Below are 71,192 nucleotides of genomic sequence, written 5' to 3'. Positions count from 1 at the left end.
AATCTAATTGGAAAGGATATTTCACCAAATAGGATATAGTGATGGCAAATAAGCACATGAGAAGATGATTAACTTCATTAATTATTAGGGGGATGTAAATTAAATCCTCCAGGAGTTATTGCTTCATACCCATCAAAATTTCTAAAATAAAAAATTGTGACAAAACCGGGGTGCCTGGCTGGCTCAGTTGGTAAAGCATTCAACTCTTGATCTCAGGGTTGTGAATTCGAGCCCCACGTTGGGTGTAGGAATTACTTGTTAAAAAAGTGACAAAACCAAATGCTGGCAAGGATAAAGAGACACGAGATTATTTATACATTCCTGGTGGTATTGTAAAATGCTATGGCCTCTGTGAAAGAGTTTGACAGTTTCTCTGAAAACTAAACATGTGACTACCATACAATCCAGTCATGCACTCCAAGGCATTTACTCCAAAGAAATTAAGACTTATATTCGTTAGAAACCTATACAAGAATGCTTACAGCAGCTTTATTCATGACCAGAAACTGGAAAGAAAGCAGATGTCTTAGAATGGATGGAAGGCTGAAACGAACATGGAACAGTACTCAGTGATAAAAAGGAACAAGCTATGGATCCAGGCATCAACTGACACGGATCACCAGAGAATTATGTTGAGTGAAAAGACACAATCCCAAAAGGTTACATATTGTATAATTTCATTCATATAACATTCCTCAAATGACAAAATCAGAAAAATGTAGAACAGAATAGTGGTTGCCAGGGGTTAAGGAGGGATTAGGGGCAGGAGGGAAGTAGGTGTCACTATAAAAAAGGTAATATGATAGAGGTGCCATAAAAAATACAAAATAGAACTACCCTATGACCCAGCAATTGCACTACTAGGAATTTATTCAACGGATACAAAAATCCTGATTCAAAGGGGCACATGCACCCCAATGTTTATAGCAGTACTATCAACAACAGTCAAGTTATGGAAAGAGCCCAAATGTCCATCCACTGACGAATGGATAAAGAAGATGTCCATCCACTGATGAATGGATAAAGAAGATATATATATATATATATATATATATATATATATATATATAATGGAATACTACTTGGCCATGAAAAAGAATGAAATCTTGCCATTTGCAACAATGTGGATAGAACTAGAGTGTATTATACTAAGCGAAGTAAGTCAGTCAGAGAAAGACAGATGTTACATGATTTTGCTCTTACGGAAAATTTGAGAAACTCAACAGATGAACATAGGGAAAGGGAAGGAAAATTAAGATAAAAACAGAGAGGGAGGCAAACCATAAGAGACACTTAAAAACAGAGAACAAACTGAGGGTTGCTGGAGGGGGTGGGTTGGGGGCAGATGGGCTAAATGGGTGACGGGCTTAAAGTTAAGGAGGGCACTTGCTGGGATAAGCACCAGGTGTCATATGTAAGAGATGAATCACTGGGTTCTATTCCTGAAACTAAGACTACACAGTATGTTAATCTAACTTGAATTTAAATAATAATAATTTTAAAAAGGTAACAAGAGGGATCTTTGTGATAATGGAAATGCTCTGTAGACTGACTGTCAATGCTAAGATACTGTGCTACAATTCTGCAAGATCTTACCATTAGGGGAAGCTGGGTGAGGGGTGTGCAGAATTTCTCTGCATTATTTTTTTACAGTTACATGTGAATCTACAATTATCTCAAAATAAGAAGTTCAATTAAAAAATATTCAATAAACTGAGAAAAATATCTGTAGCAAGCACATAAGGCATGGGATTAATAAACTCATTTTACAAAAAGCTTTATTTTTAAAAAAAATTTTTTTAATGTTTATTTATTTTTGAGACAGAGAGAGACAGAGTATGAACAGGGGAGGGTCAGAGAGAGAGAGGGAGACACAGAATCTGAAACAGGCTCCAGGCTCTGAGCTGTCAGCACAGAGCCCGACGCGGGGCTTGAACTCACGAACTGCGAGATCATGACCCGAGCTGAAGTCTGACGCTTAACCGACTGAGCCACCCAGGCGCCCCTTATAAAAAGCTTTAAATCAATACCTTTTAAAAACTTTAATACATCAATGTATTATACATAATAAAAATCCCCCCAGAACAATAGGGAAAGGATGCAAACAGATTAATTCAGAGAAAAAATACAAATCATTAACAAAAATTTGGGAAAGGAAATGTTTAATAATATCCAAAGGAATACAAATTAAATTTATAATAAGATGCAATCTGCTTCCTACAAAATTTTGGCAAAAAAAAAAAAAAAAGAAAAAAGAAAACAACAAAAAAAACCCAAACAAAACCCCACAAAAACACAACGAAATTAAAAAAATATATTCAAAAGTGACTAAGTCTCAGGGGGAAAAGGGCACTTTCACATACTACTTGGGGGATGTAAATTGATACAACCCTTCTGGAATGCAATTTGCTAGTATTAAATGTAAAAAAATGTTCCTAACTTTTGACCTAGTACCCAGCTGCAAGAAATCCATCCTAAGGAAAAATCAAAATGTGTTCAAAGATGTATGTACTGTAACATTCCCCCTAGCTTTGTTTGCAATAGAAAAACTTGGAAACAAGCCAACATTTAACAATAGGGAATGATTAACAATTTTATATATAGTACATACATACAATGGAATGTAATACTATCTAAAAAACACATTTTCAAGAAGATTTAATGACCGGGAATGTTCAAGATATGTTTAGTAAGAAAATATACTATGTTGTTAAGTGATTTTCTATGGGCCTTGGTATAAGAGATTTAAAATTTTCGTTTCTAAAAAAAAAATAAGAATTTTTTTTTTACTCTGCATATTCCAAAATTTCTATAATAAGCTTTTCTTTTTTACTTTGGCAATACAGAATTATGTGAAAATATTTTAGGTGAATACAAAATACAAAGTTAATGTTGTAGGTGATTAAAAAATCACCCATAATCTTAATTCTAATAATATATCTTTGTTTTGCATGTTTTCTTTATCTTTGTTTCGCATGCTATCTCCACATCATTATTACCATCCTGCAATTTTTCCACATACAGAAAACTTGGAAAAATTGTGCATCAAACAGTCATATATTTACTACCTAGCTTCTATAATTAACATTTTGGCCATATTTATTTTATCACATATCCATCAATCCTTCTTATTTTTTATGAATTTAAAAATAAGTTCCAGAAATCAGTGCCCTTCACCTCTAAATACGTCAGCATGCATATCATTAGCTAAAGTTCAATATTTACTTATGGTTCTTACTTTTTTTAGGTAAAATTTACACACAGTGAAATGCACCAGTCTTGTGTTTGACGAACTCTGATGAATGTACATACATTTGAAACGCAAACTCTAATCAAGATAGAGAATAATCCTTTCAGCCCAGATAGTTCCTGATGCCCCTTTCCAATCAATCCCCAGTTGCATACCCCAGAGGGAAAGCAGTGTTTGATTTTATCACTGTAGATTAGTTTTGCTTGTTCTTAAAATTTATGTAAGTGGAATCATACAGTCTGTACTCTTTTGCGTCTGGCTCGGTTTGCTTGGCATAACCGTTTTGATATTCTTCTGAGTTGTTGCGTTGGTCAGTCATTCATCTGTTTTTTATTGGTGGGGAGTATTCCATTATTGGGTCATCCTACAATTTGTTTCTTTATTCACCGGCTGTTGGACGTTTGAGTTGTTTCCAGTCTGAGGCTATTGCAACAAAGATACGGCCCTTGTACAGCATCTTGTGCTGTCCTTGCATTCTTGTACAAGTCTTCCTGTGAGCATGTTTCATTTCTGTTGGGTAAATAGTCAGGCATGGAATTGCTGAATTAGAGGGTAGGTATACAACTGTAAAATTTAAAGAAATTGCAGAACTTTTTCCAAAGGGGCTGTACCATTTTATGCACCCACCAAAACCACAGCAGAGTCTGGTGGTTCAACATCCTCATCAGCTTTTGTTGTTGTCAGTCTTTCTCATTTTAGCCATTCTGGTGGGTGTGAGTGATAACTCATTTCCCTGATAGCTAATGATGTTGGGTACTTTTTCATGTGCTTATTGGCTAATTGTATCTTCCTTTGAGAAATGGCCTGTTCAAATATCTTTGTTTTACACATTTTTATCTTTCTTTTTGTTCTTATTGAATTATACAGCATATTCTCTTTTTCATATGGCAAAAAACTTTACATAGTGTTCTTATTTGTATGCATATTAATTTGTTTTCCGTTCTCTTCAATAAGTATTGCATAACAATTGCATAACATTTCTCCTTTTTTCCTCCTAGACAGCTGGAAACGTCACCCGTTTTATTTTTTTTATTTATCTATTTTGAAAAGATAACTTCAGCTTTATTAATACCTAATGACTGGTTCTCACCTGGGATACAATAACAGTCATCTGGGGAACTTTGAAAAAAAATTTTTTTTAATTTTTTTATTTTTAAAAATTTACATCCAAATTAGTTACATATAGTGAAACAGTGATTTCAGGAGTAGATTCCTTAATGCCCCTTACCCATTTAGCCCATCCCCCCTCCCACAACCCCTTCAGTAACCCTCTGTCTGTTCTCCATATTTAAGACTCTTCTGTTTTGTCCCCCTCCCTGTTTTTATATTATTTTTGTTTCCCTTCCCTTATGTTCATCTGTTTTGTCTCTTAAAGTCCTCATAGGAGTGAAGTCATATGATTTCTGTCTTTCTCTGACTAATTTCACTTAGCATAATACCCTCCAGTTCCATCCACGTAGTTGCAAATGGCAAGATTTCATTCTTTTTGATTGCCGAGTCATACTCCATTGTGTATATATATATATATATATATACACCACATTTTCTTTATCCATTCATCCATTGATGGACATTTGGGCTTTTTCCATACTTTAGCTATTGCTGATAGTGCTGCTATAAACATGGGGGTGCATGTGTCCCTTCAAAACAGCACACCTGTATCCCTTGGATAAATGCCTAGTAGTGCAATTGCTGGGTCGTAGGGTAGTTCTATTTTTAGTTTTTTGAGGAACCTCCATACTGTTTTCCCGAATGGAAACATCACCCATTTTAAAGTGTCATATGCCTTTTTGCATGCTGAGACAGTTTTAAGAATATTCAGTTCAGGGGCGCCTGGGTGGCTCAATCACTTAAGCATTCAACTCTTGATTTCGGCTCAGGTCGTGATCTCACAGCTCGTGGGTTTGAGCCCTGAGTCGGAAACCTGCTTGGGATTCTCTCTCTCTCTCTCTTTCTCTCTCTGACCCTACCCCGCTCATTCTCTGTTTCTCTCTCTGTCTCTCTCTCAAAAGAAATAAATGCAAGAAACTTAAAAAAAGAAAAGAATTATCAGTTTGCGTGGTTACTGATCAAATTTGGCAAAATTTAATTTGTCACCATAAAATCTCATGGGACAGCTCAAATTCAGATTGTGCTGAATCTTGAAATCAGGGAGAAGACAAGCCTCCCTAAACTCTGTAGTCTCACCCAATTCCTCCCACTAGGGCTGGCATGGTGGTCAATGACTGCTTTTTCAATATTTCCTACATGGTGGTCCATTTCATGAACTATTGATCTGTGGGGGAGAATCTGACTCCCTAGTATCAACAGACCCATCAGTTTATCCTATTTAAGAGCTCTTGCTGTGAGGGCTCTAGTTCTGCTCTCTTTTGCCTTGCAAGGAATTGAATGGCACAGCCTGGAGGTGGTCAGGTCAAGGGCAGCCAGGAACCTAAATTATGGAGATCTAAGAGACTTCCGGGGACCAGTCACGGCCGCTGAGAACTCCCAAAATCTGAATAGGGTTCAAAGAAGCGGGCAAAGACAGGTGTTGTGACAGGGGCCCGCACAAGATCTGGGGTGCAGGAAGCATGAGCAACAAAACGCAGAAACCAATTCCTCCACCAAGCTTCAGGTGCTTAGCCTGTCCACAGCCTCTCCTGAGAAAGGGGGCCCAGGCGGCTCTTTCTGCACAGTTGATAGGGCTTCTCAGTGGGAAGCTGGAGCCCCCTTGGCCGGATGACTGAAGCACGAGTTGGTGTCCAGGCCAGAACCTGCTCAACAGTGGAGGCCCCCCGCTGCTGGTGACTAACCGGCTAGGGCGGCTCATTTTTGCCTGGGGAAGGGCAGGCCTGATGTGATGTGCGGAGGGCAGGCGAGTGCACTGAGTGGCTGAGGCCCTGGGGGCTGCCATGATATGGGAGTGACAACGTATGTGTTATATAGTCCTCCAGGGGCCAGGACACAGAAGGGCTGGGCTGGCGTGGTGTTTCCCGCTTTCCTCCCTACCGCTGGAATCCCAGCCACGGAGTTTGGGATGCTGGGCCCACGGCGTGTAAGATCTGGCTTAGGATTCTGGTCACTGGATGCGCGCTCATGAGCTCTTGCTGGAACGGCTCCGGAGGGAAGAGTGGCCCTGAGCCCACAGGCAGAGACCACGACCTGTGCGTGGCTAGACCCAGGGAGGGTGGAGTGCGGGGTCCCAGGGAGTCCGCAGCCGGTGGGGAGGAACCAGCAAGCGCAGAGTCCGACGGCAAGCGGATTGCACGAGCTTCCCCTGTGGACGCCCACAAGCGCCACGATGCGAAAAGCCCTGATCCTTTTCCCTGCCCCCCCCCCCCCCCCCCCCGCCAACGTGAAGATCCACGGAAGTTGTATTAGGGAGAACAAGGGTTACTCTTCCCCCTTTCCACTTGTCACACCTGCAATCGCGTAAGGTCCATCCGTAAGCAGCTGACGGACCCCCCCTCCCTTGTCCCAACTCCAACCTAGTCCTACCCTGAGGGCCCCCCTCCGCTGCAGTCCTGAAGCCTGGAACCGGAGACTTTTCCCTGTTCCCCATCACTGCTTCCATGTCTCCTTCCTCTTCCTTTAAAAAGTCGTGAATGCCTCTCTGTTGCTGTTTTCTGCCTCCTCTTTGGCGAGGTGGTCCATCATCTCTTCTCCTGTTGTGATTCCTGTCACCATTCTCAGCAACTTCAGTGACGCTGTGGATGAACTGTCCAATGCCTCGACATCTCGGCTCTGCGGCCTCCTCACCTCCAGTGCCGATCTGCTCTGGCGTCCCGCTCAGACACCCGCCTCCACGGCCCTGGCCTTGACCTTCTCGACAGTAAGTACGCCCCGTGGGATAGCTCCACTCCCTGAGGGCTGCCTCATCCCGCAGCAGCTCACACGCCTTGGTGGTCCCGGCCCAACAGCCCTTCCACTCTGGCAGTTCACCTTCTCGCACCTTCTCCCCATCAGCCATGACTCACTTCCCTCCTGAGCCGACGCGGGATTCCTGGTCTGCCCTTACAATCTCCTAGACACCCTGTCTCCCTTGCCCCACGCCTTCTGCGTTAGAATCATCCAGCTAGTTAAACAGTTTTTTACAGAGTTTATTTATTTATTTTTGAGAGAGAGGGTGAATGGAGGAGGGGCAGAGAGAGGGGGAGAGAGGATCCCAAGCCCCGACGCGGGGCTCGAACTCCTGAAACTGAGATCATGACCTGACCCGAAACCAAGAGTTGGGTGCTTTATGGACTGGGCCACCTGGGCGCCCCTCATCCAGCTAGTTAAATCCAACTCTCTGCCCCACCGACGCCCATACTCCAGCAGCTGGGCCATGTTGACTGGTCCCCCCTTTAAAGTTGTGGTTCCCAGTCGCAGGTAAATGGGCACTGGCCCCTCCCAGGCTTCCCAGGGGTGGTCCCCCCGTCCTGAACAACCACAGCTGTCTCACGCCTTCTGGTCTCTCTTCAAACCCTCGCTCCCAATCTGCCCCCTCTGCCCCCAAAGTCCACTGACCACCGTGCCTCCTATTTCCTTCAAAAGCAGCCGGGAACCCTGCCACCTTCCCTCCACCAAATCTACCCACCTTCCTGTATCTACAGCCTTGCAGTCCCTTCTCTCCTGCTACAAAGGATGAAGTGGGTTTTGTTTTTTTTTTTTTTTCCCTCTGCCAAAGCCTAAAGAGGATCCCCTGCCTCTGATTTTCCCCAAGATGCTCCCCATTTCGTGTACATCACGCACGCCTCCTTCTCTACTGGGTCATTCCTGTCAACATGCAAACATGCTCCGTGCCTCGGGACGCTTCTGGGATGCAGACGCCGCGGAGAGGTGGCCTGTCCCAGGTCACAGGGCCTCTGGGCTCTAGCCCAGGATGGTGCCCCCAGCTGTGCTGCCTCTTCCGATGTCTTCAAGCATGGGAAGGAACTGCTCTTGCTCCTTCAAGACAGCCGGTGTCCTCCCTCTCTCCAGAGGTAGAGATCTCCTTGCTCCTGAGGTACAAGTCATTTCTGTGGCAGACATCTGCTCCCAGGGACTATGGAGAGCCTGGTTTCATCACAGACTTAGGAGTCTGGAGAACCGCAGAGCTGAGTGGGAGGACCGTACTGGGCCTGAGAACTGGATTCCTGAGAAAAGGTGTGAAATTAGTCAAACCAAGATTTGGAGATGAGTCTTTGCTGCAGATCGTTGTAGACTGCAGAGGACTGAGAACTGAGGAAATACCTCCGTCCTTCAGGCCCGGGAGCTATGGGTTCTCATGCCTGCTTGTGCCTTCCTGGCTGTGTGATCCGGAGCAAGCTCCATAATGTCTCTGAGCCTCAGTTTCTTCTGGGAAGAGGAAAGGCTACCCACCTCAAAGGCAATTGTGCTGTGAGAATCTGTGGGCCCTGAGACGGGTCGGTTTTAGCTCTCCTTCCGTACTGGGTCAGCTGGGTGACCCAGGCAACTGCGGGTGTGGATAGACCTGGCTATCTGTCTACACGGTGAGACCTCAGAAGTGCACCGGCCTTGCAGAAAAGGCTGTTTCTGCCACATTGGGCCCTTCCTCTTGGCAGGGACTGCCAAGTCCCTTGGGCAGGGACTGCCTTTACCAAACTTCCTGTTCAACCTAGGCCTGATTGGGGGGCCTCAGGGCAATGAGGGAAAGACTATCACAGTGAAGTCCAGACTAAGGCTTCAGATGTAATGTCATAAAGCCAAGGTGTCTGCAATCACCCAGCCAGTTAGTCTCAGAGCAGAGCTAGGATGGGAATCCAGGCCTCCTGACTCCCTGAGCCCTGGCCAAGACTCAGAACACCTCAGGAGGAGGGCAGCAAGATTTAGGATACTCCCAGAGCACAAATTCAGTTCTTTTTACAACTAAGATCTTTCAAGAACTGTATCCTGACTGTGGCTGTTGATACAGAGAGTAAATTTTATTGTATGTAAATTTAATTTTTTTTTAATGTTTTTATTTATTTTTGAGACAGAGAGAGACAGAGCATGAGCAGGGGAAGGGCAGAGAGAGAGGGAGACACAGAATCCGAAGCAGGCTCCAGGCTCTGAGCTGTCAGCACAGAGCCGACGCAGGGCTCGAACTCATGAGCTGTGAGATCGTGACCTGAGCTGATGTCGGATGCTTAACCGACTGAGCCACCCAGGCGCCCCTATTGTAGGTAAATTTTTAAAGAATGTGGGGGATAAAAGTCTTCCATGTAGATTATTAATTACCAAGTGGTTTTTAGGACTTTGTTTTCCACTTCTTATAGAAAATATGTGGGTTGCTTGGGCCTCTTTTTTCATAAAACTGGCCTCTCACTCTCTCTCCTCTCTCCTTTAAAATTTTTTTTATTATTTTATTTATTGTTTTTTTTAAATGGTTTATTTATTTTTGAGAGAGAGAGAGAGCAAGAACGAGCAGGGTAGGGACAGACAGAGGATCTGAAGCAGGCTCTGTGCAGACACCAGAGGGCCCGATGTGGGGCTCGAACACACGAACTGTGACATCATGACCTGAGTCGAAGTCAGATGCTTAATTGACTGAGCCACCCAGGCATCCCCCCCACCCTCTTTTTTCTTAAAGTTCATTTATTTATTTTTTAAAGTAATCTCTACACCCAACGTGGGGCTCGAACTCACAACCCGCAACGTCAAGGATCGCATGCTCTTCTGACTGAGCCAACCAGGCGCCCCTCCTCTTCCCTTATTAATAGCAGATTTGCTTTCCACTTTCCCATCGCCTAGCAACCAATGAGGTACACAGTAGGTAGGATCATCCTCTTTCTGCAGCAAGTGTGAAAGCCACAGACACCCAGGTTCAGATCCCAGCTCTGTCACTTGCCTGTGTTAGCTTGGGTGGGTTACTTAACCTCTCTGGAGCTTCCCTTTCTCAACTTTAAATGAGCACGGCCATACCTTCTTCAGGAGGCCATCGTGGGTACTGAGTCCCCAGTGATGAGAATCCTCTGGGTACTTGTTAACACACAGATTCCCAGCCTCGATCCAGAGTTACTGAACCAGAATTCCCAGGGGGTGAGGTCTGGACCACTGACAAGCCCCAGGGATTCTTATCAGGGAAATTTGGGAAACATCAGGTTGATTTCTTTAAGGCATTTATTGTTGTCTGCCACTAAGCGGCTAGTATTTATGGAGCACTTGAATGTGCTCAATCTTGGAAATGGGGGTAATAACGACTACCCGATGGGAAACAAGCAAAATAACGTACGACGTCCAGCAGACAACAAGTTCTAAATATACGTTGCGTGTCTTCACTCCCTCATAGTCGTCTGGACTCTCCCAGGCTGACGCAGAATGATCCAGAGGCTCTGTCCAAGGGATGTGCCTCCACAACTCCCGGGCCTCCGACCTCCCAGCCCCAACCAAACCCCCAACAGGAAGTTGCTCATTTTCCAAATTCCAGGGGCCCAGCCTCATTTAACCAGTTTAGGTTCCAGGCTCTTCCCTGTACCACTCAACATGGTCTAAGTTCAGAATACACTGATTGGCCAGGACTGGGTCATCCCCGGAACCAGAGCGGGTGGCCCTACCTGAACTTCAGGTCCGTATCCACACGAGTCCTGCTGGTGGTCCCTGTAGTGTTGTTGCCAGACCAACTCCACGGATGTCCCCTGCATCGGCTTCTTGAGTCACAGTCGGCCATCAGGTTGGACTCTTTCTCGTCTCTCCCCTGCTGGCGTGCGCATGGCCTGCCTGATTCGGCCTGACCTGCCCTCCTGCGTCCAACCACCTCTCCTCGGCCCTGCTCGCTCACCCCTGGGCCCAGCCTGCCACAGGGGCCCTCTAAGGGCTGGTCCAGGGACTCAGGGCCACCATTGTGCAAAGCTGCTTATTAGGGACCCACTTTGGGAATCCTTCCAACCATGAACAATGAGTTTCTGAACAAGGATAAAAACAGCCTTTGCAAGTCAGCAAACGAGAAAAACGGAATTGCTCACCCCCCCTTCCCTCAGCCGCCTGGCCCTTTTAACACAGTGGATAAGAACAAGTCTTCCAGCGTCAGGACGTAGGCTTGAGGCTTAACCGCCACTTACTAGCCAGGCTAGTTGTCTTCTCTTTGAACTTTGATTTCGTCAGTGAAATCTGTACGAGGATTAAGGGAGGCCATGGATATAAAGCGCATGACACAGAGTAGCTCCTAATCTAGAAGCATCATCATTGCGCTCTTTCCAGGCACTGGTTCTGCATCGGGAAACACACACCGATTCCAGGGATGACCAATGTCAGACACTATGGGGAACATTTAAAAACACAGGACACACTCCAAAGCCAATGGAGCCCCCGGGTGTGCCGTGGCACTCGCTCCGTCCTGCCCGCCCAGGGCTTAGCGGTGTTCTTCCTGTAAGGCACTACACTGTGTATCTTCCACTTCTGGAAGCCCACAGCAGCTGGGCTCCCCGCAACCACAGTGCAGCTGCGGAGGTCTGAGCAGCAACCCAGGAAAGGGGGTCCTGCCTTCCACGCCGGGCTCTCCCACCGCCTTGCTGCAGGACCTTGGGCACATCACTCACCCTCCCTGATTTTGGTCTCCTTTTTGGTCAAATGGGACGGTTGAGGACTGGGTGATTTCTAAGGGCCCTTCCCTCTCAAGGGCCCATCCTGTGCATTTGCTGGCACTCAGCGGGGAAACCTCTGTCCTGGGGGCACCGTGATGGGCAAGGAGGAGGTGGCTGCAGGGATTCTGGTGGAAGGGAAGAGGGCTGGCTCTGGAACCACACACCCCTGGTTTATTACTGGCGCTGCTCCTTCCTGCCTGCATGAACCTACCGCCTGTAGAACAGGGATAACGGCACTTACCTAAGGCAGCTGTGAGGATTCGGTAAGATGGAGATGACGCACATACAGCGTGGTACCTGGCACACAGCGAGTTCAATAAATCGGCTTTTAGCGCCTCCCCACCCGCCCCTTGGGCTGAACTTCCTCTTCCTCCTTGTCATTCTTGACTAACTTCAGTGAAATGGAAATAGTTCAAACAGACCTGGGTTTCATCCTGGCTCCACCTCTTCTTACCTCCACATCACGTGACCTCAGTTTTCCTCATCTGTAAAATGGGCACAGCAAGACCTTTCCTTAAGGGTTGATGTAAATACTTGGTATGATTGCTACAGATAGTCTGCTCTTCCCTTAATCCCATCAACACTAACCCAGTCATCACTATGCATTTCACCTTACATTTTATAGCATGTATGTCCATTATCTACATGAGTCAGCTGGTCTCTAAAGCCCCCAAGGAGGCAGTCAGGGTCAGAACACCCAGGGCCAGGTCGGAGATGCTCTCAACTTCACCCCCTCCCCATGTTCTTTGGCTGGCTCCGGGAGGCACAGAGCATGCCCACCAGTTGATCTTCACCACCCCGTTGCTTGGCATGGGACCTGGCCTCTGGGAGGTCATCTTCCCCGCCTTCCACCTGGGGCTGGAGGATGTCTGCCAAAGAAGAGGACAGCAGGTGTCTGGGCACCGCCCAGAGACGGGGGGCGGGGGGGGGTGTCAGTCTCTCCCCAAGAAGCACCTCATTCTGCTGGAACCACGCAGAACCAGGCCTTGCTAGAACTCAGGGTTCAAAGACGTAAGGCAGAGAACGAACATAACGTGCATACGCATTAACTACCACAGTATTCTACCATGGCGTAATCCTCCTGGAAAACACAGAACCTTGCACGGGAGCCTTAGAAATGTCCAACTTTTGGTTCAACGACCCTGCTTCTAAGGCTGTGTGCGGAGAAATCCACAAAACGTAGAACAGAACCGCTGCAGGGGGAAGTGAGAAACAACTCAAACCTCTAACCATGTGGTTAGACTGAGAATCAAGCGGGTCAGAATAGTTAATGGACTACTAAATAGCCATTTAAGATCCATGCTTTTGAACTCTTCAGAGGTAAGAGAAATTACCGTTAACGGTGGTTAAGGAAAGAAGGAACAAATTTGTTTTATCCATCCCTGGGGGCTTCAGGTGAGTATTCTTTCCAACAGAACCACGAAAGAGAACTCAAAATAAGGTCCCAAAGTTGGCCTCACTTTTGGGTGACTGTTTCGGTGTTCGAGGAACTCTTTTTCTAGCTTTACATCTTTTGGGTTTTTACTCTGAAGATGAAGCTTTTAATGAAGACCGCACACCACTGAGCCTGGCTTTGAGAACCCCAAGCCTCCAAACTTGGCACCAGGTTCCATACTCTGTAAAGAAGCTATTTTAATCAGGTAACCGATGCTAACGCTTCCCCGCATCAGCTAGCAGGTTATCTGGAATGCATCTTAGAAAGATCAATGGCCTGCTGGACTCAAAGAAGCCATCCCCAAAAAAATTGTATAAAAAGATTTATTGAAATTTATCAATGACAAACAGACATAAAACTCAAAGTTTGGCTCTTCTGAGGGGGAGGAGAAAAACCGGTGCAGATGTTCTTTTGTACAGATGAAACGCGGGCTAGGAAAGAACACGTCACTTCTAAAGCAATCCAGAAGGGGGACACGAAAGCAAACCTGTACACTCACTAGGAATTTGCAGTCATTTCAGATTTCCACTAGGTAAGAAAATACAATTTTGCGTTAGTTTATCCGTGCTCGGGTGTATGAAAAAAAAACCCAGCCGACATGCAGCACTGCCTCCCGTGCCTAGGTTTGTAAAAACGGTCTAAGCACAGAAGGACACGTGGAAGAATTCTCTGGTCATTTTTTGTAAAACAAGGCGTTCGAGTATTTTACAGAACAAGATAGGACAGTTTTGTGTTTCCTTAATCTTATTTTAAAGAGGTTGAAGTTTGAGGGTTTGCTTCTTCTCTTTTAATTGTCATGACCGAATCCGTTCTACTCATAACCCATAAGCCTGCTGTTTTCGGCTCTCTGGCTCATAGCTCTGAAGAGTGACGCCACAGTCTTCTTCACAGAGCAAAGCCCACCACCATCTGTGAAGAGGGAAAGGAATGAGAGACGGGGAATGTCCCCCAACCAGTGCCAAAATACGCCTTTAGGTTGCTATTTACAAACCAGGGCGTTGGATGCCTCTAGCAGGCCCAAGAAATGCAGAAATCACGGGAACGAGCACAAGAGGTAAGACGTGGCTGGTGCTCAGCGCCTTCTGGGCTTCGAGAAACCAAACGGAGGCCAGCCACGACCTTCCAACTGACTCCAGAGACTCCGGAAGTACCAGGAGACAGAAGAGCCCTCCAAACCATCCTCTTTGAGAGTAAGAAACAAATGCTCACTTGGTGTGTACCTTAGCTATCGCATTTACAGGGACAAAACCAGACACAAAGAAAAAGTAGGGGAAAAAAATAAAGAGTGGCAGTAAAAATAGTATTTTATTCCACCCCCTCCCGCCCTCCCTCCCCCCACAACCCCCAGTACACGTTTCCCCTCTCGTTCCCACAGCAACGTTACAATCAGAAAAAAATAAGTTTCGGGGGGCGGGATTTCGGGGGGGGGGTATGGGTAAAAACAGTCAAATCACAATAGGAATTTTTCAAAATAGGTTATTCCACTTAGTCATCGTCTTCTCCCTCATCTTCAGGTTCTCGTTTTCGCTTCTGACCCCTTTCTTCTTCTGGAAGAGGAAGGAAAAGGCGTTTAGGTTAAAACACTGAGCCTGCCTCTCACTCGACCCACCTGCTGGGAAACCAGGGGACCATACGTCTGGGAAGCTGGGCCATCCCTGGCAGATCTGCAAGCCAGGGAGGCACGGGGGCCTCGGATGGGTGTGTTCTACCCTCGGGCAGGTCCCCAGGGCCTGTGCGGTCCGCTGCCGACCGAGGGGGCCGGGCTAGCTGAGAGTAAAAAGGCTGCCATACCACCAACATCTTCTTCGTCTTCCTCGTCGTCTACTTCCCCATCGTTATAACCCTCTTCATCCTCCTAGAAGAGAAAACAGACAGCAGACATTAGTGATGCCCCTGGCCCAGGGACCCGCTGAAGAGGCCACTTCCCCAGACAGTGAGATCGAGAAGGTGGGGGCCTCTCAGAGCCTCACAAGAACCTGCCACCTCAGGATGGATCCAAAGCAGACGTTCTCTTGCATCAAGGATCCCTTTGAGAAAATGACAAAGCTCTGAACCCCTTCTCCAGGAGAAATCGCCCACATCACACACAGTATCTGCAAACAATGTTGGGGGGATGGCAGATTCTAACCCAGTTCAGAATTCTGACCTGGAGTCCCTGTAACTCAAGCAGCTTTCCAATCTGTGTGCTCTCGGGAGAGAAACTTCCCCAAGCCGACTCTGTCATGCACAAGCCAGCCGTGCTTTTATTTGCCCTCAAAGTAGTTTTCGCTTCAAGGGAAGACCCCGGTTTTAGCAAATCCAGGTTCTGTGGGCAAGTTCAACCTCACGCTACCCAGCCTGTCCACCGCCTTGCACACTTGGATCACTCGGAGGGGACGATCAATCCCAGGCCCCTGGAGGACATCATTCCCAGCTCCTTGAGATTCAGCAAGGTGTGTGAATTCATTCTCAGCACAGGATCCCTGTTTTACGCTGCTTCTGAAGTCCTATGCTAGCTGAATCTCTACATGTTGAACACTGTTCCTAAAGCATCAGGCAACCAACCCATAGTTAAGAAGAACCTGGTGTGGGGCAGTCAGTTAAGCGTCTGACTCTTGGTTTCAGCTTGGGTCATGATCTCTCCATTTGTGAGTTCAAGCCTGACATCAGGGTCTCAGCTAACAGTGCAGAGCCTGTTTGGGATTCTCTCTCCCTCTCTCTCTGCCCCTCCCCTGCTCATGCTCTCTCTCTCTCTCTCTCAAAATAAATAAGTAAACTTAAAAAAAATAAATAAAAAGATCTTGATGAGAACCTTCTTTTTGTCAAGAGACATATCCTTTTATAAGATCACCAAATAGTTTTTCAGTCTGTCTGCTAAGACTTTTTTGGTCTGTGTGTAAGTTCAACTTCACTGGAAGCTAGAACTCTTGCAGATGGTCAATGAGATTACAAAAAAAAAAAAACACAACAAAACCCTGCACGTTGGGACTCCTGTGACAGGAAGCGCAAGATGAAAAATCCATTAGCCAACATGACTTACTGCCCCGTCCTGGGGGGGACTGTTTTTCTAAGTCTTTATTTTTTAAATATTTGCAATATTCTTGCAGCCTACACCTAGGGAAAAGGGAAACCCAGCAGCAGAACTAGGCGGGAACAAGGCCGATCTTTTTCTATTTGCCTTGCCTTGTGCCTCTCCTAAGTTTGGGGTGGGCAGGAGATCCTGTCCACATGGGTCTGTGGCAGGATAGAGACAGGAAATCAGAGAAGGTAGGTACCCTGTCCATGTTGTTCTCACTTTCAGCCTCTCCAGGTGTAACTTTTTTGTTTTTTTAATGTTTATTTATTTTTGAGAGAGAGAGAGAGACAGAGTGCAAGCAGGGGAGGGGCAGAGAGAGAGGGAGACACAGAAACCAAAGCAGGCTCCAGGTTCTAAGCTGTCAGCACAGAGCCCGATGCGGGGCTTGAACCCATGAGCTGTGAGATCATGACCTGAGCCGAAGTCAGAGGCTTAACTGACTGAGCCACCCAGGCGCCCTTCCGGGTCTAACTTCTGTAATCAGGAAGAGCTGATTTAGAATTCTGAACAAGTCATGGAAAATGACTATTACAGAGAGACTCCAAACATCCATACACAAAACCTAGCACAAGACCTTGGAGAAGCGTGTAAGTGGTATTACCTACAAATTTTTATATTCTCTTAAGAATTCACTGAATTGATCCTTCTTTACAACTCAGATGTAAAACAATACCTATCTTACAGATGAAGAAATAGGCTCAGAAAGGTTAAGGAACTTGTCCAGGGACACACAGCCAGCAAATGGTAGAGCTGGGATCCGCCCCCCTCAGACCGTGCTATTAGTAACCCTCACAGACACGCACAAACCTTGTCAAGACGCTGGGAGCAAGCCAATGTATTAGGATCACAGCCTTATTTCCACGTGTGCTAGGGACCCTTGTCACTCTGAATGGCACCAAGCAGGGTCTTCTCCTATCACCCATGAGTTCAAAGCAGTCTTTGATTTTCTCTAACACACTCTTAAGTGCTCAGTAAATATCTGAATTAACGTATGAATGCAAAAAGGCAGAAAATAAGGATGTGGATTCCCTAAGAACTAATTTTCGCATATAAACCAGTGCTAGGTTTATTCCACCAGCACATGGCTCCCCTCCTGACCTGCCTCCAGAATCTTCTCCCTCTTCCTCTCCCGGGGCTGGCTGCAAGCCTGGACTCCCCCATAGCAGCCCCATAAAAGGCCCCGAAATGGTCTCGTTTCCCCAACCAGGGTTTCGTGGCTGCCAAAGGCCGATCACTGAGGCCTTTAAGTTGGACGGAGTCATAGGCAGCAAGTAAGGGGGACTCTGGGAGCTGGTGCCCCTGCCCGGTTCAGCCTCTTACCTCTTCTTCTCCACTCACGTCCTCCTCTTCTCCTTCCTCCTCCTCCTCTTCATCCTCCTCGTCTTCCACTACCTGAGCATCTTCATCATACTCTTCCTCTGTGCAGCAGAAATGGGGACAAGGGAACTGGTGGTGAGCCCGCCTCCCTCACAGCACGAGCCCAGGCTGTGCACGGGTGTTCCATACAGGTAGTCTCCCGTGGGGCCCAGGACCCTCCCACGCCCACTCAGGCCCAAAGCCTGGAAGCCCCAGTGTGACTGAACACACCCTAGGGTCATCCAAAAGCTAAACCCTCCTCCCAAGTTGTACAAAAACGAGAAGTTCCTGGGTGGAGGCTCAGCCCACAGAGAACTCGCTGGATCAGAGGAACAAGTTACAGGGTCTAGGAAGGCAGAGAAGTCAATTCATTTGCCAAGAGCATCTAGCCAAATTCCTTGCTTTAAAGGTGAACATCCGAGTCCCTGAGGGGGGATGTGACTTGTTCAAGGTCATACGTCAGAGTTAGCCACGGAGGTGGGCCTAGAAACCTGGCCTCAGGAGTCCTGTCCTGGGCCCTTCCTGTCATACCACAAGATGGAATAAACTAAGGCAAATGGGTGTCTTGAGTATCTGACCTAACAAGGAAACTCAAAAATCCTATGTCTGAATTAATGGGCCAAATGTCTCAACTCTCTCTGTTACTGTGGCCATGAAGAACCCGCTGGGAAACTACACTATGCTGGCACAGGGGGGGAAGGAGACAGGACACGCTCCTTTCCTTTCTTCCTTCCTTCCTCCCTGCAGGTCCTGCCACTCACGGCTCAACCTCACCCTCCCCCTACCACCAGGGGGCCCAGCATGCCACGCCAAGCAGCCTCTTGTACTTCCGGGGCCCCTGGGGGCCCCTGGGGCTCCAGCATCCACACCCTGCAGGTCCCGCCTGTGGTCCTGTGGGCTGCAGCCACCAGGGGGCCCCACAACCTCTCCAGCTCATGACCTCATCTCCACTGCTGGACACCCAGGTGAATGGGACCCTCAGGCCACACCCCACCTTCCTCTGTGCGCTCACCAGCCCTGGGCTGGGGAGTCCACGGTCACGGTCACACTACAGAGAGACACTGTAGGATCTCATTCCGGGGGTGGGGACTTCGGAAAAGAGGAAAAACCGGAAGGGAAGGTTTAGTTAGATTTCTTAAAGAGTTACCACACTATCAGGCAGTGTCACGATGCCTCTCTGGGGTTCAAGCCCCAGTGAGAAAGATAAGGGATGGTGGCAGCAAAGCAGCCCCACTCTCCCCACCCCACCCCCCGACACCCACCATCCTCGTCCTCCTCATCGTCGTCCAGCCCCTCCACATAGCCCTCGGCGTCTGAGTCGGGGGCCTCCTTGTCATCCCGGTCGTAGCCGTCGAGATACGTGAGCTGTGGGAGGAGCTTGAACACGTTTTCTCGGTAGTCGTTCAGGTTGGTCACCTCACAATTGAAAAGGTCTAAGCTCTTGAGGTTTTCTAACTTTTTCTGCAAGCAGAAACATGAAGTCGACAGTGAATGATCTGTGGGAGGGCGGGAGGGCAGGGGGGAAGCAGGAGGGGGGACTGAGCCAGGTGGAGGAAACAGCTTTGCCCAGCCCCATCACCCTGGTTGGTGGGCCTCAGTTCCTTCACCTGGAAAATGGGAGGGCGGACTTTAGGGCCTTTGAAGCTCCATCCAAGGCCAACACATTTAGTCTGCAAATACAGCTTTGGCCGTGTCAGTGACCAGCTTCAAATTAACCTGGGGCTCCCTGGGGCTCCAGCCAAGAGCTTTGCGGCTGCCCCTGTGACGAAGGAGCCAGAGGGGAACGAAAAAGGCGCCACGAACAAAGAGACTCCTGATGTGTCTATTACTAATGATGGTGTGGACGACGGCCATTCACATAGCACACTAGGTATTAACTCAGTTTATCCTCACAGCCCCGATAAGGTAGAAGTGATTACTAATGTTCAGTTGCTCTCAAGATCTCAGGATCGAGAAGTCATTCTCAGCAGGTCAAGGGCAGGGAAGGAGTCTGGGCTGTGGTCTGGGTGGGCGAGCCCAATACCCTCCCCCAGCCTGAGGAGGTGAGCGTAAGGCATCAATCACATTGATAACCAGGGAAGGAGAAGCTCCAAAAACATGTGTGGTCTGTGCAGGGAGAATAGGGTGTGTCTGTCTGTCTGTCTAGGTCAGACCTTTCATCGTAAGCCGAATCACAATGTTTTATATACACATACGCTTGGCCTCTACACCTGCCTCCCAAAATACACATATACAGAACTTCAAAGATCTTCCTATGAAATCACGAAATCAAGGCTTCCAGGTAGATCCAAATAGTTTTGCTTTGCCCTAGGAGGTTGGTGGAAGACCTAAAAAGAAGTTCTGTGGGACGCATATACTCGTAGTTGACTCCACGCCACAGCGGGCGAAGTCGGAGCTTGGGAAAGATGTGCCGGCTTCTGGTTCTGCCGTTCTGGCCCATCAACCTGCCCCTCGAGCGTCCACAGAGGGCAGGGAGTGCCTTTTGGACAAGAACCCTACAAACCCGAACTGAGGGATGCCCCAACTTCTACTCTGTAAACCTAGAAAGTGTGGCAAACTTGGCAAAATACCCTCATGACCTTTCCCTGACTCTAAGGTGGATGGCTTGTGAGAGGGTTCTTACGTGTATGTTCGCAGTAAGAATGCTTATTTAACGTGGTAGTATTTCCGTATGTCAAGAAAGCTATTAGTCAAGGACAGCTGAAATCAAGGGAACACACTCACTCAGATCCAGGTAATGGAGAAATTGTTATGGTGACCATGCCTTGTCCCTTTCTGGTGAGTAAACCCATGAAGTTTGGGGTGTGTTCAGCTCTATGGAAATGAACAGGAGCCAGAAACACGGCCCACGTCTCTGAGGCCCTGGTCACTATCACACCAAGGACTAGAGACCATGGCTCAGTCGCTCTCTGCCCCTCAGAGCAAGGCCTGCATCGAGGCTCTTGCCCCATGCCATTCTGTGCCATCCAGGGGGCCATCCCACCATTTGGGGGTACCAGCCTCAGGCCAGCAATCCAAGGAGAAAACAGGTGGGCCACTCCCAGGGGCAGCTTAATTCTTGGGTGGCTCCTCCCTCCCCAACGAGGGACTATGAACCAAGCTCAGGTTCCCAAAGCTGAGCAGAAACTGTAAGAAGAAAAGCACTGGACCAGAAGTTGAGGCCAGGGTCCTACCCCACCCCGGCCCCCTGACTACCCACTCTGGCAGTGTGAACTTGCTCAAGCCATTTAACTTCGCTAGGCTTCAGCTTCTCTGCGGACAAGGCAGAAATAGTAGCTCCAAGTTGATCTCATAGCACACGAGAGTCAAATAAAGTAAAAGAAGTGAGAAGAAGAAAAGAAAAGAAAATTAAAGAAAAGAAAAGAAAAGAGAAAAGAAACAAACCCCAAACATTCTACAAACACAAAAGTAGTATTCCCTGATATCAACTCCTCCCCCCTCCCGCCCCGAGGAGAGGGAAGGACCCAAGGACCCGAAAGACTCACCAGTGGCTCTATTGTGCTGAGGTCTTTAATTTTGTTGCCACTTAAATTTAGATGCGTGAGGTTCGGACACTTTTCTGCCAATACTTCCAGGCCCCCTGAGATTCTGTTATCGCTTAGTTCAAGCTAAACAGGGCAGGGAGGGGAAAAGCAGAAAGAGCTCTTAACACGAAGGGGGAGGGCCCAGGGTGCCCAGCCCTCAAAGTCGTCTGAGGGCCTCGACCACAGGCGTGTTGGCGCGCGCGGCCGCCTCACCTTCGATAGCACCCCCTCAACACCAAGCAACGAGCGACCCTCTCCCCTCCTCCCCGTGCACACTCCTAGACTCTATTTACCTTCTTAAGTTTGTTTAACTTTGGTAAGTTTGCGACTGAGGTGAGGCCTACGTTGATTGTACTTAAGAACTCCAGTTCTTCAAATTCATCTGTGAGGCCCTCGATTTTGCCTTCGATTGACCGGCAGTTGTCCAGGACGAGCTCTTTCACCTGCAAAGGGAAGGCCAGCGGGCGGTCAGACCCAAAGAGCAGTCAGTCCGTCCTACACTGCAGGCTGAACCTCCTCTGTCTCTTCAGGGGCATTGTGCGGCCAGCACCCACCCGGGTCCTCCTGCCGTCTGCGGTCCTGAGGGGAAGGACGGAGGGGGTGGGCACACGCTCCGGGCATGGTGGTCTCGTTCCAACGCCACGGCCACACTTCTCCAAAACTCCCCTTAAAAATAAGCCGCCACAGTCCCCAGCTTCCCACCAGCGCCAGCCACACCATCAGATCCCCACCGCCCTCCTCCCAGGCCCTGTGGCCTCAGCCTGACCACCTCCCACGGCCAGCTACTTCCCCTCCTTCTGCCTCCGTGTGCCTGTGACCCTCGGCGTGCGGACGGGGCCCAAGACACACACGTACGCCGCCCTCACCAGCTCACCGGCCAGAGCCTGCCCACTCGTCACCACAGTCACCCACTTGGACTGGCCCCTGGTAGGGGCCGCAGACTAGGGAGCCCCCCACTCTCCGTTCTCTAGACCAGCCCCGTGCAACAGAACCTCCTGCAACGATGGATGCCTCCTGCTCTGGCCAAGAGAGGAGGCGCTAGCCGAGGGTGGCCACTGAGCACCTGTGACCCGGCTGGTGAGACTGAGGAACTGAGTTTTCACTTTCATTTTCCTTAATTTAAATGTAAAAAGATACTTAGAATTACCATATGGGATAGTGCATCTCTAGGCCCTGCTCTTCCGGGTCCTGAGCATAGATGTGAAAGGAAAAGAATGGAAATCCGCAACCCTAGGACGCCCCCGTAATGCATGCTGAGGTCGTCGAAGTACAAAAAGTCAGTCTTTGGAAGCACCTCTGTGACCCTGTCTGGCCCTTCTTTAAAACTCCCTGGAGGCAATTTTGCCACTGGAGTTCTTAGATTCTCTTCTTTTCTCTTCTTACTCCAATCTGGGTCCAAATCCTTTATTTCTGATGATGTAGAAAGATGAGTTTGGCTCAGGTCATGATCTCATGGTTTGTGAGTCTGAGCCCCACCTCAGGCTCTCTGCTGTCAGTGTGGAGCCTGCTTGGGATTCTCTCTCTCTTCCTCTCTCTCTGCCCCTTCCCCGCTCTCTCTCTCTCAAAATAAATAAATGAACTTTCAAAACACCCCCTCCCCCCAAAAAAAAACCTGAGTTCCTTTATTTAAAAAAAAAAAAAGACTCATGAAAAGCAACTTCTCATTAGGTGGTTAAAAGGTAGATTTGGCTGAAGGGAAGATTCCAGGCTCCAGTACAGATGGTGGGGAGACAAGCTGAGGAACACATCAAGTCCCAGGCCTCAACGTCTCTGGGGAGTCAGCAAGGGAAGCCAGGGTGCCCAGCCCTCCAGGAGGATGCCCCGGTGACCCACTCCTGCCCCAGGAGTCTGGCTGCTCCTTGGCTACCCAGGGCTGGCGGGCACCTTAAAGGTAACTCTTCCTGGCCGCATCTGGTGCTGGACACAACATCCCCACCTGTCTGCTCCCCACAGCCTCAAGGAAACACACATCACCATCTCGGGATCTGCTGCCCCCCTAGGACTTCCCCCTACAGGTTCTGATTGGTCACGGATGGTTCAGACAGTACGATCTAGTTCTTCCAAATGGCAGTCCCACACTGTCCGAAGGGTCATGCCAGCCCCTCAGAGCCTTTTCTTCTCCTGGACAAGCAGATGGCCTTCTGTTCTAACCAGCCCCTGTCCAGAGCTCCTCCGGCCCCCTGAGCAGGCCAATTTGCTTAGACCTTCCTGCCAGGCCCAGGATGACTGGCTTGCCACAGTCCTCCAATCCTCCCTCCTGCTCAGGCGTCTCGAGGCCAAGCAGAAACCTGGGGGGACAGAATCGACAGTGGGCCTGCTGGGCCCCTTCTCAGCCCACCCTTGTCAGCAGGCAGACCAGGGGCGCTCGGGGCACATCTGGACCCCCACAGTTACCCTGCTTTCTTCTTCCCTGGCAGACAGAGGTGGTGTGCCTAGCCCAGCGACAGTGGCAATCTGCCAGGAAGGGCAAAGCCAGGCACAGGAGCTCCTTCCCAGAGCTGACCCGTTCTGGGCCTAGGCAATGGCCGCCAAGTCCTGCCTTTCCCCTCGGATCTGGGATGGGAGAAGTTAAATCCTTTTCCACTCCCTCAGTCCCCAGGAGAGGCCAGATGTCCAGGTCAAGCCACCTTCTCAAGGTCACTGGCAAGAGTGCCTGGGAATAAATCCTGAGAGGCCTTCTGCCCTAGGGCAGGAAATCAGCGTAGAGCCAGGAAGCCAGGCCTTAGGGGAGCAGGGCAAACGGAGGGAGGTTCACAGTGCTGGGGAAGGGGGTAGGCCCACCTTCTTCATCTGCACCAAACTCTGGAGCCACAAGGCCTGCGGTCTTCGGAAGGCGCTGCAGATTCTTGCAGCTCCACCAGAGAAAGACAAATACGAGCAGGGATTCCAGTACACCCTCAAAGATTTCAGACATGTGGTTTTTCCAGACGGGTCAAGGGCTTCTCCTCTTAACGACCATTTGCCAAGGAAAAGAAAGCCTTAGAGATGGGGGTGGTGGGGCTGGGAGTCAGGGGAATTCCTCCCGGAAGTCGGCCTCTTTTCCAGAGAGGCACGGCGCTGCCTGGGAATTCTACGGACAGGCACGGGGTCCCAGTCCCGGCACCCCACACGACCGCCAACTGGGGGCCATTCCTCCCGGGGGATGATATGCAAGCGGCTACCACTAATGTTTTTATTAATAGGAACCATCGGACCTTTCCAGAGCCTGCACAGGCCCCCTTGAAGTGCTTTGCTGGCACCAGCTGGTTCACTGGTGGGAATGGGATTTTCCCATTCCACAGCCACATCAGAACCACCTATCCTAATGGCCCCTGGAATGGACATAAGACCCCATGCCGTGAACCAAGGTGGTCAGTGTTGGCTCCCGACTGGTCCTCAGATGTTCCCAAATATGAGGCGCGCTCTCCCAGACTCCCCCAACTCAACCCTATAAGCTCTCCTGAAGCCCCTTCCAACAGGTCCACCAGCAGGGTGGGGACCGCTCCTGGCAGTCCCCGCCCTGGTTACACTTCCTCCGTAACCAAAACAAAATCCAAGCCAGCCCTCCTTCAGATGACACTGCGATTAGGGAGCAAGGATGTGGAGAGGGGCTGGGGGACCTGGCACCCTGCTCTTGCCAAGCGGGAAGAGGCTGCTTCCAGCCGCTTGGGCAAGTCTATGCCCTCTGGAGTGCCAGCAGTGGCCAGTTATAGGTCAGGTCTGTGGGGCCTCTGGGACCACCACTGGTTTCTGCATTTCCTTCCTGGCAAGAGTTTCGGCAGTGTTTGGGGTGAGATCAAAGATGTGAGAGAAGGGCAAGGTTCAGACACTGCGGCTGCTGATATCACCAAAAAGCCCAAAAACCACGAGGGGGAAACCCACTGCTGCTTTGGGGAGTGACTGTCACTTTGGGGATGGCAGGTAAGCCGCCTGTGAAGTGCCTGAAAGTGACCAAACAGGAAAAAACAAAAACACCGGCCCAAGAGGTGATCTGGAGTCATTCAGTCATTCCACGCACGTCCCCCGAGTCCCCCTGGGTCCACAGAGGGTGGCCCTTTCCTAGAGCTCCAGGACAGACTCCCACGTTTGCAAACCTCCAACCAGCCCCAGCGCTCCTCAAATCCACTCTGAGCTCCTGATCCAATTCCAACCCACTTCCTCCCGTCTCTGTGCGGTGGCTGCCACTCCAAGCCCTTCCAGGCAGAGAACATATCCCTGTTACATCCAGGGTGTGTTCGCCTTAAAAAAGAAAAAAAAAAAAAAAATTAAGGTCCACTTCCCCCTGCCAAATCCTGGGTGTGAGCTAAGTGCAAAGTTAAAATTAAACTGGAAATTTGTACTTTGGGTTGAGACTCTCTCCCAAGCTTCACTGGCCCTTTAAAAATATCTGAATGTGGTTGCTCTCTAGCCCAACAACTGGCTTACTCTGCTGGTAGCAGAAGCTTTTCAAACACCCATGGACAAAACTACACAGGATTCTAGGCTTCACTCCTCAGGTGTCAACACCCAAGAGGAGTCTGCATGTTCACACTCAGCCCACGCGAGAGGTCAGTGGGGAGGCCACTGAAGCTTCCCAAGAAATCAGACTGTCCGGCTCCAGCATTTCCTGAAAAACTTGTCCCCAAAGCAAGGACACAGCAATCATTTCTCACCAATGGGAGCTGAAACGTCCGTGCTAAACACAAACACATTATTACTCTAAGGAACAACCCGTTGCTTGTTTCAAAACTGTGAAATCTTGTCTTCACAGCTCTCTCAAATGTGACCATTTCCTCTCTATTCTCTACACCGCAGTCCTGATCACAGTCATCGAAGTCACTCTAAGTCCGATTCTGCCTCCCAACGGGGTCTCTGTGACAGCGGGGAACACTGGACTACACGAACAGGTCAAGGACCTGGCTGGCTGAGGACCCTGACTCTGTCCCTGAGGGCTGGGCTCTGCCTCTGCGGAAAGAGGAGAATGGGATCTGTTTAACTTGTGAAGTACAAACCCCAGCCTAGAACACATTCCTTGTGTGTGTGTGTGTGTGTGTGTGTGTGTGTGTGTGTGTGTGTGGGGCGGGGGGGGGGGGCGGGGGGCTCCAAGTTCCTACACTGACCTAAGTGGGCCCTCCACTCTGACCTCTCCTCAATCTCACCCTTGCATCACAAATCGAGTTCAGGCCCCCCTCCTCCCCAGGAAACCTTCCCCACACCCAGCTCTGAGCATCCCAGGGCACTGAGGGCAGCTGCCACATGAATCATTTAATCGTGTATTAAGCATCCGATCCTCCTAGAGGTCAGGGACTGTCCTTCCCTGTAATCAGCCTAGCGGGGAGCGGACACCAGAGCAACTGCTTAACAAATGTCCTGCTTACCGTGCCAGGCACAGCACTAGGTGCCGGGAGTACAGACTGAGTCAAACTTACAGTGTCGCGGGTCCCCTATACACTGAATGAACCCGACCTCTTACAAACAACGTTTTCCACGTGCCTTGTGTCCCCCAGGAGGCAGGCCAGCTGCGCACGCTCCTTTTGACCTGACCCAGTGCTCTGCACGCCAATCTCTCGCCTATTAAAAAAACCCTCCCTCCACCAAGGGTGCTCCTATGACACCGTTCACCTGGGTAAATGCTGAGGGGACTCAGAGGCAACGGTGAGCCGGTGAGCCGCAGCGGGGTCCCTGCCAGCAAGAAGTGTGGTGGCGGCTGGGAGGAGGCAGACGGCTGGTAAATAACCTCAGAGCAGCGTGCCAGGTAGCAGACCGAAGGCTGGGACAGAGTGCATTCTTCAAATGCCTCTGCCCCAGACGGGACAGGCATGTTAAAGGAAGACAGGAGGGACCCAAGAAAGGGGATGTACTATATCAAAGCCAGGACTGGTTATATCGTTGGCAGGGCTTTGTGCAAAATGAAAACATGAGCCCTCTTGGTCAAAAATTATTAAGAACTCCAAACCCGCGACAGCAGCGCATTGAGCCCAAGGGAGGGCCCTCCTAAGCACAGGTCACATGCCCATGATCAGCTGGCCCTGATTTGAATGGACAGCTTGGGCCTAAAACAGAGCCCTCTGAAGGCCAGAGCCAGAGAGAAGGAAGATTTAGTGAGAACAGCTCTTTATTTTCCCAGCACTTCCGGAGGCAACGTGGAGAGGTGGACAGAAGGCAGGCTCTGGAGTCAGAGAGACTTGGCTCAAGTCCACATTCTCCACTTGCTAGCTCATCTCACCTCTCCTGAGCTTCCGCTTCCTCCAGTGACAACAGTGCCCATCACCTAGGGCTGGATTAAGTGAAATAATGAATGCACTTAGAGCATTCCCAGTTTGGAAAAAGCCACTTGCCTTCTCCGTGATCCACAAGCCACCTTTACCACGGTGACCACAGCCATGGCACAGAATGGGAACAAAGGCAAGCCGTCACATCTGAGCCACCAAAGCTGTCTCTCATGGAATGCACGAAGCCTCTTAACATTCTGGAGAACTAAGGTAATAGGCCCAAAATATACCCCTCTCAACCTTACATCTACACCTCTCGTTTTTGGCCTTGTTTTCCCCCACTGGCCTCGAGTCTCGATTTTCTTTTCTTTCCCTGAGCAAGAATGCAACAAATATTTGTAGCTTTGGTCTTTACCTGTCCGTCCCTGACCAATTTAGTTTTCAGGTTCCAGTCTTGCACAGAAGAGGAGACTCAAATCAAATTGACCCCGCGTTTTTTTGGTGCTCGTGGGTTTTAAATAGGTCAGCTTTTAAATGGGCCATCCCCCGCTGCAGATCCCATTTCTGGCTAGAAGGCCAAACTCTAGTTCGGCTTAACAGTCTTGTGTGGCAAGACCTGCCAAAACCCAGTCAGGTTCCATGGAGGGGAAAGTCAGGCTCTGGGAGAAAAGTCAGACATTTCGAAAGCTGGAAAGGCCTTTGGGATCATCTAGGTCAGTGGCTTTCTGACCACAACCCACAGTAAAAATATATTTATACCCTGGCTCAGTGCACACATGTCCTGTGTATACAAGACATGCACACCGAAACGAAACGTACCCTATCACAATTACTGTTTTCTGTTACATTAAAGAAAAAAAAATTTTTTTAATGCGATTTTTTTAATGCGACCCACCGTTTGTAAAATGCTGGTCAAGTTTAGCCCTCTTTTTTTCCAGAGGAAAGAGCAAGGTCCAGAGTTGGCCCAGAGTCCAGGAACCTTGAGCTGGGTGATTCTTCTGTCAAGCTACCCCACACCACCCCTCTGAGCAGAAATCAGAGGCCCCAGTGGAAGACTGGGGAATCATCCACATAGCTTTCGAATTTCTGCTGACAGGAGGATATTCTGCAACCTCAGTGGTAGCCAAGACCCTGGCCTCCACACCTTAAAGATCTTTTAAAATCTTAACTTAAGGGGCAGGGTCCCAACACTACCTTAAAACCAAAAAAAAAAAAAAAAAAAAAAAAATCTCTCCAAGAAAAAAAAGCATCTGAGTGTCTGGATTTTGTTTGTTTCCTACAATAGAGCTCTGAAGGCACGGGTGGGAGCACATGGCCGCGGGAAGTCGGTGACGCCATCCTTATTATTTTAGGGAACCGTGGAACGCAAGCCGAGGCGCGCTGCAGCGGTAATTAAGCTGTCGGCCAGGGCCCGGGTAATAGGCTAAGCGCCGGCTGGGGGAGGGCCCGCATTAACATAAACCCTGTGACTGGCTCCTGCTCCGCCTGGAACCGGCTCCCTACCTCCTCCAGCGGGTGCGGGGAGGTCTCGGTTTCTGCCTCGGAGACAGAGAGGAGCTGGTTCCACTGCGGATGCTTCCTCCAGCCAGAAGGACAGACTCGCAGTAACCGGAGGCGGGCGGGGATGGCTGTTGTAGGACCTGGGCTTCCGGCTTGTGGCATGGGCCCGCTTGGCGCGAGTGAGCCCCCGGCACAGCCGGGCCTCCTCCCTGATGTTTCGGCCCTGGCATTCCTCCCCTAACACCTCATTCCTCCCTCCGGGGCCAGTCTACATTCTACTCCCCTTCAAGACTTGTCAGTTCCACTTCCCTGACCGCCCAGCCCCTGCCCTAGCCCTGTCCGCCTTAAGAGTATGGGAAGCAAAGTATTCCCAGAGCGGCAGAAAATAGGGCCAGAAGGCTGTTTGGACCCAGGACGTGGGGAGGGGGTGTCCTGGTCTGACTTTGCTGGGGGAAGGCAGTGTAGTGGGAACAGGGAGAGATGAGGTCTTGGCTCCGGTGGATGATGCGATCGGTTGGCAACCTAGCAGGCTACATCTTCTCTCCATGGTTGTCCCTTCCCACCTTTAGTGGGTACTGGATGAAGCAGGAGTTTGAAACTGGTCCCAGAAGGTGGTATCTGAATGGTGACCAGAAGGAGGAAAGAGGGACAAGAAGCATGAGGGTGCTGATCAGGCAGTCAGATGACCTGGACCCTGGTGCCCACCTTGCCAGGGACTTGCTGTGTGCCTTGGGGGAGAGCCACATCCCTCTCTGGGTTTCTGCCAGCCCCCTAATTCACACACTGGACAATGGAGCCTGAGCACAGACAGGAGATCCTTTCTAGCTCCAAAATTCTGTGGGTCCATCTACTTTTAGTCCCACTCACATCCAAACTCAGCCTCTGTTCCTCCGAAAGGAAGTGAGAGATTTCATGGACCAAAAGAGCTCAGGAGTCATCACTGAGGGACGCCAGAAAGGAAATTTGGGGCCCCAGGCAATTAATGAAACACAAAAATCAATCGTGTAGTCTCTTAAAACACACCAGGGTCACAAAAACAGCCCCCAGAGGCCCAGGGTGCTGGGTTCCAAATGCAGCAGTCTGGCATCGTCCCATCTGATGTCTGCCTTTTCCCAGGGCAGCAGGGAGCAGGCACCTCAGCTCACGGGGTCCTATTCCCTGCTCAACAATGCTGCGGTTCATAAAAAAACCACACTGTTCACAATGATCTTATTAAATAGCCACAGCACTGGCCCCACGCAACAGAAAAGCCATGAGGAGATTGAAAGGGAAGGCCCAGAGAGCAGAGGGGTAAATCCTGACCAATCTCCTAAAACGCTGCTTTGATCATGTCCTATCACGTCCCGTCACTCCTGGTCCACAGACTTTCATGGCCACAGGGACTGCAAAGCCAGAGAAGGATTCCCAGCCCCCCAAGCCATCAGCGCTCCTGGACCAAAAACCCTGTGCCTCTTCCCAAGGCAGCTTGTCCCCACCTCACCTCTCTGCCAGCCTCCCTGCCCTGCAGCAAACACGGTGGCACCACCTGGCATTTCTTCCCTATATGACAGTTTACAAAGTGCTTCCCCAGGCATCACTGCATTGAATCCTCAGACAACCGGAATTCTACTCATCCTACTCGTCTCCCGGGGAAAGTGCTCCTTCCACCAGGGTCCTCTGAGAGCTGCTGCTCGGCCACAGAGGGCATCTGGCAGTTCTTCTTCCTGTGATCTTTTCTCCAAACACAAGCTTACCAAGGGCTGAGGTCTCAGTGTTCCCCGCTGGTGCCCTGCCCAGAGGGGCTGGCTTTCAGTAAATACTTGCTAAATGGTCAAACTGGAACGGGTCACTGAAGCTAGAGCAAAGAATGGAGTGGGGGGGGGGGGGGCGATGGCTCTGAAGAATCTTCTAGATTCTAAAAGGCTAACTAATCCCTAATTCACTTTCCTTTTTTTAAATTTTATTATTATGTTTATTTATTTTGAGAGAGACAGAGTGTGAGTGGGGGAGGGGCAGAGAGAGACAGAGACACAGAATCTGAAACAGGCTCCAGGCTCTGAGCTGCCAGCACAGAGCCCGACGTGGGGCTCGAACCCATGAGTGAGATCATGACCTGAGTCGAAGTCGGACACTCAACCAACCGACTGAACCACCCAGGCGCCTCCCTAATTCACTCTCTTTAAAAAAAACTTTTTTCTTAAGGTTTATTCATTTTTCAGAGACAAAGAGACAGAGCGTGAGTGGGGGAGGCACAGAGAGAGAGGGAGACACAGAATCTGAAACAGGCTCCAGGCTCTGAGTTGTCAGCAAAGAGCCTGATGTGGGGCCCGAACTCACAGACCGCGAGATCATGACCTGAGCTGAAGTCGGACACTTAACCGACTGAGCCACCCAGGCGTCCCCCCTAATTCACTTTCTGAAGCAAACCATCCCATTAGTTCCACTCCTAGACAAATCAACAAGCATGGCTTCCTGGGCCCTCTGTCCCAGCTGCCTTATGTGGTTGATCTGGACTCCTGAAATCAGATTCAGGGACTGTCAGCCTGGCTGGGGTCACCTGTGGACAGCAGGGGCAGTCTGATGTGGAAATGCCACTGGAGTCCTCAGGTCAGCAGAGTCCAAAAAGAGGGCCCAGTGTGGACCTTGACTGCTACCCACTCCCTGTGGACCCCCAAGTGGAAGAATGGTCTGCAAAACAAAAGTTAATTCACTTCCTCAGATCCATGAGCTGGCAGGTCAACCCTCTGCCCAGCCCAGCCCAGCAGCACAGCCCATCTGAGAAGACACCTCACTACCCAGACTCAGACTCAGAGGCTGGGACGCGTCCCACAGCCTCTGGACGTGCCTCAGCCAAATTTGCAGCTGGCTATTAAGAAGTACATCACAGAACCAAAGGACCCCATCATCACCACCTCTAGGGAACCACCGATCCTCTCCAGCTCCTCAGGCAACTGATGAAGCTCTGTGAAAACCAACCCAGTGACTCACCCAAGGTCACACAGCCCATTATGGAATCAGACCTTGGGCTGTTCTCAATTCTCCCACACCCTAAAGCACAGGCCTCTCCGTGATGAACTCCTGGAAGCAAGAGGAAACAAAGGAGGAAAAAGAAAACAGCTGTGAGGAAAAGAGCCCCATGCCTGAACCTGGCCCTCCTCCCTCCCTCCCTCCCGCCTCCACACACACACACACACACACACACACACACACACACACACACACACCCAGCAGGACCGGAAACGCCGAAGAGGCAGAGAAAGGCTCAGTGGCCTCAGAGTCGAAACTCTCGACCTTGGCCTCCTTCCCTGCCACCTCTACCCAAAATGACAGTGGCATTGGCAATGACAGAAGCAGAGCAAGTAGTGCGGTGTGGAAGGCCTCATGTCCAACCACCAATAGGAAACCGCTGATTTGGGCAGAAATGGGAACCCATCATGCAGAAGAGCCTAAAGCTGGGGGCTGAAAGTTTTTTCTATCCAAGGCCACAAAGCAAATTAGCCAAGGGTCACACATGAGAAGCAATTTAATCTCCGTTCTTTCTCCTTGAGAAAAATGGGACACGTGCACCTTAGCCTAAGCCTGTAAATGAAAGGCTATGGGTAAAAGTATTTGCAATGGAAATGCTGAGAAGGAAGTGTTAGCTCCCCCTGTCTACTAAGTGGGAGGGCAGGGATGGGAGCAATGGCAGGAGGGAGAGGGAGGGAGGGGGAAGCGAGGGGTGGGCGGCAGATGGAAGGCAGAGGGACAGACAGACACTGAGGAAAAGACACAGGCAGTCAAAGGCGGAGAAAGGATAAAGTTGAAGGCTCTGCACCTTTTGCTTTACTTCCAGAGTTCCACCCTCTTCACGTGGATTTTGGAGACAGAACTTTATTCATGTTTTAAAATAGGGGACAGGGTGGGGCGCCTGGGTGGCTCAGTCAGTGGAGTGCCCAACTTCAGCTACGGGCATGATCTTGCAAGTTCATGAGTTCGAGTCCCAGGTCAGGCTCCGTACTTACAGCTCAGAGCCTAGAGCCTGCTTTGGATTCTGTGTCTCCCTCTCTCTCTGCCCCTCCCCTGCTCGCACTCTATCTCTCTCTCTCTCTCTCAAGAATAAACATTAAAAAAAAATAAATAAAAATAATAAGGTACAGGGGCACCTGGGTGGCTCAGTGGGTAGAGTGTCCGAAATCAGTTCAGGTCATGATCTCATGGTTCTTGAGTTCAAGCCCCGCATGGGGCTGGCTGCTGTCAGCTTAGACCCTGCTTTGGATTTTCTGTGCCCCCCCACACACCCATCTCTCTGTCCCTTCCCTGCTTGCGCTCTCTCTCTCAAAAATACATCTTAAAAAAATTTTTTCTTTTAAATGCCAGAAGCCAAAACCAAAAACAAACCCTTATAACCTTTATGATTCTTGAAGAGTCTGAGAAGGGCTCAACGACTAGAGACAATGTAAAAGTGAACCGCATGTATTCTGTCTCCCAGGCGAGGTCATCCCAAGGCTGTGCTGACAGCAACAGGTCAACAAGGACCGAGGCTCCTTGGGCAGAGTCTCTATATACACTCTGCTCCGACGGGACTAAACCCTGAATTCTGAAACTTGAGGCAGAACAAACTTGAGGAAGGCACCCAGGGTGGGAAGGCCCCTGACAACGGTGGCACTGGGAGAACCATCAAAGGGACCAGTGATGTTTTGGCCGGAGGGTGGGGGAGCCTTTCGACAGCCATCTTTTCCCAACTATCTTGAAGGAGTGTCCTGTGCACACAGAAGTGCGTTTATTCCGTGCTCTCCTGTGCTTCGAGAACGAAGATCAGTGTGCAGGAATTACAATGAGGCAGTTTTCGGCCCCACGTAAACTATGAGAGTGTTTAAATCATTACAACTGTCCCAGAAAAGAATAGGCTGCTCTGAAAAAAAAAAAACAAAAAACAGTGAGCGGTCTCCCTAAGCATACAAATCAGAGGCCTCTAAGTGACCGTCTGCAGAGGGCTCTAAACAGGGCTGAACAATTATTAAATGGAGTGATATTGTATGATGAAGCGCTGCAGGGAGACAAGCCTTGGGTCTTTTTGCCTTTAAAAAAGAGGCTATGATTTGCTTCTTTCCCCTTTAAAGAAGTGTTACTTGTTTAGGCCACAGAGCAATTTACAATTTACCCGTTGAATACTGTGTACGGAGTATCTATTAGATGCTGGGCACCTGTGCTAGGCAGACGTTAGGGATACCGTGCAAAGCCCAACTTGCCAGGCTTCGTGGGCTCACACATCGGAGGGGGCGGGGGTGAGGCAGGAAAGCGATCAATGTAGCCTGTATGTAATATGAACAGATACCATAAAGAGAAAACAGCAGTGGTGGGGAGGGATGCCACTTTCCTATCCAAGGGAGTTTCCAGTGGGGACTTGAAGCCACGGGAAGAGCTTTTTAGGCAGAGGGAGGGAACAGCCAGGGCAGAGACCCTGAGCAGGGAGCACGTGTGGCTCTTCTGGGAAAGAGGATGACAGAATTTGTGGAAGAAGGGAAGGAAAAGAAGAGGAAACAGTGGCAGGAGAAAGGGGTGGCGAGAAGGATGCTGTCACATCCACACTTACACACGCCTGGGACATTCTGCACCTAACTTGTGGCAGGGTGGTGGGCTTCACAGGCAGTGGAGGTCCGAACTGTTGGGACCACAGCAAAGGGGGTTAAGACCCAATGTGTGACCGGAAGCCTGAGGTTTCCACTGCCCTTCCATAAAGGCGAACAGTGAAGGAGGCTTACTGAGGACTGTGCTCAGCTGACTGTTTCCAGGTAGAGACTGGCCTACACCACACACCTCCGGGAAATCTCCTGTGGCGGAATGTTCTGCTTACGAGTGTTTGGGCTCGTGAAGAGCATCAGAGAAAATCTGGTTTAGTTCCAGGCTCTACCACTTAGGAACTGTGTGGCTTTCGTTGGGCAAGACTTCACTGAGACTCCATTTCCTCATCTGTGAAATGGGGAGAATCCCCACCAACCCCACACGTCTCTGAGGGACCAGATGAGGTAAACTGTGCAGTCCTGGACGGTATGAGGAGGAATTTTACACTCAAGTTTCTCACCCAAGACTTCACACTCCGGAGAGCAGAGATGAGGTGTTATGGAGCTCTGACTCCCCCACACTGCCTTGCACTTAGCTCTCAATTAATGTTTGCTGAACTGAAAAGCATTAAAAATAACCTGGGAAAACATTCTGCCATTTTTTTTTCCTTCCTATTAAACTGCAGCACTTTGCCAGAAAGCTCCAGAACAGTCTCTCTTCACTGTAATCCTCCTGTTTGAGGGAAGAACCAACTGAGTCACACCAGGGCAGGGTGTTCAGAGGACAAACTGCCAGGCACGGGGACAGGAACAAGGCCCAGACCTCGGCAGAGGGCTCCTTGCTCTCTGCATCGCCCCGGCCTTTCTCAAACAGCCAGAGCTGATCCAGGTCGAGGCCACCAACAGAAGGGACTGCAGACCGTCCTAGGACCAGGTCAGTGTCTCCTGGAAAAGCCCACAAAAGTCAGACATACACACAATATACACAACGTGATGAAACCTTGCTCTAATCCAATCACCTCGTTGTTCGGATGGGGAGACGGGTTGCCCGGACAGACAAAATAGCGAGTCCAAAGTGACTTCCGTTATTTTTATTCTTTTTACTTTTTTGAAGAAGTTAACATTCATTCTCATGGTTTCAAAACCAAACAGCAGGGGCGACTGGGTGGCTCAGTCGACTAGGCGACCAGCTCTTGACTTCAGCTCGGGTCATGATCGCACAGTTCATGGATTCGAGCCCCACATCAGGCTCTATGCTGCCAGGGCGGAGCCTGCTTGGGATTCATTCTCATTCTCTCTCTCTCTCTCTCTCTCTCCTCTCTCTCTCTCTCTCTCTCTCTCTCTGCCCCTTCCCTGCTCGTGTGCTCTGTCTCTTTCTCAAAATAAATACTTAAAAAAAAAAAAAAGCATAAGATAAACAGTTAATTCTCCCTCCCATCCTGCCTAGTTAACCATCCCACCCATTAAGTATATCCTTCTAGAATTTGTTTACACAAATTCAAAATCTTATTTTTCTCCCCTTTACCCAAAACTAGCATATTATATACTGATCTTTGCCTTTTTTTGTTTTTGTTTTCCATGAAGTTCATGTAACATAGTACACAAAAACCTTTCTTGTTTCTTATTTGCACCGTTTGGAATGTGCCATCATTTTTCTTCACCGGGACCTTATTGATGAGTATTTGGGTCGCTTCCAGCCCTTTTCTACATTAATGTTGCAATTCAGATAAACGGGCACATATGTCATTTTGTGTTCATCCCACTTATTAACCATAGAGCTGGAATCAGATCCTACTTCTGACCCACAGAGCAGCTGTCCTGGAGCCTCGGAGTCCTACAATGGAAAGGCTTCACCACTGCACCTGTGTGGACAAGTTACTTCCCCTCTGGTCATTCAACAACGCTTAGAGCCTACCAAAAACGCCAAGATGGCACCGCACCAGGCACCAGGGACCCAATGATAAAGGTGTCCTTGCCCTCTGCCCCCGGATTGGCCAGTCTGGAGGGACAAGCAGAAGGGACTGTTGGGACACATGGGGGCAGTTCGGCGTGCCTTGAGGGCCATCTAACCTCAGGGGGCCAGTTTCCCTGTCTGGTAATGGGCGTCCACATGCATACCTTAGGGGTGTTCTTGAGGATCAAAAAAGTGTTGTTTGCCAAACACTGAGCTGGACACAAGGCTTGCAGTAGGTGCTCTGTAAGGGGGCAGCCTGACTCCTTTCCCAGAAGGGGTCCTGCTGATGGCCAGGCTGCAAGGGGTTCCAGGGAAAACACGCCGCCAGGCCCATTCCACAACCTCCTCCGCTCTCTTCTCACTCGAGGTCAGAATACGCTGCTGTGCGGTTTTTGAGGCAGCACCTAAGCCCCTAATTGTCTTAGCCTACTTTTACCGGAAAAGAATTTGGTCTTCCCCCACTTTTCAGACCCTCTTTAGTACTCTGAGGCACCCTAGGTAGGCTTCTCACCTGTGCGCCCAGGCCCTCGTGGTCGAAGAACGTCAGAAACACGGAGACGTGCAAATAAGACTGGCACAGAAAGGCAAAGGGAGGCACGTGGAGAGCGGATTTTGCTGGGATTTCCCCGACGATGCAAAAAAACCACTTAAGGGGAAAAATCCGAAGGAGGGGCGCCTGGGCGGCTCAGTTGGTTAAGTGTCCAACTTCGGATCAGGTCGTGATCTCACAGTTCGTGAGTTCGAGACCTGTGTCCGACTCTGTAGAGCCTGCCTGGGATATTCTCTCTTTCCCTCTCTCTCTGCCCTTGGCCTGCACGCTCTCTCTCTCTCAAAATAAATAGATAAACTGAAAAAAAATCCAAGGGAGAAAAATCATTGAACCTCACATTTACTTCATTTACTTTGATGTGTTCCATATCACAATAAAATATATATATTTTATTTTTTTTTAATTTTTTTTCAACGTTTTTTATTTATTTTTGGGACAGAGAGAGACAGAGCATGAACAGGGGAGGGGCAGAGAGAGAGGGAGACACAGAATCGGAAACAGGCTCCAGGCTCCGAGCCATCAGCCCAGAGCCTGACGCGGGGCTCGAACTCACGGACCGCGAGATCGTGACCTGGCTGAAGTCGGACGCTTAACCGACTGCGCCACCCAGGCGCCCCAAAATATATATATTTTAAACCAGATATGTTGGCATCATATGTCCATCCTCCTAGGGAAGACAAATGCAGCAGATTTTATAGAAAAGAGAAAGAAATGAAAGTCAGGAATCTAGAGCATTCTCATATTATCAGCAGCCCCAAAGTGGCTGGGAAGATGGGGGAAATCACTGTTAAGATTTGAGGCTATGTGCACAGCTCTGAAGTCAATGACCTGGCTTTGTACCCAAGCACAGCTCCTCAGTAAGATGTGACCTTGAGCTAGTTGCTAAACTAGCTTTCTGAGCCTCAGCTCCCTCATCTGTTAAAGTGGGAATAATCCCACTCAGCTTGTAGCATTTTTTTATACAGATTAAATAAGAACAAATATGGTATCTGGCACACAGCTACTCAACGGTTAAAAGCAAACAAAACACATAAAAAGATACTACATTTTTCTCAATATTTAGTAAAAGGATGAAAACCTAGCTCCTCCTTTTCAGAACCCCAAACCAGAACAGTGGTCATCAAATTTATCCAGCCCCCCTAATACTGGGAAGCCGTTTCCCTAACAGGCTAATTAATGAAGTCTTACTTCACCAAAAGCTCCTTTCAAATTCACGCAGGACACCTTCTTCTAGATGAAAACTATCAGCCAATTAAGGCTCTTCCTGGTCCTTGGGAGAAGACGTGGGTCAGGGCTGGTTCTCTGACCTGATTTTACAGTGTGTTTCTCCTTGAAAGTAAGCCTGGCGGGGGGGGGGGGGGGGGGGGGGGGGGGGGGGGGGGGCTCTGAGTCCTGCCTCACCATCTTGGGTCAGAGGTAAGGGCAGGGTCTCCCTAGCCCACCCAAAGGCACCTGGCACCTCAAACCAGGGTGGGAGGGCTAGATGGAATCCAAAACGTAGCAATGGGACCTTCCAAGAAATTCTGCCATTTCAGAAAGAACACGAAAAATCCCACGTAGGGGTGCCAGGGTGGCTCAGTGGGTTAAGCGTCCGACTTCGGCTCAGGTCATGGTCTCGCGGTCTGTGGGTTCGAGCCCCATGTCCGGCTCTACGCTGACAGCTCAGAGCCCAGAGCCTGCTTCAGATTCTGTGTCTCCCTCTCTCTCTGTTCCTCCCCCACTCGCACTGTATCTCTCAAAAATGAATAAATGTTAAGGAAGGAAGGGAGGGAGGGAGGGAGGGAGGGAGGGAGAAAGAAAGAAAGAAAGAAAGAAAGAAAGAAAGAAAGAAAGAAAGAAAGAAAGAAAGAAAGAAAGAAGAAAGAAAGAAAGAAAGAAAGAAAGAAAGAAAGAAAGAAAGAAAGAAAGAAAGAAAGAAAGAAAATAGGCAGGGAGAGACCAACACCAGGTGGTCAGCCCTTGCCCAGAGGGCTCACTAGTGGTTACAAGATGTGTTTAAACTTTGTGCCCCCCACCCTCTGACTCACACAGCCATAAATGAGAAAATAAATCTGCTATTGTTAGTAAACGCAAATTTGCAAGTACAGATCCTTCAAAGCCGGAGCCTTAAGAGAATAATAAGACCTTCTGGGATGAAAAGGCAGGGGGGGGGGGTCAGCTGGCCTGGGGAAATGACTAACGCTGGTGTGAGCAGAGTACTGGCCACTTATGTTTTGTCCCGCTCTTCTATCACATCATCTTTCCTACTTATCACCTCACGAATCTGCACCTTAACCTCGCTGGGCCTCTACTTGCTCGTCAGCAGGATGATTCGTAGGTACTCTGAGATCAGATACTTTAGGTTCTGGTTCACGGGGGCCAGGTGTCCAGTGTAGGTTACCGAGTGATTGCTCAAATGCCACCTCATCAGAGAGGCCCTCCTGGATCACACACCCCCTTTAGCACAGCTCTGTCTTCTTGGGGCTTAGCACACAGGCATCGTGACTCTTTACCGACCACCTCCCTCAATGGAATGGGAGCACCGGACGGGCAGCGCAGATGAGAAGTGTGTCTAGTTCACTGCTGCATCATGCAGAATGCCTACCCGGTGCACAGTGGTCATTCAATCAATATGTGAAATTGATGCATTGAATGACCCCTCCACAGTATTTGCTATCTGCAGAAATCACCCTCATAACTCTGGTGAACATCAGACGCTAGCCGGCCAAGTGCTGTTTATCACCAGAGACATCTGTGGCCGTCATAAGCCTCCCAGGGCTACTAACGAAGCATCTGCCCGAGACGAGTCTGGTTTGCCAGTACGGTGGGCACCTTGCAGACCAGGATCCCAACCCTGCTGGAGTCTATGGCCCCTGGTCAAACTCACAGATGCATTTGCACTTCCACTTTAGACACTCCCCTGTGGCCACTCCTGGCAGTGACCACACTGGCCGCTGGGACTGAGGGAAGGTTCCCAAGTGCCTACAGAGGCCAAATGCCTGCCCTGAACCACGTACTCCTTCACTGTTAAGAGGAGAGCATTCCACTTCTGCTGCCACGACCGCAGCTCCTCCACCTCCACCAAGAACAGCGGCCCTAGAGGGAGGTCCCTGCTCTGGGAGAAGCCTCCCGAGACTCACAGAGTGCACCTAAAAGGACAGACACACCAGCTCTACACAGGCACATCTGCAACAGAGCCGCAAACTAGACGGGGGCTAGGAGCACAGCCACTCATCATGGCGGCAGGCCAACCTCTGCAGAGAGGATTCTCCAAGCCTTCCAGACAAAGCTGAGGAGCTGTACCAAAGTGCACGCCTGCCCACCCTTCCCAGGCTGCACCCAGGGTGCACCCGAATCTCCGTAGGGAAAAGGAGACAGGCAGAAGTGGCAGGAACGCCCCGGGTGACTGTGATGGCCAATTCCCGGCCCTCCATATGGAACAGGCCCCTGTGCCAGAACGGACAGATCCTTCCCACAGGCAGCTAGGCGGGAGGCTGGAGACACATGACATCATCACAGAGCCTTCCTGGGGCCCCCAGCTGCAGGGGAGCTGCCCCGGTCTCTGCAAACCCTCAACGCCACCCTCAGGCAGGGGGAATAAAGAGACACGAACCTGACCCCACAGAGAGCTGAGCCACAGTGGACGTGAGGTGCCATGGAAATTAGCGCAGAGGAGAGCACAGCTGGAAGTCCTGGGGACTTCTGCATCTCGACATCACCTGGGAGGGACATGAATCGCACCCTTTCGTCCGGGTCAGTAGAGGAAGACTTCCTGGAGGAGGCCCCATCGGGAGCTGTCTGAATGAAAAAGGCCTGACGGAGGCACACCTGGGGTCCTGCAGCCAGGAGGGGAGTTGAGAGGCAGGAGGGCCTGCGGGCAGAGCAAGTGCTCCAGGAAAGAGAAGCCAGGCAGAGAGCCCAGTCACCCCTACTCCACAGGGAGAGGGAGGCCCTGGGGCAGGGGTGTCTGCAGCTCGCAAGCAAGCATTCCGGCTGTCTCTTGCCCGGGGCTCCTCCAGCCCCCTCCCACCTGCTTGAGCAGCTCCAGGGGAGGCCTCCTTCTGGGACAGGCAAAGACAGCTCTCCCCAAAATTGCTCCGGCCACACACAGGCTCAGACACCGAGCAAAGGCCTTCTTCAGACAGGCTGCCCCCTCCCCAACCCTGTTCAAACACTCCTTCAAGCCTGGGCTGGTTAGAATCCACTAGCCTTCAGGGGCTATCCGCGACCCACACCCGGCACAAACATTTCTTTCGGTCCTGACAACAAGCAGGCGTTATTGTCAGTCACCATTTTACAGACGAGGTAGCTGAGGCTCAAACCTGCTGGATGTGCTCTAACAGTGGAGTCAGCGGCTCCGACCCTGCCCGAGACACCCGACTGCTTGGCCCTGGGGTCCCGTCCTCCTTACATAAAGGTCCCCTGGAGATCAAGGAAGGGCCAAGTGCAGTCTTGCTCAAGAAACCTCACTCGACACTCCAGTAGCAGCCCCGTGAGGTCCAGGTTCACGTGCAAGTGTGATGAGCCGGAATGTAGGCCCGTGAGGGGGCCAGACCAAGGACCAGAGCCCGGCACCCCGGCGGCGGGGGGATTCTGGACCCCTCTTTCCTCTTCCCCATTTTCCTTCCTCCATTTTCCTCGTCTTTTACCTCCACTTACTTTACTTCTTCCTACCTGCTGTGGAGTTCTGCACCCTGCCTCAATGTGGCGGTTCCCAACTGTGCTTTAGAGCCCCCTTTAGAGCAGTCTAAAAATACACTGACTGGGCACCACCCTCGGAGACTGATTCTGTAGCTGGGTAGAGCCTGGGAATTTCTTAAAATGCTCCCCTGGTGGTTCTGATACACAGCTGGGGTTGAAATCTGCCTTTCTAGCCACATGCATTCTTTCCCCTGTCCATGCTCTATCTCCCCAACCCCACCACAGAAACCACAATTCCACTGGTCTGCAACCCACTCCCCACCCAGCTCGCATACCACCCCCCTCCCCCGCCCCCCTTCCCCCAATCCAGAACATAGGAACTGGATTCACTAAATTCAAGCTGCTACCCAGATACTTACGTGGCATTCACAGAACTCCCTGCATCATTCTGGATGCTGGGCACACAGGCCGTGTCAGTGAAAGTGGGCTCCCCTCACCCTCCCTTCACAGCCACGCCATTTGGGCCTGCTGGGGAGGCCAGCAGCTACAGAAAAGTTGGTTACATAATGGGGGATGAGGGCCTCCACGGGATGCATGCCCCTGAAGAAATCTGTAATCCTTTTAAATTTACTATTACAGGTTCTTGCTTCAACCCCGCCCCCTGCGCGCGCGCGCGCGCACACACACACACACACACACACACACTCTCTCTCTCTCTCTCTCTCTCTCTCTCTCTCTCTCTCTCTCTCTCTCTCCCTCTCTCACCACCACCCCCCCACCCCCAACTTCTGAGGGACGCAGCAGAATCCAGTGACCTGGACCTTCTGACGGCAGAGTCCCAGCACAATGTTGCTCACAGAGACGCCACAGGCCTTTCTCCTCCAGACTTCACTCTGGCCCTCCATTCCTGTTCTTCCAGCCCGCAGCAGAACCCTGCCTTTTCCTTATTCCCAGCAGGAGGACAACTAGGGGGAAAGCCTCCTCACTCCCACTCTGCTAATGGAATCCTCTCACCTCAGACGTGTCTGAGCCTCACAAGACATCTGCAGAACAGCCCAGGGGGTTGCCTTTGCTGGACCCTACGGGATGGCCTGAGAGGACTTTGATGGTTCTGTGCACACAGCCTAACCAGACAACACCTACTAACACAGAGCAACGGGTGCTTCCTCTGCTGGGGATCTCAGGCAGAGCCCTGCACCTTCCCTGCTTGTCAAAGAAGGGTAAAGAACGCTCTTCACCCCTAACCCATCACACACCAGGGCTGGGAAGTTCTGAGTAAGGAAAGAGTGCTTGGTAAGGTACAGGCATTTCTTGTATGGCACGAACTTTCGTGACCAAATCAAAAATAAAATAAGCCACAGAGTAGAGCTGTAGTCTCCTAACACAATCCACTGACATGCAGGAAGAAACTATTTGGACCTTGAAAAATACTTTTGTGTTTTATTAGTTTTTTGGTGTTCTGCTTTGCTGTGTGTGAATAATCCACTAAACTAAAAGGTAGACAAACTAGGGCTGAGGTTCAGATGTAAAAACCGGAAAAATCGGAGAAGCACAGGGCGCTAAGAAAGTGTGAATCACCCACTCAGAGGAAGAGCTCACACTCACCCAGGGGAGAGCTGGAGGGGAGGGGGTTGGTGGGCAAAAAACCCTACATTGTTTCTGATGCTTTGTTTCAGGGGCTTGTGCTTGGCTTTCCAGAAGGCGATGAAAATGACAAGAACATGCAAGGACCCTGGTTTCTTCATTCACCTTCATTTCTAGAATGCCCACCATGTGCCAAGTGCAGTGCTGTGCTCCGAGAGCACACAGTGATGTGTACCAAAAGCAGGGCCTTGAAATCATGCGGCTACACAGGGGGACAGAGATGCTAATTAAAACACTCACATTCGGGAATGTATAATTACCAACTGAAGCACTGTGAAGGAAATTTCTGTAAGAGTTTCATAACAAAAGAACCAGACCCAGAGCTGAGGAGGGTGGAGGGTGAGGGAGCTGGTGGAGACAATTAGACGCTAAGTCAGTGATGGTGGCAGTTATGGCCTGGAGTAGATATGCAGGAATAAAGGCGGTGAGTGAGGCCAGTGCCGTGGCAAGGCGGTGAGGGAAACGATGAGGGCAACCAGTGGCCAGTCCCTGCAGAACCTTCTCCTAAGAACACCACGTATTTGAAGCACGGCGACACAATTACATCCGTGTTTCGGCGAGAGCATACTGGCTCAAGTCTGAAGCGTGGCTCGAGGGGGCTGTGGATGCAGGGACATCAGCTGGCAGGCAGTAGAGGATGTATTGCGAATAGGACTCGTGACGGATAGAAGGTCGCGGCGCATCCAGGGGAGGACGGAGGTTACAGAGGTCATGGGTTCTTTCTGGGCATTCGCTTGTGGGGTGATTTGGGGACACTCAGGTGGAGACAACGGGTGGGTCCCGAGCTTAGCCAGGAGTCCAGGGTGGGGATGCACACATCAGTCACAGAGCGAGCACGGTCCTTTCAGCTGTCAGGGCGGGAGGACACCACATGGTGTGGAGGGAATGCAGACCAAGAGGGCCCAAGGCCCGAGCGGGCAAAATGTTTCGTGGCCACAGAGAGGAGGGCAAGGGACACTAGAAACGAGGAGTGACCAGAGCGGTAGGAGACATACTGGGGAAACGGAGCGCGGGAGGGAACCCGTTTCATGAAGGTCAAGGGTGCAAATGCTGCTGAGGAGTGATGTAGAAGACGACAGTGAAGTTGTCTCTTTAGAGCTGTTTAGGAAGCAAAGCAGACGGAGGAGGGTTGAGGTGTGAGAGAAGTGAGGGAATGGAGAAGGTGGTTCTAGACAACTCAGGAAGTCTGACTGTAAATGGGAAGACAGAGCTAGGCAGCAGCCACGGTGACACAGAATCAAGTGAGGTTTTCTGCTGGCTGGAAGATGGGAGGAACACCACAAGCTTGAAAAGGTCCGAAGGAGAGGAGCGGCTTAGGTGCCCAGGGCGAAACACCGAGGACACCTGAGCGGGGCACAGATTCCAGCTAGGCATTTCTTGGGAAACCAGGCGTCACTTTTCCATGAAGAAGGCAGGGGTGGCCAGCAAGGGGGCAGGCTGGGAGGGCGGTGAGGAACAGTGCCGTCGCCCCGTCCGGGGGAGAGAGAGTGGTGACCTTACCCTCTGCACAGACTACCTGGGACCCATGGCTGGGGCTGCTCTGTGATGGTTAGATGTGCAGCTATACTCACATCCAGAAGCCACGCGTTTACTACTGAATTGCTTGCTCGTGGGGAAAAGACTTCTGCCAAGTTAAGAATCTCTAGCTTCTAACCTCTTTTCTCACTGAAACAAATGTTACTTTTTAATATAATGTGTGTTGTTAACGTATGGGGTGTTTTTTTGTTGTTTTTTGTTTTTTTTAAAGCGAATGCCAACTATGCGGTTCCAGTGGGACAGAGCATAATACCAATGACAGTTCTGGTTTCCTGAGTGCTTACCGTGGGGTAGGTACTATCACATCGTCACGTTACAGAGACAAAAGGAGGGAGGTGCTGTGAGGTGAAGGGGCTTGCCCAAGTGCCATGGCTGGAAGTAGGGGAGACAGGATGCACCCCCCAGGCAGGCTGGGTGGGAGCAGAAGCCAAAGGCACCCTCCTCACCCTGCAAGTCTCTCCTCCACGCTGGAAAACGTGGAAGCCAGGCCCCAGGCAACCTGCACAGTGTGTGGCACCTGAAGGATGGAAGGCACTGGGTGGTGAGCGTGGAGAGAAGGGGGTGGAGGAACAGGCTTGGCTGAGGGCCACTGGCACAACCAGGAACCTTGGAAGGCATCCACTTGGGGGTAGGAATTTAGGATAAGGATTCCTTAATGCCATGAGAAGGTTTGGGGTGGGAAAGAGCTAGAACTAAGGAGAGAGTGTGCAGTTGGAGAACATGGGACCCAGGGACAAGTGGCTTTTTTTTTTTTTTTTTAGTTTTATTTATTTTGAGAGAGAGAAAGAGAGAGAGAGCCCAAGCAGGGGAGGGGGTGGGGGTAAAGAGGAGGATCTGAAGCAGGCTCTGTGCTGACAGCAGAGTCCGACGCGGAGCTCGAACTCACTGAGACCATGACCTGAGCCATAGTCAGACATTAAAGGACTGAGCCACCCAGGTGCCCCTCGAGCTGGCTTAAAAGCTAGAGAAATCACTATTGACCCTCAATGGAGGGAGTTCACAAAGCTACACATGGCATTCCCTCATTCCCCCAAATCAAACCACCAAGTATATGAGTGCGAAGGAAGCTTAATACTCATCTTTTAATGTCTTTCAAACAATAACAAGTGATGCGATCAATTTATGGGTCAAAGCCAGCACACTTTTTTTAATGCACAGAAATGTTTTACATGTAGTAAGGAAGCGTCTTGTCATTTGTTGGTAGAACATATGTACGTATATACCTACCGGGTAGTGGTGCAAAACATATTTTTACTGTTAGGATCAAGAAGTTTGAAAGTCACCAATCCAATTCAATACTCTCATTTTAGAGTGAAGGAGACAGAGAGGCCCCAAGAAGCCCAGCAACTTGTCCAAGTTAGTTAATAACAGCAAAACTGAGAACAGCACACAAGTCTTTAATAGCCCTCTGCTAATTTGCTCACCAAACCGGAATCTCCAAACGCAAATATCTCTGGGAAAGACAGCCTTGACTTTAATCCACATTAGGGTAAGTGATAGTGGAGGAGTAAGCTGATCTTTTAGATCTGCTGCCTAGGGCAAGTTCTGGTAGAGAAGATAGATGAGCGTCCCAGGGCAGCCGTGGGGCTAAAACAAAATAAATGTGAGTGGATGTATGGGGGTTGCAGGGTGTGGCTAACTGGGCACAAGACAGGGACTAGTGTGGGAGGACAAAGATATTTTATCTTGTTTACAGTCTTTGTATTAACAAATATCATCAGGACAACTGGTTCTATGTAAGGAGGCTGTTTCCACGTCCGGGCAGGTGGCCCAGGGCCACGGGTGCTTGGCTCATCTTGTTTCAACAAATTTTATTAAATGACAAGTTCTGAGTAACAGGTGCCTTCGCAATTCTCCATCCCTGCCCAACTCCATCTCTTTAATGAAAACATCATTGTTGGGGATTTATCACGTGTACAATTGTATTTCAATGTAACGTAAGATTCTAAGATTCAAAGTCGGGTCCCTTTTTCTCTGTATTTGTGGGAGGAAAGCGCGGTGATGCGGAATGGGTGGAGTGCACTTCCCCAGGAGCCAAGACAACTAGCTAGGGCAGGGGGTGGGCAGGTCAAAACGGGGTGGGGAGACACGGCAGTACACATCTGTGAGGGAGTGGCCGCCTCTGGACAGCAGAGTAATGAGCCTCCTTTTCGTCTCCGAACTCAGGCCAAACAACTGGGCCAACCAAGCTCATGTGACCAGGGCTCCTCACCACTCAGCAACAAGCTCTGTGCTCCCCTCCCAGGCGGAGACACCAAGGTAGAGGGGGCAGGCACAGGGGGGAGGAGTCGCCTGATGAGTAGCCGATACGATATCCATAAAGGGTCACCAACAGTCCCCGAGTTTTTTATTTCAACGTGGGATCATTCATTCGGACGGAGGCTCTGGGATGGCCAGCCCCCAAAGCTCAGTTAGGTGCCTGTATTACAAATAAAAAGGATTGTGTAAGTCTAGCATAAGTCACCTTGAAAGGCTGATGGTGCAAAAGCGGCCAAGACAGGGACCTGGGTCTGCAGTCCACTGTCCTTAGAGCATACACCAAAGTTGTGGGGACTGGGATTCTTCCCCTTGGATTTATCTCCTCCTCCCCTCAGCCTGGCCAGTCTTATTCCTGTTCCCTCTGCTCGTTAGCTCGGGCACAAGTGGCTAGAGGTAGGAAGAAGGCTCTGAAACTCAAAGCCACTTTGTTGAGGGTGTGTTCCCCAGGAAACATGCATGGTGGGAGAGCAGCAGGGCAGGACCAGAGATTTCAGGATTATCTGTGGCTTTCAATGATCTGTGTTCTGAGGGTCTGATGTCAGCCATGGAGGACACAGCTGCTGCACCTTCTGCAGGCCTCAAAGCTCCGAAAAGACATTTGAAATTGAAGAGTAACCATAGAACTACAAGATACACAACACCCTTTTGAAATACGGAGTATGCAAGCTGAAGCATTTTAGTTGGTTACACAGAAGAACTTCTAGATAGAAGGGGCACTCAATTCTGAACTGGTAATGAGGACAATTTCTCTTCTGATGGAGGTTCTTGGATCAAAGCCAATTTCCACTAGGCATCAACTAGTTAAAGGGCACACACAAAAGAACTTGGAAACACTCCTAAAGCACCACCCAAATGAATGGTCTGCCACATGCTTAATAAAAAATTTAAGAATTAAAAGCAATAAAATAAAAAAATCCAGATCCCAGCCCTCTCTTCCCCCAACTAAGAAAGGGACCACCAAGCTTTCTCTGTAAAGGGCCAGGTAGCAAACTTTACCTAGGGGCAAAACTAACAACACAACACAGGCACTTTTATAATGACAGAAAACAAATTTCCACAATTCTTTTATTGATGAAACTTAAGATCTGTAATAAATTCAACTCGGGGTATTTGATGGTCAGGGTAATGATGGTCTAACGAGACAAGTGGAATTCTTTTGGGGGGGGGATAACATTTCACATAATTGGAATTCAAAGTTAAGCGTTCCACATCATCAAACTGATTGCAGTATTTCTATGTACAGATTATTCTTAGCTCATGATACCAAAACAGGCAGCTGACCCTGAATTTGACAGCACTTGTGCTAAACCAACATCTAGGGGTGCCAGGAATCTGCATTTTACATGCTCCCTAGGTGATTCTGATGATGGATGGGCCATGTTTGGGACGTGATGGACTACACAACTCTCAAAGTCCCTAATTTCCAACCAAAGAGGCCTCTGGTTTTACAGTAGGAGGAGAACCCAACTCTGTTGCATACCGTGACCACCCTCACAACATGGAGGATGTCACACAGCTTTGCCTACCCTTAATTAGTCGTTAGGAGAGTTCAGTGAGATGATCCATGAATTGTTACTAGTATACCACATCTTAGGTAAGAGGACATGCCAATTCTCTTCAGTTTTTTGGATGCAGATGGTGACAAATAAAGACAGAAAATGCATTCCATGCAGGATCCCATACTGCCTAAGAGTCTTCTCATTACTAAAATGTGTACCCCAACATCTAAAAGGACAGACTTCTTTCAGCCTAAACAGATGTGATGTTCTGAACCAAACTCGGAAAGTGTATGGCTTCCCTCCTTAAAATGACAATTCAGAGCCCCCCGGTCCTGACCACCCACCTCAGTATCTTCAAGCAGGAGGCCGTCCAGGGTTCATTTCAATACCTTAAATGACAGGAAACTCAATCTCTCATGAGGTGGCACTATTTTAAAGCCAGAGAAGAAAAAGCTCTCCCCTTAGTGTCTGATCAAAAAAAATAATAAAAAGGTGCTTCAGGAGATGGAACAGAGAGTAAGATGATGAGTATGCAGACTGGCTGTGATAAGCTCTCTATGCCTCAATTTCCCTGTGTGTAATATGAGGATAGTCACAGTACCTACACCTCACAGTGCTGCTGTGGGGACTAGATTAATTGATCTGTATAATCCACTTAGAATTGTGCCAGGCACAGCATGGTGCTGTGTAAGCATTCGCTATTATTATTGTTGTCGTGGTGGTTGTTGTTGTCCAGAACTGCAGAGAAGCTCAGAGTTGTGCTCTATTATCTCTCCAAGACCAACACTATCGCATATTGGGCACCTGACGGCCAGAACAAGCCACTTTTGTCACTTACTCATTAGACCAGCTCACTAGTCCCCTTGTAAAGATGAGGAAATGAAGGTTTAAAGAGGAGGTTAGGTTACCTGCCCAAGATCACAGGGACAGGTTAACTTACCCTACCTCTTTCTGGCCAGAAGAATTCAAACGCAGAGGTCTGTGCAGCTCCAAAACCCACCTTCACTATGGAGCCCCCAGACTCAAAACTACCAGCAGCAGCAGCAATCCAGGAACAAAACATCACTGACCATGACCATCCGGAGCCCCAGCTCAATTTTCTGCCTGTGGATCCTTGGTTGGCTTGCATAAACTGGAGTTAATATCAGGCTACATGAACCCAATTAGGCAGTAGTCTGGAAAACATCATGCGACGTATTCCAAAGGTCAAAGTTAAACCTGGCTTCCTGGGCAGCCTTTGCCAGGCACTGCCATCAAAGCTAGTCTCACGCAGACACCAGAGTTTAACCAGAGAGGTGCTTAACCAGCACTGACATCGGCTTTTAAAAAGTCCCGGAGAGAAGCCAGAGACGTGACGCAGAAAGGCGGTCGGCAGAAAGACATCGCTTACTTTTTAAAAAAGCAAACCTTATTCCCTTCTCTTTTCGGTTTAGGGTTACTGCCGTGAACTGCCTTCCCCAGGGCAAAAATAAAAGGGGGAGGGGCAGTGGAAAACTGGGGTGGAGGGGGGCCTCCCCTCGCAGACTGCAGGGCGCTGTAACACCCACCTGAAACACGGGGCGCGACCTACCTTCCCGGAGAGCCCAGCCCCGGAGGGCGTTTCCCCAACACATCGACAACTCGTCCCTCCCGGGTAAGCGGCTGCTGTCCTTGGCTCCAGTCAGGGCCGTTGGAGTCGCGCGCGCCCCCCTCCCGAAAAAGAAACCTCATGTTTAATTTCTCCCCCGACCCTCCTATCAGTTTCTCCGAAAGAGCCAACACCCGGGCGACCAGTACGTCTTTAGGGCCACATTTAACTACGTCTGAAAACGCCAGCAGGAGGAAGGGCGAAACACTGGAAAGAAGAGGGGGTGGGGGAGGTAGGGAGAGCGATGGGGGGTGGGGGGGGAGCACTTGCGGGGAGGATCGTCGCCCTCCCCGGGCGACCGCCGCCGCGACGCTCCAGCCAAGCCTCAGGCCGTTGTCTCGGGGAAGAAAACCCCATCGGGGCCCACAGCACGACCGGGGGTCCCCGGAGCCGGCTTCCCCTGCTGCCTCCACGTCCGGGGCCGTCGGGGCGATGGCGCAAGACTCCGCACACCACCCCCACCATCCCCCCCCCCCCACATACACAGCGACAACAGCCACGGTGACAAAATGGCAGCCCGGCGCCCGGCAGTCGTGCCACAGGCGAGCAGGGCCCCGGCGGCCGCCCCTGCCCCCCAATAACGCGTCGGCGCCCTTCGGGCTCGGCCTCCGGCGGGCCTGGCCTTTGCAAAAATAATAATAATAACACAACACCTCGAGCTCCAAAGCAGCGGGGGAAGCCAGGAGGCCCTCCCGGGGCCGGCCCCGCGCGCCCGCGCCCGGCCCGTGCGCACGAGGCCCGGCCGCCCCGGCGCCAGCCCGCCCGCCGGCCCGCGCCCCGCGCCGCATGGAGCCCGGCGCCCGCACTCGCAGCCCCGCGCTCGGCGCCGGCCGCGCCATGGGGGAGGGGCGGGGCGGGCCGCGCGAGACCCGGGAAACATGGCTGCTCGTCCTATTTCGGCGTCGCGGCGTGGCCACCAGCCCCCGGATCCGAGTTGGGAGAGGCTCCGAAGGTGGGTATGTGGGGGCCCCCGGGGGGGGGAGCGCGGCGGGGAGGGGCGCAGGGGGCGCTCTCCGAGAGCTATTTGTCTTAAGAACGTTTACAAAAAAATAGTTCCTCCTCCCCCACCCCTTTTGTCCCTCATTAGCAAGCTTTCTCGCTCCCCCTCCTCCCCAAATGTGCAGAAAGTGCCCCCTCCATCCCCACCCGCGCCCCACCCCGCCTCGAGGCAGGGGGCAGGCGAGTGGGCAGGGAGACTCGGAGGCGAGGGGGCGAAGCGTGAGAAATCGCTCCCAGTTCGGCGCGGCGCGCTCCCCTCCCCCAGCACACACTCGGGGAAGTTTAAAGAGCCGGTTCGACCCGCTTTCGATCTCGCTCCCAGTTGGCCGGCCGGGTGGCTGGGGCCGGCCTGGCGAACCGCGCCTCCACACCCACCCGCCACGACCCCGGCCCCCCACTGCGCGCCCTTCCCCCTCCGCACGGGGGGCTTCCGGAAAGTACGCGGGAAGACCGCGGCTCCGGCCCCCTCCCCCATCACCACACCCAGCCCCCAAATCCTCCGGCTCGGGGTCTAAGCGGGGATGAAACCGGCCAGAGAAAGGCAAACCGCCGGCAAATTGTTCGCGGAAACTCCTGCCTTCTCGGCGGGCACCCCCTCCCCTCCCTCCGCCACCCCCTCCCCGCCCTGCGCGCCATAAGGCACTGCACGTCTACAGTCCACAGCTGCGTTATGGTGGGGGGGGGGGCACAAAAAGGATCTTGTTTTCAAAAGTCTCACTCAGGTTTGGGGGAGGAACTAGAGAAAAGAGGAAGCAAGGCCTGCCTTCGCCAGGGATTCGGGTTTTAACGGGCTGAAGGGGCGACAGGTCAGCGCACCGTGCTACCCAAACTTCCAACTCTGTGGAACCCTGGCCACCGAGGCTGGAGGAGGGGTCCTCCGGCCCGCGCTGCCCGGGTCTCGGAAGGGGCCGCGAGAGGAGCCGGCCAGGGTCTCCGCCCCAGAGCCGGGGTCTCCGCTGAGCCGCCAACTCACATAAAACACTGTTTGAAAGCGAGGGAGCCAGAAATACAAACGAGCGTTCGAGTAACCCACCCTCACCTTCCCCCTCCTTGGGGGTGGGCTTTCGCCCGAGCCTCCCAGTTCCCATCCGTGTAAGTTTCCTCCGGCCGTACTCCCGCCGCTGCCCAATCAATAACGGCGACCAGAAGGCAAACTCCCATCCCGGAGCTGCGTGTTTCCTATGCCCGCATAAATCTGGACCCGGCCAATACCCACCACGGGCACCAGGTCTGGGCAGCTCGCGTCCTGACAAAGTTTCCCGTGCCCATTTATTAACCAGGCGCCGAATGGCTGCCGAGGAGCCCACCCCGGAGAAAGCCTGGCCGGGGGGCGCCAGGGCTCAAAGGCTGGCATCTCAGCGAGGCCGGAAGGAGCAGGGGCGAGGGGGGACCGGGACGTAGCCTTTGGGTAACTTGCAATAGCGATCGCTCGAGGTGGGGAGGCGCGGGGATTATCTGTGCCTTAGCACGTTCGAAAATCCCTCCCCCCTTCCAATTTATCCTCCCTTCGGAAGGAAAGGAAGAAACATCAGCATCTGGCCCGAAGGTGGGGTGGAAAGAGTGAGGGAGAAAGAGGAGGAGAGGAAGGGAGGCAGAGAAAGGGAGGGAGGGAGAGAAAGGGCGCGTTCACGAACACTACAAAGTTACAAATATGGCTCCCCCGTCTCTCGCCTCATCACTGCAAAGAAATGAAGACGCACTTTAAACTCGAGCCATTCCCAACTCCACTGCAGCCCCCTCCCCACGCGCTCTCCCCGGGGGCCTCGGCCCACATTTATCAGAAACTAAACCGGACTCGCGAAGCCCAAAACTTATTGTGTGTGTGCGAGCGAGAGAGAGAGAGAGAAAGGGAGGGGGAAGGCGCGGGAGGGGGGCGGAAGGGGGGATTCATTTATAAAATATAAAACCCCCTTTTTTTGTTGTTAAATCCAGGAGGCAGCCCCCCTCCTCCTCTGCCTCGTTAATCTTTCCCCCAGACGGAGTCAAGGGAGCAGCGAGCTCAGAGGGTTATTTTGCCTCATTCTCTCCGACCCAAACGCGTGCGCCCGCTGGCCCCCGGTGGGTGCACACTCGCACGCACACTCTCGCACCCACACTCGCACACGCGGGAGCACACGCACAGGTAGTCACACACCAAGGGCAGCGGCGGCGGCAGCCGGAACATGCTCGGATGGCATTGCAACCCCCCAACCTTGCAATTCATTTGCAGTCCGACCCCGAAACCCACACCTCCCGGGCGCCCCCCCTCAAAAAAAAGTGCCTCCCCCCAACGCACACACACACACAAAGTAGGAGAATGGACCGACAGAGATATTTTTGGCAAATGCTCACATCAGAGGGCGTCCTGTTCCGCAGCTCTAAATGAATCCGTTTGTCCATTTCCATCTCTCGCGCTCTCTCTCTGCAGAGGCTCCCGCGCCGGCGGAATTCAATCAATAAACCCCGAACCCACGGCCGCGCGTTTTAGGACTTTGAAGGCTCAACCAGCTCCGCTCGGTTCTCGAGCCCCCAGCACCCGCGGCGCACACTAACCTGATCACGGTGGAGGCGGGACCTGCGGGCCGGCGGATGAGCGGCAACAGCTGGAGCCAATCGCCGCCTAGGGTCTCCGGGCAACAGCCAATGGTGGCAGCGGCGGGGGGGAAGGGACCAATGGGCGGGCTGCGCAGCCGGCCAGGGAGGCTCAGCCATTTGGTTGTGGTGCCGGAGACGGACCCCTTTAGATTTCGGGGCGGCTGAGGAGCGCGGCGGCTGCTTGGTGGCTGAGCTAGGGGGGTGGGCAGAATGGCGGGGGAAGGGAAGGTGACTGCGCCTCGAGAGCCTAGCCGCTCGGCCTCGCCAGCCCGCCGCCGCCGCCTCAGCGTTTGGCCGGGGGCGGGGCCGCAGGTGCGTTACTCGAGGGGGAGGGGCGCGGCCGGAGGGGTCGGGGTCGGGATCCTCGCAGGGCCGAGGGCTTCGCGGGGACGCCCTGGGCCTGCCCGCCTCGCTGGAGCGGGTTGGTGAGAGGGGACGTCCGGCGCGAGGTCTCGGGGCCGCGGGCTGCCCCGCGGGCGGGCTGATGAAAGGCCTGGAAAGAGGGGGGAGGGGTCAAGGGTGCAGTGGGAGGAGGGGCTGGTCATTTTCTGGGTCCGGAGGGCCGCGCGGTGGAGCGTGGCTGCTGCCCTCCACCCCCTCCGCGGGTTCCCACCCCCCCGGCTGCGGCTCACAGCCCGCGCGCCCCTTCGCCTCCCGCCTCGTCCTCGTCCAGCCGCGGCCATCGCCGCCCCTCTAATAAACAAGTAAATGAAAGCAAGATGCGTCCACCTTTGGATGACTTTCCTCGCGGTCTTGACCCTCTCTACGGAGGGGCCTTTCAATTTGCTGTCATGTAAGGTCAGCCTGGAAGGAGCGATCACCAAGAGGCACCCAGGATCTTGTTCAGCCAATAAATGAATGGAGACCATGGATTAAGAGTTGTTGCTGAATATACTGAATATTAAAAAAAAAAAAAAAATGAAAAGGGAAGGTGCTAATAACTTCTCGTTTTCTGGTCCAAACATAATTTGATGGGCTTTGTAGACCTAGTGAAAGGAAACGGCGCACAGTTTATTCTAATCGTCCACCTGACTCATTTGGTTCAATTTGGGTTGCCAAAGAGGCTCTATTTGGAGCACTTTCTCCAGGTTTTACGGTTTGCTTGCTTTGGGTTTTTTTTGTTTTGTTTTGTTTTGTTCTGTTTTGTTCATCACATTAGTTTTTAGACCTTAAAGCCTTCATCCCCACTGGGTTACCTACTTCTTATGGCCAGGCCTTGGACCTTGTCATGTACTAGGTTGGCTGCCTATGGCTGTTAATAAATCATGGGAATTGTTGTCAACAAGGACGGATCCATCGTTACCCTTCCACACAAGTGTTTTTCAGTGCTTCTATTTCTGTGTGTCTACACTTTTCCTTATACACGCCAAGGTGGTTTTTAGGTGGGGATACATTGTATTTTATTTTTCAGGCACATGGGTTCAAGGGAGCGATAAAGCAGTATGTATGTTGCAAATTTGAAATATTGTTACATAACACCAATACAGTTTCATTCTTGAGCATATAAAGTTGAGGAGGAAATAGAAAGTGACGGAATGTAAATAAAACGCAGAGAATGCTCACACTGGGGAAGAAACTGTAGTAACTCTGATACTGTAACCTGATGGATTGTAAACTTAAAATCCTACAGCCAAGCATTTTACTCGGTAAATTTTTCTTTCAGATAAAATAATAAGTGGAATTTGAAAAGTGATAATGTTTACCCTGAGTAGCTGGGAAATCCAAAATAAAAATGGAAAGCCATTGTTTTATTTCATCGGGGTAGTAGCGTGTAATGTATTTGACTTGTTGACTTAGCCCACATGTTTGTCTTCCTCAGTTTTTATAATCTCGTTGAACTCAGTTTGTGTAGTTGGAATTTACTTATTTTTAAACTGTATTGGCTTTGTTATAGGACATACAGGGACCCTAAATTACCTCTCTTTGCCAGAGTCAGTTGTTATTTCTGGATATAGCATTTAAGGTGGTTTCAAAACAGCTTTTCATCACATACATTAAGTCAATATGATGTGTAGAAGATATGTAACAGAGGAGTACTGAAGGTTATGTTCTATTTGATGGTAAATGCTTGTCTTCAATTTGAATTTTTAACCACAGTTAAGTCCACACTGCTAGCAATGTGATAGGGAAACAGGGCCTTTCCAGAGGACTAATCCTTTAAAAGCCAACCAATCAAATGCAGAGATGTTCCCTTATCCAGCTCTGCTAAACAGAAGCAAATAGCTCACCTTGTCACACAAAGATTGCAGAAGATGACTTGGAAGCCTAAACCCCCGTGAAAGAGAGTTACAGGACAAATTAAGGTTAAATTGAAAAAATTGTGGTTTGGTCACTAAGTCAAAATATCAAGCAACAATTGTTTTTAGAAGCATCTTTTAAACATTTTGATAGCAGATTTTGTATTGGTGTCAGAGAATTGAAAGAAGGCTTCACTAGATTCCAATCGTACAGAAGTTGAAATATCCAAAAAGTATATATAACCAATTGAATACTTAACTTCCCATCTTCCAACATACTTTTTTTTAAAGATTTTTTTTTTAAGTAATCTCTATACCCAACATGGGCTCTAACTCACAACCCCAAGATCAAGAGACACTTGCTCTCCCACAGAGCCAGCCAGGTGCCCCTCCAACATACTTTGAAAGGACAGACTTCCTCTCACTTCCACAAATAGATTTGTTTGTAGTTTATTTCTAAGAAAATTTTAATGATTCTGACTTTTTCTTACCAAAAGGAAATGGAAATTTCACTCTAAAGCTGAGCCATTTACCCCATGCCACTTGACAAAAAAAAAAAAAAAAAAAAAAAAAAAAAAAAAAAAAAAAAACTCTTAATATTCCTTATTTTATGGAGTTGTTTCTTAAATTACATTTCATTGCATAATATAGTATTAAACAAACGCTCTGAATGATTCTGAATATCAGAAGATAGAGTAAGAAAAGCGCATTCTATAGTGGGAGTTCGGTTATAAAAGTTGCAGTCTGTAACTTCTGGAGCTGGATTTGATTCATACTGAGAAGAATAAATGAGCTACAATTCAAAGGCTTGAGCCCATAGGGAGAAAGTTGGCCTTCAAGTAAGAAAAGATGTCTTCCTGCCTTCCAGGACATTCTAGAATGTTTTTCCTTCAAGAAACCTTCCAAATAGATGAGCATCCTATGTTCTCTAAGAGGTCTGATCTGAGCAATGGATGTCTTAGCTTCTTGATACATGTTGGAAACTACTGTTTTATAAATAACCCACAGTGAGGCTGCCGCCGTGTAAGCTCATTTGCCCTTGCTTGGTGTCCAAAGATGGAGGCCCTCTGGTTAGCATTCTTTTTAGGAGTTGAACGAATGTATTCACAGTTCAACTCTTCGTTCTTCAGCCCGAATCACATACATTGGAACCTGGCCATTGTACTTTTTCACCTACATCATGGTTCTGCTGCCTGGACCCCAAAAGACAATGATATGGAAAGACTCCAGCTTAATTATGTTCTCTTTTGTCTTTCTATATAAATAGCTTTTAGAAATGTAGATTATTCTTTTGAAATCCATGGTAACAAATGTGAAGACTACTGCATTTTGGTTTGAATAGCAAAAGACTGTTGAGGTCCAGGATCTAAAAAGTTAACTATTAATTCTTTTGCTTAATAAAGCATTGAGTGGTTTTATTTTTTAAATTATTGAATAGTTACTTTTTCAATGAGTTGGGCATAGAGAAAAAGCACTGCTAGATGAAAAGTCATCCCATGTGATTTTTAAAATTAAATTAATAGTAAAAATTTTAAAGCCACCTTAAGGATGCTTTATTTTGAAAAGGAAAAAAAAATCAACATCACCTGCACACTAGTTTGGAAATCACTAGAGTTTTTTTGAATCCGATTCTTAAATATATTTATTAAAGATAATTCGGGGGTTGCAATAAGAGAAAGTTGATTACTGTTCACCAAGAACACCAGAACTATAAGCTCTGGCATCTGGTATTAAAATATGACTAAAAATAGATGCCTTAAAGGCAAATAATGGAATGAGAAGCCATTAGAACAAGACTGTGACTAAGGGTAAGCTAGGCTGAAAAAACAGAAATGCAATTAATTTTGAACTTACTATTTGTTTTATTTTATTTTTTTCCTTAAGTAGACTGCATGCCCAGTGCTGAGCCCAACATGGGGCTTGAACACACAACCCTGGGATCAAGACTTGAGCTGAGATCAAGAGTCAGATGCTTAATCGACTGAGCCACCCAGGCACCCCCCCTACTCATTTGTTTTAATCTATCTGCAGTTGAAGTTTGCCACTGAAGAAAAAGGTACTAAAGTCTATTAAGATATAGGAGGTAGAGAACAGACTTTCTAAGAACTTTTAATATTTTTAGTATTTGCCAGTAGTGTTTGTAATTGTAAAAGTACATAGCAAAACTGTCCTCTCAGATTATCTCCTTTGTGGCAATAGTTTACTATTTGTACCTATAAGTAATTATTTTATTTATTTATTTATTTTTTTTTAAATTTATTTTTGAGACAGAGAGAGACAGAGCATGAACGGGGGAGGGGCAGAGAGAGAGGGAGACACAGAATCGGAAAAAGGCTCCAGGCTCTGAGCCATCAGCCCAGAGCCCGACGCGGGGCTCGAACTCACGGACCGCGAGATCGTGACCTGGCTGAAGTCGGACGCTCAACCGACTGCACCACCCAGGCACCCCTAAGTAATTATTTTAAAATATGAACTCTACAACTCTTCTTGAATTAGAGATCAATTTCATGCATTCTGAGAAATTAGCCATTTTTAAATGAATTTCTAGTTGAAATAGCAGGTCCTCAGGAGAGTATACCTATACCCGAAATTTTCTCTGGAATTCCTGAATCCCAGCAACTTGAATCTAAAAATTATGCCTTTATTTGCACATGACCGAACAAAGATAGCCATGTTAGGTGTTTGAGGACTTTTACCCACCAGAGGAGCACAGGCTTTCCCCTGCTAGATTAGTTCTGTCCCAAGAATTCACCTGAAATCATTTTATATGCCTTTGCTTCTCTCCTTTCTCTCTCTCCCTCTCTCCCTCTCTCTCTTTCCCTTTTTCCCTCTCTCTCTCTCTCTCTCTCTCTCTCTCCCTCTCCCTCTCCCTCTCCCTCTCCCTCTCCCTCTCTCTCTCTCCCTCTCTCTCTCTCCCTCTCTCGGCAGAGAGAGAGAGAATTCCAAGCAGGCTCTGCCCTGTCAGCAAGGAGCCCGACACCGGGCTCAAACTCACAAACCATGAGATCATGACCTGAGCCAAAACCAAGAGCCAGACTGAGCCACCCAGGTGCTCTTCTACATATATTCGAAGGGAACTTGAGTTGAGTGTGACAAGTATTCTTTACTAGGCTAGACTAACTCATTATGTCTGTGTTTCTTTTCTCTTCTTTTTTTTTTTTTAATTTATTTTTAATGTTTATTTATTTTTGAGAGAGACAGTGCAAGTGGGGCAAGGGCAGAGAGAGAGGGAGACACAGATTCTGCAACAGGCTCCAGGCTCTGAGCTGTCAGCACAGAACCTGATGCGGGGCTCGAACTCACAAACCGTGAGATCGTGACCTAACTGAAGTTGGATGCTTAACTGACTGAGCCACCCAGGTGCCCCTGTGTTTCTTTTCGTATGGAGAAGCAATGCTATAGATGAGGCCAAATAGCAGGCAAACACCAAGCCTGTGGATTGCTGTGTGTAGCACTTTTTTTTTTTTTAATTTTTTTTTTTAACATTTATTTATTTTTGAGACAGAGAGAGACAGAGCATGAATGGGGGAGGGGCAGAGAGAGAGGGAGACACAGAATCGGAAGCAGGCCCCAGGCTCTGAGCCATCAGCCCAGAGCCCGACGCGGGGCTTGAACTCACGGACTGCGAGATCATGACCTGAGCTGAAGTCGGACGCTTAACCGACTGAGCCACCCAGGCGCCCCTGTGTGTAGCACTTTTTATAACAGCTAAAGAAAGAAACAATATATTCATGTGCCCAGGAAAAAAGTTTGGGAGAGTGTGCCAGAAAATGTTTCAAATATTTTTTTACAAAGTTTCTCTATGGGTGATGGGGTTACAGTGTTTTCTTGTTTATGTTTTTTCAGTTGATAACTTTTGCAATGAGATAAAGTTATTTGTAATGGAAATATAGGTATAGCAGATTTGAGGGATGCTTGTGCTAGTTGGAATTCTTGGCTGCAGACAACAGAAGCTTTCCCTGACCCGTGCAAGCAGAAAATAATTTCATATAAGGCTATCACAGAACCTAAGCAGAACAGGGTCCGGGAAAAGAGCAGGAAACGGGAAGCTGGGCAGCCTGGGATTGCCAAGATGGTGTTCCATGTATAGTCTGCAGGGGAACCCCCCCCCCATACTTCAGAAGTGGTATCTGGACTGTGGACTCTGCCCCCCTCCATTGCTGCAAATGATCTCTCAGGAGCCTCCATTTTTGTGTCACTCCCTCAAGGTTCAGAGCCCTTGGCAGGAACATTTGCAGATGTCCCGGCTATCAGGGAAAACGATTATCTGCCCTCTTTAGCTTCTACGGTGGGATGTGTGACCCTGCCTCCTATCTGTTTCAGGATTCTGCCCAAAGAGTATTCTGACGTGAGGTGACCAAAAGTAAAATCCACGAAAGCGTTCTGGTTGAATAATACTGTGAATGTTTCTTAATGACCCGAATTACCCCTGTCTTAGCTCCTCTCTGGCTCTCTACTACTTACCAGGAAAAGACTTGCTATGGTCTGAATGGGTTTCCCCCAAATTCACATAATGAAATCCTAATCCCCAAAGTGATGATATGAGGAGGAGGGGCCTCCAAGTAGGAGGCGACTAAGTCATGAGGCTGGACCTTCAGGACTGAGATTAGCGCCCTTATTAAAGAAGACCCACAGAGCAACTCAGAAGACAGTGGTACCTGATCTCAGACTTTTAGCCTCCAGAACCGTGAAAAATAAATGTTTTGTTTTGTTCCTAAACCACCCAATTTGATATTTTTAAAAAAATTTTAAGTGTTTATTTTTGAGAGAGAGAGAGAGACAGAACATGAATGGGAGAGGGGCAGAGAGAGAGGGAGACACAGAATCCGAAGCAGGCTCCAGATTCTGAGCCGTCGGCACAGAGCCAGACGCAGGGCTTGAACCCACAAATCGCAAGATCATGACCTGAGCCGAAATTGGACGCCTGACCGACTGAGCCACCCAGGCGCTCCCCAATTTGGTATTTTGTAGTAACAGCCCAATCAGACTAAGACAAGACTGCAGCATCTTCCTAGGGTCAACCTAAAACAGAGCTAAAAATCTGAAATCCTTGATTCCCTTCATTTCCTTTCAAATGCTTCCCTGTCCAAATCCTAAGCCATAATAAGTGATATATATATATATATATATATATATATATATATATATGTGTATATATATATGTGTATGTGTATGTGTGTGTGTGTGTGTATATGTATATATATATATATATATATATATATATATATATATATATATTTTATTGTTCATGTCAATGAAATAACTTAACCAAAACAGAGCTGATGATAACTCTGGGACTTTGAGAAGAAGGATCCCGGTAGAGATATTTGATTTTAAGTCACAAGGAATTTAGTCCTGAGGAACACACCAAAGATAGGAGTGATCTACGTGTTATATTTCATGACTAAACACAGCAATCTCTGGATATCTAGTGATCTAAGATCTTGAGTAGTGATGCGTTACTGACAGTGGGTTTCAATGCACTACTCTGAGCACAGGTTCAGGCTCCAGTGCAGAACTAAGCTGAAGTGGATGAGATTTGTTGTAAAAATTTATGGGGAGTAGGCAAGTGGTCACAGGCTAAGTAAGGGATCATAAAAGGATGCAGTCACTTTAAGGACAATTTTGAAGAAAAAAAATGCTGATGGTGAGAAAAAATGTCAAAACCACAAACACATCAAAGAGGCCATCTTCCTGGGAACAGAGAGGAAGGCTGCAGAGGATCTGCTGATAGAAAACATATTAATCCTGGGGTACTGCCTCTTTCCTCTTGCCCCCCATCTTCTCAGGTCACTTAGCATAGATTGCTTTCAGTGAGAAAAAGCAAATGATAACCTTGCAAAGACTCTCAACAATGATCTAGGCATTCATCTGTTTTCTCGTTTGATATTTATAACTATTAAAGCATGGCCTAACTGTTACACGAATAGAAGTTCCTCAGGAATGGCAATAACTTCTCTCCAGAGAGGCAGTGCTAAAGATGCTGTCCGTTGACACACAACATGCTCTTCGTGACCAACTGCTTTATTTATTTAAATGTAACATTTACTCATGATTTGATGCAAATTGTGGCAGGCTACTAATTATTCAACAAAATCTATTTCCTCTTCTTCCTGGACACAAAGTTTGACTATGCTTCCCAGCTGCCCTAGTAGTTAGAGCAGGCCATATGACCGAGTCTTAGGCAGCAAAGCGTTCTGAGAAGTGACGTTTGCCGGTTTGAGGCCTTATACCTCCCACGCAAGCCGACTGAGATGCAGGTGACAGTGACCTTAGTTAGAAGCCATGTGTTGTTCTTGAGGGTGGAGCCTTCCGCAGCTTGGGTCTCTAAGGAGAGCTGGTCTACCAACCTATTCACTTGCTAATCAAGAGATAAACTGTGACCGAGACAGAAACTTCCATGGTGCTGGGCCATTACATGTTTGATCTATTTATTACTGCAATCCTATGCTAACTAATACACTAATAAAGTTGCTTTTCCTGTCTTAGTTTTCTGTCCATTTATGATTTTGTAGATGCACTGCAAATTTGAAATATTTATTATTGTGTTTGCAGTGTATCTTTGAATCATAGGTTCTCAGAAGCACCATAAAGCAGGCATAAAAGAATTGTGTTAAATAACAAGGACTTAATGAAGAAAAGATCATTGTAAGAGAGTCTACATAAATGACACACAAATATCTCTTTCCCCACATATAATGCTCGGTTCATAGTAGGTGTAAAATAAATGTCTGTCATCTCGTCAATAAATGAGCCTCCCTCGCGAGCTCCACACTGACATTTCCATTGCCCGTGAGACAGTTCCAAACAGCTCTCCTCAGGAACATCCACTGAACATTCCCCAAACTAATCTTCCCTGTCAGCCTCTGCCTGCTGTGCCTCCACCAAAATACCATCGTGCTCCTCACTCTCCTGTTTTTGTCCGTCGCACCCTTGGCGTTGTCCTCTGTTGACTCACATAGCCAAACGGTTGCCTGTGTTCTGAGTCTGATTTCCCAAAACTCTTTGTCCCTTTCAGCCATTTACTCTACGCTAAGAGTGCTTGACCCAGCTCCTGTCTCCCTCATGTCTACATTGACCAAATGCGACCTAAAGTTCCCAGGCTTCTGTTTTTTCCACCAAAAATGTTTCAAAAAAAAGTGTTTTAAGGACCAACATAGGATTACCAAATTTTACTTTTGCCAGATAAAAAAAATTTTTTATGGTTGAGAGATGTATATACACACACATACACATACACGTACATACACACATATATAAATATATGTTTATATATTTGTCCGTTCATCCGCTGATGGTCCCTTACGTTGTTTCCATGTCTTAGCTAGTGTAAATAAGGCTGCAGTGAACATGGGCATTTATCATTTATTTATAGACTTTTAAAAATGGTAATGTAGAGAGGACTCATTCAGAATATAGGGGAGTCCTTCACATTACATATTAATTTTCTGCAAACTCACCACAGTGTCCAAGACTTTCTACCCACGTAATTGGAAACTCTCCTGTGGGCCCTCACTTGCCCTGAGGTCCCGATATCCTCTTATGGCCAGATGAATGTTGTTCTGAGCTGTGGTTACAATACTCCCATGACCAACAGCCTCTGGCTCCTGGTGACCTACACCCTCCCCCCCCCCCCCCCCCCCCCCCCCCCGCCACAGCCTGGCATTGAAACTCCCAACAAGGAGATCCCACACTACCTTCTCCCTGTTCTCTCTAGTTTCCAAACAAATTGGACCTTCTGCTATTCCCTTCTTTTCTATCTTTCACTGTATGTTTCTCCCAGCTTACATATTCTTTTATTTATTTATTTTTTGCACCAGTCAAAACTCCACCCAGAATTTAAGACCAAATTTGATGCCACTGCTTTCGTGAAACCTTTTATGATCCACCCAAACAAACAAGATCTTTGCTCACCTTGACCTTCTGTAACAGGTCAAGGGCAGCAGGGGGCTGGTGCTTCCAGGTGCTTTTTTATCGACCCCTCCCACAATAAGTCCCTGAAGATAAGAATAATGTTGAACACATTTTTGTTACCCCTGCCTTACTGGAGCATTAAATATTCAGTATATATTCAGTAACTAAATAAATGTTTTGAACATACTGGGCACCCTATTTTTAAAAAGCCCCTTTGACACATTTCAATAACTTTAATCTTCAGTGTCAAGTAAATAGCAATTGAAACGGATTGCTAAGTAAAGTATTCTTTCTAACATGAGGGAAGCAAGAATAAATCCTTGTTTCTATGAGCATAACACAGAAGCTTTCCTACTATAAAATTTTTATTTTAGGCTTCTACCCAGGAATTGTCTTTTATTTTAGGTTCCCACCCAAGGATTGAATTGTCTTAAAAGCAATTCGTAAGAGAGATGGGAATTACAGAGCTCACTAACTCTAATTTTGTGTCTATGCCAATTTTAAAGAGGATACACAATTTTCCTTCCTTTGAGTTTTGCATTCTTCAAAAAGCAAGAAGGAATGAGATGGCAAACCTCAACGATGTGAAACCATGAAACTCCTAGAAGAAAACATAAGGGGTAAACTCCTTGACATTGGTCTTGACAATGACTTTTTGGATGTGACACCAAAAGCAAAAGCGACCAAAGCAAAAATAAATAGGTGGGACTACCTCAAGCTAAAAAGCCTCTGCACAGCAAAGGAAACCATCAGCAAATGAAAAGGCAACCTACAAAATGGGAGGAAATATTTGTAAACCATTCATCTGAGAAGGGGATAATATCGAAAATATATAAAGAACACATACAACTGAATAACAAACAATCCAATGATAAAAAATGGACCGAGTGGGGTGCCTGGCTCAGTCGGTGGAGCATACAACTCTTGATCTCAGGGTTGTGGGTTGAAGCCCCACGTTGGGTGTAGAGATTGCTGAAAAAGAACATCTTTTAAACAAACAGATGGGAAGAGGATCCGAATAGACATTTTCCAAAGAAGACCTACAAATAGCCAACAGGTACATGAAAAGGTACTCAACATCACTAATCATCAGGGAAATGCAAATCAGAACCACACAGAGATATCACCTCACACCTATCCAGAAGGTCTAGTATCGAAAAGACAAGAGATAACAAGCGTTGGTGAGGATGTGTGAGGAAAGGGAACCCTCGTGCACTGTTGGAAATGTAAATTGGTGAAGCCACTATGGAAAACAGTATGGAGTTTCCTCAAAAATTAAAAAAAGAGCTACCATATGATCCAACAATTCCACTTCTGGAATATATCTGAAGGAAAGGAAATCGTTATCTTGAAAAGATATCTGTACCCTCACATTCACTGCAGCATTATTTACAGTAGCTAAGACATGGAAATAACCTAAGTGTGCATCAGTGGATGAATGGGAAAGAAAAATGTGAGCTCTATCTGTTTATCTATAACTCAGTCATAAAAAAGTAGGAAATTTTGCAACAACACGGACAGAACTTGAAAGTATGCTAACTCGTTGTAAGTGGAATAAGTCAGACAGAGAAAGAAATATTATATGATCTCACTTAGGTGTGGAATCTTAAAAAAAAACAAAGTCATAGGTACAGAGAATAAGATTGTGGTTGTCGGAGGGAGGGGTCAGGAGGTTGGACAAAATGTGTGAAGGTAGTCAAATGGTATAAACTTCCAGTTTATAAGTTCTGGGGATTTATTGTACAGCATGGTGACTGTAGTTACTACTGTATCATATATTGAAAAGCTGCTAAGAGAGTAAATCTTAAAAGTTCTCATCACACACACACACACACACAATTGTAACCATTTGTGGTGATGGAAGCTGACGAAACTTACTGTGGTGATCATTTTGCAATATGTGCATATATCGAATCATCATGTTACACCCCTAAAGCTAATACCATGTTATGTGTTCATTATATCTCAATACAACCGGGAAAAAAAAAATTCTGATTATTTTCAAAAAGAGGGAATGAGAAGACAAAGCTCGTCTGTTTCACTCTCCTTTAACAGCTGGAGTTCTGAGCACTTGTACTGCCATGTTCTGTCTCTGACCAAAGAAATCTAATTTCCACCTCTCATGGTCTATAAATATGAACACCAGTATGTCAGTGTTGCAGGCTTACTCCAATTATATGAACAGGAAATTTAGCAAAGGTGAGGATGAGTATATTTGATTAAGCTATTCATTGTTTTATGGAAGGTGTGAGAATAAAGGACTTTCGACGTGGGATTTGAATTTGACAGAGACTATTTGGTAAGAGGCTTTATGTGTTTAGCCTCACACTAGAGTGAGAGATGAGAAAAAACAGAACGGTTCTTTAAATTAATTCCTTTTAAAAAATGAATTCTCTTGACTTCCAGCTCTAGCTATGATTGAGCGCCTGACATTGGACTCCCCTTCCTGCTGTAAACAACAATAGAAGCTAGACAATTGTATAAGACAACAACTGCGGGCTTTGAACAGAAACCAAGGCAGGGTTATTACCCTTCAGAAAAGGGAAGCGCATGAGGTCAGCCTTGCATTCATCCCAGCACAGGGACGTGGAGCCCAGGCAGGGAGTAGCAACGTCTCTGGGCAGAGGAAACAGAGGTCAGAGCGCAAGCCCTCTAACACTGCTGGGTGTGGAGGGCAAGGTGCCTGGGAGGAGGGAGTTGCAGAGAAGGAATCCTCCACAATTGCATCCAAACTTCCCCTGAGTACTTGGCCCACTGGTAAGCTGTGTATGAGCAGGGCAAGACTCCAGGAGACCCAGCAGGGAACAGTTTCCAGGAGGTGATTGCCAAACAGACTTCAGAGGCTTCGCTATCAGGGGGAGGAGACAGGGGAGGTTAGGCCCAGCCTCATGCAGAATGTATAAACATTCATGCATACGGAGGCACGCATGGAGACCCCAGAAAGGTCACACCCCGAGATTGAGGACCATGAAATATCAACGTCAACAGAAGTTTGGATTCCAGTCCACGTGGAGGACTTGGAGGGGTCAAGTCTTCAGTGGAAGAAGTAACTGCAGGTGTGGTAGAAATAGCAAGAGAACTGGAATTAGAAGTGGAGTCTGAAGACAGGACTGAATGGCTCTGCAGTCTCAGGATAGAACTTAACGGATGAGGAGCTGCTTCTCATGGGTGAGCAAAGAAGGCGGTTTCTTGAGATGGAATCCACTTCCGGCAAAGATGCTGTGAAGATGGTTGGAATGACAACAAAGGATTTAGAATATGACACAAAGTTAGTTGATAAAGCAGCAGCAGGGTTGGAAAGGATAGATTCCAATCTTGAAAGACTAAAAGATAGATTTCCAATTTTGAAAATGCCATGAAACAGCCTCACATGCTGCAGAGAAATCGTTTACGAAAGGAAGAGTCAGTCATTGTGGCAAACTTTGTTGTTGTCGTACTTGAAGAAATTGCCACAGCCACCCTACCCTTCAGTCATTACTGCCCTGATCAGTCAGCAGCCATCAACATCAAACAAGACCATCCACCAGCAAAAAGTTGATGACTCACTAAAAGCTCATGTGATGGTTACCATCTTTTAGCAGCAAAGTATTTTTTACTTAATGTACATTGTTTTTTAGACATGATACTAACTGCACACTTAATAGACTATAGTGTAAATAAGCATAACTTATCTGTGCACTGGGAAACCAAAAAAATCACCTGAATCTTTATTGTTTTATTCACTTTATTGTGGTGGTCTGGAACTAAACCTATAGTACCTCTGGTATGCCTATATACTACAAACTATGAACATTGTGAGAAGATTTAGCAAAGACCTAAATAAAATGAAATGTGTAATGGTCATTGAATTAAAAATTTGATATTATTAAGATGGCAGTTTTCCCTAATTTGACCTATAGATTCAACGTAGTCCTTTTTTTAAAATTTCATTAAATTTTTTTAATGTTTATTTATTTTTGAGAGAGAGAAAGAGTGCGCACGTGCACAGAAGTGGGAGAGGGGCAGAGAGAGGGAAACACAGAATCTGAAGCAGGCTCCAGGCTCTGAGCTGGAGTACAGAGCCCGATGAGGTGCTCGAACTCACAAACCATGAGATCATGACCTGAGCCAAAGTCGTACGCTTACTTGACTGAGCCACCCAGGCACCTTAGATTCAACACAGTCCTAATCAAATTCCCAAGTAGCATTTTTTGGCTAATCAACAAGCTGATTCTACAATTTATATGGAAACCCAAAGGACCTAGCAGAAACAATCTTGAAAAAGAAAACAAAAGTGAAGGACTTACACTACCTGATTATAATGTTACAATAATCAAGTACAACAGGGGTGTTGGTATCTTAGTAAACTACAGATCAATGTAACAGTATAGAGAATACAGAAACAAATCCACATGTATACAATAATTGTTTTTTGACAAAAGATTCAAGGTCATTCATTAGAAAATGAAAATCTTTTTTAACAAAGTATAGGTACAACTGGGTATCTGCATGGAAAAAAATAACCTTGGCCTTTGTCTCACAGCATAAACAAACATTAATTTGGGGTGGATCAGAGATCTAAACATAAAATCTAAATTTTAAAGCTTTTAAAAGGAAACACAGAAGAATATCTTCATGAGCTTGGAGTAGGCAGATATTTTGGATGGAATACAGAAACACTAGCCATAAAATTAAAACTCATGAGTTGGACTTCATAAAAAGTAAAAATTTCACCATTAAGATAATAAAAAGGCAAGCCACAGAGTGGTTGAATACATTCTCAATGTATATGTTTATTTATTTTTTTTAACGTTTATTTATTTTTGAGACAGAGAGAGACAGAGCATGAACGGGGGAGGGGCAGAGAGAGAGGGAGACACAGAATCTGAAACAGGCTCCAGGCTCTGAGCCATCAGCCCAGAGCCCGACGCGGGGCTCGAACTCACGGACCGCGAGATCGTGACCTGAGCTGAAGTCGGACGCTTAACCGACTGAGCCACCCAGGCGCCCCTCAATGTATATGTTTAAAAAGGACCTGAATCCAGAATATATGAAGAACTCTCTCAAATCAAGTAGACACCTGACAAAAGAAGAGGTACGAATGGCCAATAAGCACGTAAAAGAAGCTTGTATCATTAATCAGAGATATGCACTCTAAAAACATAAAGACTATGTTATGCCCTATAGAATAATTAAAATTTAAAGGAATGACAATAGGTCCATACCCCTTGCTCTGTCCCTTCACTTCCCAAATGATTCAGTCCTAAAATCATTATGTGGAACAGAGCAAGGTAGGTGCCACATGATGGAGATTTGGGGGAAGGGGCAGCCTCATTGGGTTAGAACAGTGTATCAGACTCTAGCAGGGTGAAGGGGCAAGCATGTTTAGGAACAGTTCAACATGGCATATTAGAGCATAAGCAACTTGGGACAGGTGCTCACACAGAGGGAAGCCCGGTATTAGATGTCAGAGGCTGAAGAGGAAGAGCCCAGAGTCCATAATGGGAGATAGCCTAACATGGGGAGTTAGAGCCCAAGCTGAGTGAGAAGGTATCCGTGTGAGGGTGACCCAGCATGGAAGTCAGAGCCTAAGTGGACTAAGGAGGTCATCCACTTGGACAGGTGGCCCAAAGCGGGGTCTCAGAACCTGAGCAAGGAGAGGAGGGTATCCTGGTAGAAATAGTGAGAAGGGCGACCACACTGGGGAGGAGATAGCAGTGGACATGGGAGATTGGATATATTCGGTGTATTGATCAAATAAATGAATATAATGATAACATATGTCAGAGAAAAGAGCTAAAAATATGGAAAGTGGAAAAACAAAAGTGAACCCCACCATATGAGTTGTGTTAAAATTGGAAGTATTGGTGTAGACTCATGGTTTTCAATCAATGTAAAGGGGTATGGAAATAAACATAGATGTAAGTGTGTGCATAGGTGTGTGTGTGTGTATGTATCCATCCACATATTCCCTAGTTTTCTCCTGAGAGAGGCTTTGGAGCAGTGATATGCTAATAACAATGAGCACATGAAGTGCCTAAATCTTGGTTTCTAAATACCATCTTCCGTTAAAAGAAACAAAGACTCCTTGGATAAATGGCTGATTCCAGAGGTAGGCAGAAAAAGTTCACGGCAATAGTGAATGTTCTTGTGCCAGAAAGCAGAGAATTGTTCCAAGAATGATAGGGACATTTCAAAAGGACACAGAAGTCACTTTATAGGGCCAAATATGGTACAATTTGAGTATCAAAATAAACAATGATAGTAAGAGATTATTACCTACTGAAGAACATTGGAAAATACAAGTCCATGCAGATATAAATTAATAAATGAACAAACTGAAAGTTTGCAAAGCAATTAGTTACCTAATATCAGAGTACTTCCCTACAAAAATATAAATTGCAAAGAGAAAAGAGTAACTTTATATTGGAGAAGACATGTAGACGCCACCTTATTCAAATGATCAGAGTCAATATTATCAGTAAGGACAAATTAAAGTCACGTACCTTCTATGATAATCTTGCCAAAGATGTATAACATGGATACGATTATGAAGAAACATCAAACGGCCCCCAAATTTGAGGCCATTCTACAATATAATTAATTGGCTTGGAAACTTTAAATCTTTAGGAAAGGCAACCTGAGAAAAGTTCCCGTTTAATGAAGACTAAAATTTGACAACTAAATGCACCATATACTTTTTGAACAGGATTCTTTTACTAGAAAGAACATTATTAGGACAATTGTTAAAGCTTGAATAGTGTCTGAGGATTAGATCTCTGCAGTGCACCAAGATTAACTCCCTAATTTTGATTGTCAGGTAGAAGAATGTCCTTGATTGTGTAAAATACACACTAAAGAATTAGGGGAACATGGAGCATCACGTTGGCAAAGGAAAATGTTCTTTGTACAGTAGCTGCAACTTTTGTGACTGTGCTACAACTTTAACAAAATATATTAAAAGTATGATCACACACACGTACAAGGTAAGATCGAGTTTGGGCAAGGTTGTGGATCAGCTGTTCCCTACTGTGGGTGGATGGTTAAATGGTACAGCCACTTTGGAAAAGTGTATGTCAGTTTCTTATAACATCGAAGTTACACCTACCCTATGCCCCCGTAATTCCACTCCTCGAAGTGCCCATAAAAAGTCTTTTATTAGAATGTTCTTAAGCAGATTAATTTGACATAGCCCCAAACTGAAAGAACCCATGTGTCCATCAATAGGTGAATGGATAAATAAATTGTGATTTATCCACGCATTGGAAAACTTCAGCTATAAATAGAACTGCTGATACACAGAATAACGTGAACGACTCTCAAAAGAATTATGTTGAGGGGTACCTGGGTGGCTCAGTCAGTTAAGCATCGACTTCGGCTCAGGTCATGGTCTCATGGTTCATGAGTTTGAGTTCCGCGACCGGATCTGTGCTGACAGCTCAGAGCCTGGAGCCTGCTTCGGATTCTGT

The 71,192-nt window shown here is 48.5% G+C and overlaps 1 protein-coding gene and 1 long non-coding RNA gene across 6 annotated transcripts; one reads left to right on the top strand and one right to left on the bottom strand.

The window, feature by feature from the left end:
- Positions 1-13,513: 13,513 nt before the first annotated feature.
- Positions 13,514-53,562, bottom strand: ANP32A (acidic nuclear phosphoprotein 32 family member A). Of its 5 annotated transcripts, none has more exons than XM_030317848.1 (8): positions 28,816-29,141; positions 23,924-24,089; positions 21,436-21,585; positions 21,104-21,226; positions 18,881-19,079; positions 17,583-17,680; positions 14,999-15,062; positions 13,514-14,754 (listed from the first exon to the last, which is right to left on the bottom strand). In XM_030317848.1, exons 1-8 carry the CDS (start codon positions 29,040-29,042, stop codon positions 14,693-14,695), a joined length of 1,089 nt encoding a protein of 362 aa, XP_030173708.1. In that variant the 5' UTR covers positions 29,043-29,141; the 3' UTR covers positions 13,514-14,692. The 5 variants fall into 5 exon arrangements, with proteins under 5 accessions (XP_030173708.1, XP_030173707.1, XP_030173709.1 ...); XM_030317847.1 differs by lacking the exon at positions 28,816-29,141 and adding an exon at positions 22,290-22,552 and having other exon boundaries at positions 23,924-24,440; XM_030317849.1 differs by lacking the exons at positions 23,924-24,089; positions 28,816-29,141 and adding exons at positions 21,697-21,808; positions 22,290-22,321.
- On the top strand, positions 50,824-55,349 carry LOC115515752. Its single transcript, XR_003969391.1, has 2 exons — positions 50,824-50,972; positions 53,427-55,349. It is a non-coding gene; the product is annotated as an uncharacterized LOC115515752 (long non-coding RNA).
- The last annotated feature ends 15,843 nt before the right edge of the window (positions 55,350-71,192 follow it).

Source organism: Lynx canadensis, chromosome B3 (assembly GCF_007474595.2).
Source record: "Lynx canadensis isolate LIC74 chromosome B3, mLynCan4.pri.v2, whole genome shotgun sequence".
Classification (NCBI taxonomy): domain Eukaryota; kingdom Metazoa; phylum Chordata; class Mammalia; order Carnivora; family Felidae; genus Lynx; species Lynx canadensis.
Note: the sequence above shows the minus strand (reverse complement) of the source record. Positions and strands in the feature narration are given on the sequence as shown.

What these genes read in the sequence shown, in the direction of transcription:
- ANP32A (XM_030317847.1), bottom strand. Translation starts at nt 24,056, where the DNA reads ATGTCTGAAATCTTTGAGGGTGTACTGGAATCCCTGCTCGTATTTGTC. An exon ending in TCAGCACAATAGAGCCACTG is followed by an intron (nt 19,080 to 21,103) that starts GTGAGTCTTTCG and finishes TTCTGCTTGCAG; the next exon opens with AAAAAGTTAGAAAACCTCAA. An exon ending in ACGTGAGTGGAGAAGAAGAG is followed by an intron (nt 15,063 to 17,582) that starts GTAAGAGGCTGA and finishes TTTCTCTTCTAG; the next exon opens with GAGGATGAAGAGGGTTATAA.